Source organism: Plasmodium sp. gorilla clade G2, assembly GCF_900097015.1.
Source record: "Plasmodium sp. gorilla clade G2 genome assembly, contig: PADLG01_00_22, whole genome shotgun sequence".
NCBI classification, from domain to species: domain Eukaryota; phylum Apicomplexa; class Aconoidasida; order Haemosporida; family Plasmodiidae; genus Plasmodium; species Plasmodium adleri (nom. inval.).
The window spans coordinates 22,501-93,449 of NW_021628870.1; the positions used below are offsets into that span (position 1 = coordinate 22,501).

General features: G+C 16.4%; 19 protein-coding genes and 2 pseudogenes across 21 annotated transcripts in view; 15 read left to right on the forward strand and 6 right to left on the reverse strand.

The window, feature by feature from the left end:
* The window catches only part of PADL01_0017100, a 1,207-nt pseudogene extending 997 nt beyond the window's left edge, over window positions 1-210 (reverse strand). The window contains exons 1-2 of the mRNA in view: window positions 134-210; window positions 1-42 (exon numbers count right to left, since the gene is read on the reverse strand). The exon at window positions 1-42 is cut by the window's left edge and continues 997 nt beyond it. Coding sequence covers window positions 1-42; window positions 134-210 — 119 coding nt within the window. The remainder of the gene's footprint in view (window positions 43-133) is intronic.
* Window positions 211-2,629: 2,419 nt separating this feature from the next.
* Window positions 2,630-3,511, forward strand: PADL01_0017200 (ring-exported protein 4; the record flags this gene model as incomplete). The annotated part of the gene is made up of 2 exons (XM_028680412.1): window positions 2,630-2,703; window positions 2,956-3,511. 2 exons carry the CDS (start codon window positions 2,630-2,632, stop codon window positions 3,509-3,511), a joined length of 630 nt encoding a protein of 209 aa, XP_028541190.1.
* Window positions 3,512-5,397: 1,886 nt separating this feature from the next.
* PADL01_0017300 lies at window positions 5,398-6,246 on the reverse strand (annotated as a pseudogene). The gene is made up of 2 exons: window positions 6,219-6,246; window positions 5,398-6,026 (listed from the first exon to the last, which is right to left on the reverse strand). Coding segments are annotated over exons 1-2 (657 nt in total).
* Window positions 6,247-8,156: 1,910 nt separating this feature from the next.
* PADL01_0017400 (Plasmodium exported protein (PHISTc), unknown function) lies at window positions 8,157-9,160 on the forward strand (the record flags this gene model as incomplete). Its single annotated transcript, XM_028680413.1, has 2 exons — window positions 8,157-8,345; window positions 8,453-9,160. 2 exons carry the CDS (start codon window positions 8,157-8,159, stop codon window positions 9,158-9,160), a joined length of 897 nt encoding a protein of 298 aa, XP_028541191.1.
* A 6,219-nt stretch (window positions 9,161-15,379) lies between these two features.
* On the forward strand, window positions 15,380-16,549 carry PADL01_0017500 (lysophospholipase, putative; the record flags this gene model as incomplete). Its single annotated transcript, XM_028680414.1, has 1 exon — window positions 15,380-16,549. One exon carries the CDS (start codon window positions 15,380-15,382, stop codon window positions 16,547-16,549), a length of 1,170 nt encoding a protein of 389 aa, XP_028541192.1.
* A 2,593-nt stretch (window positions 16,550-19,142) lies between these two features.
* Window positions 19,143-20,609, forward strand: PADL01_0017600 (Plasmodium exported protein (PHISTc), unknown function; the record flags this gene model as incomplete). Its single annotated transcript, XM_028680415.1, is given in 3 exon segments — window positions 19,143-19,247; window positions 19,574-19,582; window positions 19,599-20,609. The coding sequence occupies 3 exon segments, from the start codon at window positions 19,143-19,145 to the stop codon at window positions 20,607-20,609; spliced, it is 1,125 nt and encodes a 374-aa protein (XP_028541193.1).
* A 2,577-nt stretch (window positions 20,610-23,186) lies between these two features.
* On the forward strand, window positions 23,187-24,504 carry PADL01_0017700 (Plasmodium exported protein (PHISTb), unknown function; the record flags this gene model as incomplete). Its single annotated transcript, XM_028680416.1, has 2 exons — window positions 23,187-23,375; window positions 23,599-24,504. 2 exons carry the CDS (start codon window positions 23,187-23,189, stop codon window positions 24,502-24,504), a joined length of 1,095 nt encoding a protein of 364 aa, XP_028541194.1.
* Window positions 24,505-26,380: 1,876 nt separating this feature from the next.
* PADL01_0017800 (Plasmodium exported protein (PHISTb), unknown function) lies at window positions 26,381-27,535 on the forward strand (the record flags this gene model as incomplete). Its single annotated transcript, XM_028680417.1, has 2 exons — window positions 26,381-26,449; window positions 26,531-27,535. The coding sequence occupies 2 exons, from the start codon at window positions 26,381-26,383 to the stop codon at window positions 27,533-27,535; spliced, it is 1,074 nt and encodes a 357-aa protein (XP_028541195.1).
* A 720-nt stretch (window positions 27,536-28,255) lies between these two features.
* On the reverse strand, window positions 28,256-29,159 carry PADL01_0017900 (Plasmodium exported protein, unknown function; the record flags this gene model as incomplete). The annotated part of the gene is made up of 2 exons (XM_028680418.1): window positions 28,256-28,981; window positions 29,091-29,159. 2 exons carry the CDS (start codon window positions 29,157-29,159, stop codon window positions 28,256-28,258), a joined length of 795 nt encoding a protein of 264 aa, XP_028541196.1.
* A 2,530-nt stretch (window positions 29,160-31,689) lies between these two features.
* PADL01_0018000 (lysophospholipase, putative) lies at window positions 31,690-32,760 on the forward strand (the record flags this gene model as incomplete). The annotated part of the gene is made up of 1 exon (XM_028680419.1): window positions 31,690-32,760. The coding sequence occupies one exon, from the start codon at window positions 31,690-31,692 to the stop codon at window positions 32,758-32,760; it is 1,071 nt and encodes a 356-aa protein (XP_028541197.1).
* Window positions 32,761-33,723: 963 nt separating this feature from the next.
* Window positions 33,724-34,738, reverse strand: PADL01_0018100 (Plasmodium exported protein, unknown function; the record flags this gene model as incomplete). The annotated part of the gene is made up of 2 exons (XM_028680420.1): window positions 33,724-34,551; window positions 34,670-34,738. The coding sequence occupies 2 exons, from the start codon at window positions 34,736-34,738 to the stop codon at window positions 33,724-33,726; spliced, it is 897 nt and encodes a 298-aa protein (XP_028541198.1).
* A 2,206-nt stretch (window positions 34,739-36,944) lies between these two features.
* On the reverse strand, window positions 36,945-37,815 carry PADL01_0018200 (Hypotetical protein; the record flags this gene model as incomplete). The annotated part of the gene is made up of 2 exons (XM_028680421.1): window positions 36,945-37,646; window positions 37,744-37,815. 2 exons carry the CDS (start codon window positions 37,813-37,815, stop codon window positions 36,945-36,947), a joined length of 774 nt encoding a protein of 257 aa, XP_028541199.1.
* Window positions 37,816-44,310: 6,495 nt separating this feature from the next.
* On the forward strand, window positions 44,311-46,539 carry PADL01_0018300 (acyl-CoA synthetase, putative; the record flags this gene model as incomplete). Its single annotated transcript, XM_028680422.1, has 1 exon — window positions 44,311-46,539. One exon carries the CDS (start codon window positions 44,311-44,313, stop codon window positions 46,537-46,539), a length of 2,229 nt encoding a protein of 742 aa, XP_028541200.1.
* A 1,914-nt stretch (window positions 46,540-48,453) lies between these two features.
* On the forward strand, window positions 48,454-49,563 carry PADL01_0018400 (lysophospholipase,putative; the record flags this gene model as incomplete). The annotated part of the gene is made up of 1 exon (XM_028680423.1): window positions 48,454-49,563. The coding sequence occupies one exon, from the start codon at window positions 48,454-48,456 to the stop codon at window positions 49,561-49,563; it is 1,110 nt and encodes a 369-aa protein (XP_028541201.1).
* Window positions 49,564-51,505: 1,942 nt separating this feature from the next.
* Window positions 51,506-53,971, forward strand: PADL01_0018500 (acyl-CoA synthetase, putative; the record flags this gene model as incomplete). The annotated part of the gene is made up of 1 exon (XM_028680424.1): window positions 51,506-53,971. One exon carries the CDS (start codon window positions 51,506-51,508, stop codon window positions 53,969-53,971), a length of 2,466 nt encoding a protein of 821 aa, XP_028541202.1.
* A 3,454-nt stretch (window positions 53,972-57,425) lies between these two features.
* On the forward strand, window positions 57,426-57,698 carry PADL01_0018600 (acyl-CoA binding protein, putative; the record flags this gene model as incomplete). The annotated part of the gene is made up of 1 exon (XM_028680425.1): window positions 57,426-57,698. The coding sequence occupies one exon, from the start codon at window positions 57,426-57,428 to the stop codon at window positions 57,696-57,698; it is 273 nt and encodes a 90-aa protein (XP_028541203.1).
* A 2,926-nt stretch (window positions 57,699-60,624) lies between these two features.
* On the forward strand, window positions 60,625-63,048 carry PADL01_0018700 (acyl-CoA synthetase, putative; the record flags this gene model as incomplete). The annotated part of the gene is made up of 1 exon (XM_028680426.1): window positions 60,625-63,048. One exon carries the CDS (start codon window positions 60,625-60,627, stop codon window positions 63,046-63,048), a length of 2,424 nt encoding a protein of 807 aa, XP_028541204.1.
* Window positions 63,049-65,161: 2,113 nt separating this feature from the next.
* Window positions 65,162-65,641, reverse strand: PADL01_0018800 (Plasmodium exported protein (hyp12), unknown function; the record flags this gene model as incomplete). The annotated part of the gene is made up of 1 exon (XM_028680427.1): window positions 65,162-65,641. One exon carries the CDS (start codon window positions 65,639-65,641, stop codon window positions 65,162-65,164), a length of 480 nt encoding a protein of 159 aa, XP_028541205.1.
* Window positions 65,642-67,722: 2,081 nt separating this feature from the next.
* PADL01_0018900 (Plasmodium exported protein, unknown function) lies at window positions 67,723-68,831 on the forward strand (the record flags this gene model as incomplete). The annotated part of the gene is made up of 2 exons (XM_028680428.1): window positions 67,723-67,742; window positions 67,952-68,831. The coding sequence occupies 2 exons, from the start codon at window positions 67,723-67,725 to the stop codon at window positions 68,829-68,831; spliced, it is 900 nt and encodes a 299-aa protein (XP_028541206.1).
* A 1,140-nt stretch (window positions 68,832-69,971) lies between these two features.
* On the forward strand, window positions 69,972-70,443 carry PADL01_0019000 (stevor PIR protein, putative; the record flags this gene model as incomplete). Its single annotated transcript, XM_028680429.1, has 2 exons — window positions 69,972-70,040; window positions 70,216-70,443. 2 exons carry the CDS (start codon window positions 69,972-69,974, stop codon window positions 70,441-70,443), a joined length of 297 nt encoding a protein of 98 aa, XP_028541207.1.
* Window positions 70,444-70,468: 25 nt separating this feature from the next.
* On the forward strand, window positions 70,469-70,696 carry PADL01_0019100 (Hypotetical protein; the record flags this gene model as incomplete). The annotated part of the gene is made up of 1 exon (XM_028680430.1): window positions 70,469-70,696. One exon carries the CDS (start codon window positions 70,469-70,471, stop codon window positions 70,694-70,696), a length of 228 nt encoding a protein of 75 aa, XP_028541208.1.
* Window positions 70,697-70,949: the final 253 nt, after the last annotated feature.

Consider the following 70,949-nt stretch of genomic DNA (forward strand, 5'->3'; position numbering starts at 1 on the left):
TATGAGTTGGCATATTTATAGTTGAACGTATTCAGATATGAACTATAAAAAGAGAAAATAAATAAATATATATATATATATATATATATATATATATATATATATATTTATTATTATTATTTTATTTTATTACCAAATGACAAAAAGAATGTATATAAATTCTTTTGTTCCAACTTTTGAAAACATATGATTATTTTTACGGGTTTCCATTTTTTTCTATGGATTTTTTTTTTAATATTTATTTGAAATTTTAGTTAAGAAAAATATACATAAAATACAAAAATAAAAAAGAAAGCTAAAACAGAAGGGGGGGCTCACTCAATTTGTATTTAATAATAATATTTTTTTTTATAATATTTCTCTTTGAAGAAAAATAACATAACAACAAAATATATAAAACATATTATTATTATATATAAATTATTTTAGAATAAATCTAAAATATATATATATATATATATATATATATATATAAATGGTTGTAAAAAAGAAAAGAGATATATTTAAAATTAAATGTATAAAATAAAAAATTAAGAAAAAAAAAAAAAAAAAAACAATTTTATTCGTTTTTATATAATTTTTTTGAGATATTATTATTAATAATTAGAAATAGAATTATAGTTTCTACCTTTTTTTTTTTTATAAGTATAAAAAATACAAATAATAACAAAAAATACAAAAATACAAATAATAACAAAAATGCAAAAATACAAAAATTTGTTGTTGTTTATTATAAAATTATTAAAAATACTAATAAAGTATATTAAATTATAATTAATTATATATAAATATATATATAAACAAAATTGTATTACTAATTATAATATATTTATTTATATGTAAATATAATATATATGATATATATATAATTAAATGTATTTATATATATATTATGAGAGTATTTTTTCTTCATGCTGATTTAATTTATATATAGATTCTTTTAATAAAAAATAGGTAGAAAAGATTTTTTCATTTTATATATAGACCCTTGGAGATTTATATTTTTATAAAAGAATTTATTAATATACATAATAAAACAAAAAAGAAAAAAATAATAAATAAATAATATAAAATAAAAGGGTTTCGATTTATTTATTATGTTACAAAACTATTTTTACTTTTATACAAAAAGATTACGAAGATTGGTATGCCCTAAGAAATAGTATTTTATATAAAACGAAAAAAAAAAAAAATAAATAAATAAATAAAATAATATGGTTCCTAAATTTTTATTTTATTTTATATAACCAATATGTAAATATTTTCATCTTGAATTGTACTCATGAAGAAAAATATGTCCTTCAAAATATTAATATATAAATAAAAACAATTTTTAATATATATATATATATTTTTAATTTTTATGATTTCAAAATTGTACAGGGAAATAGCGTTTTTATTATATAAATGTTAAAAAAAAAAAATTCAAAATTTTCTCATCATTAATATGATATTTAATATATATATATATTTTACATTTTATGTCCCAAATATTGAATGTAATGGGATACTCTAAAAAATGTATGAAAAAATAATATATTATTTTATAAATATATAAATATTATATATTAATTTTCCATTTTCACAAAAATTTAAAAAAAAAAAAAAAAAAATACAACAATATGTATATTATGTAAATGAATGAATATATAAATATCTACATTTAGAGATATATTTATATGTTTCTTTATTTTTATATAATTATATTTATTATTTATTCAATAAGCGTGTACTTCTTTAACAAATGGTAAAAAATTTATATGTACAGAGGCTAGAAGAAAAAAAAATAAATTTAAAAAAAAATGAATATATTTAAAAAAAATGTCATTTTTTCCTGTTTTTTTTTTTTTTTTTTCAGTTTTTAAAAATGGTAAATTAATAAAAAGGAATAAAAAGAAAGAAAAATATATTATTAGTGTAAATTTTATAAAATATGTGAACATAAATATAAATATATAAATATATATATATATATTTTATGTCCTTTTCAAAAAAAAAAAAGAAAAAAAGAATAACATATAATATATATTATATATATTTATTTAAATATATATGGTACTTGTGGAAAATACTTTTTTTTTTATTTGTCCTTTTTTTTTTTTTTTTGTTGTTAATATATACGTTAATTTATTTGTTATTTAATTTTTTATTATTTTTTTTTTTTTTTTTTTTTTATGTTATTTTTATGGTCTTTAATAAAAACAGTATGAGATTATATATATAGTAGGATAAAATAATTAAAAAAAATAAATTTATAATTTTCCTACTTTTTACGAACTATATAATATATATATATATATATATATATATATATAATGGAAAATAATTATTTATAAAATAAAAAAAAAAATAATATATGTAAACTAAAATTTAAATAACAATTTGTATTGAAAATACAAAATATATTTATATGTAGGAAAGTTAATTATTCTGGTTCTTATTATTAAAATTTTTTTTTTTTTTTCTTTTGGAGAATAAAATAAAATTTAAATTATATATATATTTTCTTTAGTTATAAAAATTTCCATGAGGTTCCTTAATATTATATAAAATATAATTTCCTTAACTAAAAAATAAAAAAATAAAAAAAGAAAAAAAGAAAATTTTTTTTTGGTTCTTACAAACAATAATGGAAAATTTTTTTAGAATATCTTATAATAAACAGTGTATAGGACAAATAATTCATATGTTATATTTCATATGGTAAATTAAAAAAAAAAAAAAAGAGAAAAGAAGAGTAGAAGAAAAAAAAAAGTTGACTTTATATAATATAGTTTTTAAAATATTTTAAGAGGAAATAAAAAATATATCAATATATACATATATTTATATATATTTCTTTTATTACTTTTTGGAATTATTTTATATATCATTATTTGTCATATATGTGACAATATTCTTTTAATATATTATCTAAATTTTTATATTTTATTTATTTTATTTTATTTTTTATAGTTTAATTTTTATCTTATATAATACAAAGACGTGTTTGCGAAAAATCTCAAAATGTGATAGAAACTTGTCGGACTTAAATTTAGGAGAGCAAACAGATTATGATGAAAGTGAGATTAGTAATATTAAAAACATTTCATTTTACCCTGATAAATTTAGTAAGTTAGAATATAATTTAAGAGAAGTATGGAATAAATTAGAGACAGACGAACATGATGATTATATGGATGTTACTGTTGAATATTTTGAAAAATTATTAGATAATGACAAAAATTTAGAAAATTACGAAAAGTATTATGAAAAAAGAGCCTCAGTTGCTTATATGTTACATGAATTTCGTAGAGGATATCTGAATGAACAAAATAGAAAATTTAGGAATTTTCTACATAATTTAAAAGAAAAAAGAATTAAAGAACCTATAGATACTTTGAATGCTGATGAACAAGAAGAATGGAATAAAATAAAGAATGAAAAAATTAAAAGTGATGAAGAATGGAAAAATTATCAATTACAAACATGGGAATATTTAATAAAAATGGAATATTCTAAAATGACATAATGTCAAAATGTGTAATATGATTATTATTATATAAATTATAAAGTCTAATAAATAATAACAGCATCTTCTTATTATTTTTTAATATATATATATATATATATATATATTTATATTTATATTTATTTATATTTTTTTTCTCATATAATCAATAAGAAAAGATAATATTTTCCTTTAAAGTGGAACTTTCATATGTAATAGTTTTGTTTTATTTTATTTTAATTTATTTATTATTTATTTATTTATTTTTTTTTTTTTTAATTTATTATATTATATGTATTTTTAAAATTTGTAAATATTTTTTATTTTTTGTCATTTATATATGTTTGTAATTACTATTATTAATCCCATTATGCCATTCTTATATTCTTTTTTGTATTGTATATATGTATATATTTTATTTTCACAAAATTTCCAAATATATGGGAAATAAAAATATATTTAAAAATTAATAAAATGTAGTTTTAAAATAATGTATTTATTTGTAAAATAAGCATTATATATATATATATATTTTTTTAATAAAAAAAGAATTATAATAAAAGAGTTGTTAAGAAATTATTTTGTAGAGTATAATATGTAAATAAAAAATAACAAGACAAATGTTTGAAAATTATTTTATAATAATATGATGAGTTATGAACAAAGTAAATACGATTTGTTTTCAATTTAAATGGTTATTATATATTTTGAGATTACAAAACATATGATAATATAGAATAATGTTAAAACTCTCATATATATTAATAAAGAAAAAAAAAAAAAAAAAGGTCTTCCTAATAAATTTAACAAGGTTGTAAATAATATACCCACATGGTAAAATATATCTCATTTTATTCCTTTTACCTGTTGTTTTTTTTTTTTTTTTTTTTAGGTACTATTATTGACTTCATTAAACCTTTTCGTAATTGTAATTTTAAGTTAATACATGATAGGTTTAATATTGGAATTTTTTTTATTATGTAATAAAATATGTCTGTATTTTAATTTATGAATTTAAGGTTGTAAAAATAGGTATCTATCTATATATATATATAAATATATAATATAATATATATTATTATTTTTATAAATAGCTATAGAAGAATATTAATTGAAATATTTATAAAAATAAGTTAGTTCCTAATATAATATATAAAAACTATCATAATAATAAATCGAAAAACTTTTACCTGAGCATACGAAAATTCAAGTATATAATTTTTTTCAATGGGATATATTCTTTTTACATTTTTTCCAGCTATAATTATATTTACTTTATTGTTATTACTTTATATAGTAGTATTATGAAAAATGAATATTCTGATTCAAAGAATATATAAAATTGTAGCAACAAAATATGGAAGATAAGGACAAATAAATTTATAATTTGAAATATGTTTATAGGAATTAGAAAGAAATAGACAAATATAATTAGGATATAATAATTAATAAACACAATAAAAAAATAAAATAATATAATATGAATGTGTAAAATATAATGTGAAGGATCATAAATCGTTCAAATATGACTTAACATATAAGGGAATAAAAGCAGAATATATGGACAATAAATATAACATATATAGAGAGGAAGAAGATGGATATGTATATATGTATATGTATGTCAAACGATTAATTAAATGAGAGAGAAAAAAAAAAAAAAAAAAGATATTACAAGAAACATAGTAGGAATAAAAAATGAAACATAAAAAATAATAAAAAATGATTATTTACATGTTATAAATAAAAATATAGTTATATATACACATATATATATTTTTATTTTACAAAAAAAAAATATATAAAAATAAATAAATAAAATAATGTGTATAAAAAAAATAATGGAAATTTTTATGTTTGGATTCCCATTAGAATTTATATTTTAAAAATATTCTATATATGTAAAATTATCCTTTGAAATAATTTATTATCTTTATAAATTTTTTGGGTATATACAATACCATATTTAATATATTTCTAGGTATATCTTTTATAAATTGAATGAACTCTTTTAGCATATTTGAAAAGGTAAAAAAATTATTATGTGCTTTATCATATTTCCTAATTTTTATTAAAATATATATAATAATTACAGAACATATAAGGGATATTATTAAAGAGAGAATGTATGCTCCTGATGCCAAATAACAAACCGAAATAAAAACAAAAACTATAGGTTCAAAAATAAATAAATATTCTTTCATTCTTTGATTTATTTCATTATTATATAATTCATAATCAGGAGTTTCCTCAATATAACTTATAGATTCTAAGAAACTATATATTAAATTTTCAAAATATATATCAAATTTTTTTATTGTTATAAAAAATTTATTTTTTTTATTTGTATGTGTAAAATATACGGGGGTAAATTCTGAATTTTTATATGAGGTATATATTTGTTCTTTATTGTTAGTGTTATCTTTATCTTCATTTTGTTTTTTGTCTATATTTTTTTTTGATGTTCTAAGATCCGTGTTATTTGATTTTTGTGATATTTTTAGTTGTTCTATGTTGATGACTTTTTCCACATTTTCTTCGGTTAGAAGTCTATAACGTTTTTTAATTTGAAATATGTCGTATTTCTTTATGAGTATAAATAAAAAAATAAAGAAAATTAAGAACAATAGTAAAAATGTAAAGAATGTAAATTAAATAATGTAGTATAAATATAAGTCGAAGATATATATTGATTAAATGTATATATAAAAAATAAAAAAATATTTACATGTATTATTATTATTATTATTATTCATATTTTTGTTTTGTGTTTATTACTTGATAGGGAAAATAAAGAAACCAAATTAATTTGAGAATTACACTAATTTTAAAAAAGATAACTTTGCTTAATTTTTTTTCATTAAGAATTTTTTTTCTTTTTTTTTTTATCAACCCTTTTTTATATAGGTTGTTATGTTGTTTATATTATCCATGTATAAATGTAGAAATAGTATATTATATATATTTTTTTTTTATTATTTCATATATTTATTAATTATATAATATTAAAACTATATATATATATATATTACACTTTTTGATTTACAAAATGAAAAAGTGAAGAAAAGGTATGCTCCTTACATTATATCAATATTATAAATATTTATATATTTATATATTTTTGTGCTTAATATATTTTCAAAAAAAAAATCATAATACTTATATATATATATATATATATATATCTTCTTAATTTAAAATTTTGTGTATATACATAAAAGTTCAATTTTAAAACAAAATAAATATATTATATATATATATATATATATAATGTGCAATACTGGTATCATTTTAATTGTTTACAGAATTGCACTTGTACTATAAATTTAATTAATATGTATTTCTTTTATTTATAAGTAAAATTCAAATTTTAAAAAATGGATGATATTATTTAAAAAATATATATCACTTTATATTTTATATTTTTTTTTTTTTTTTTTTTTGTAAATTCTCAAAGAAAAAAAAAAAAAAAATGGTACAATTTCATAGGTAATACTGTACTTATTTTTATGTTTTATAAATGCATACGCGAATTTATGACATATATTACGAAGCTAGTATATAAATAAATATATATATATGTATATTTTTGTATGCATATATTTTTTTTGCGGAATACAATAACTTAATATAGGAAATTATAAAATTTTATTAAAATATAAAATATTCTTTAAAATTATTTATATTTATTATATGTTTTACATTTTAATTATTTTTTTTTTAATTCATTTAATGAAATACTTTATTATATTTAAAAAAAATTTTCAAAATCCTTATTTTTATTTTTTATTTTTTTTTGGAAAATTTATAAGAAATATAGAAATTAATAATTTCGATTAAAAATATTAAAATAAGATCATAATCTTGTATACATATAATATTAAAATATTTATTATATTTTATTATTATTTTTTTTTTTGCTTTATAATAAAAATTATAAGTGTAAATAACTATATAAATATATATTACTGTATTGTAATGTATTAATATATATTTTTTTTTACAATATTTTAAGAATCCATATTTTTTTTTTTCTTTTGGCTATTAATTATAAGTTTAAAGGTAAAATAATTATATATATATATATATATATATATATATATATATATATTTTATATGTGGAAATAAATTATATATTTACATGAAACATTTGAATATTTAATTGATATATAAAGAGTTATTATATTTTCATAAAATAAGAAAGATTAATTATAACATTGCTTAGTATTAATACGTTTATGTTAAAATAATAAAATTCATCAATCTATATAGAAGAAAAAAAAGAAAAAAGAAAAATTTTTAATAGTCAATATCTTTAATAAGAATTAATGAGAAAAAATAAATAATATTAATAAAAAAAGACAAAAATAAATAAAGTCGAATCTTTATTATTTAAGTATATATTGTACATATATATATATTTAATTTTTTTAATGTAATATTTATCGAGTTATACTAAAAATATTACAAAGCGTAAATTAGATTATTTCGCATAATATTTGAAACTATATAATTATTTATTTGTTTTATTTTTCTTCTTTTTATTTTATCTTCATACACAAAAAAAAAAAAAAAAAAAAAAATATAATAATATTACATTAATAAAAATATCAAATATATATTTATATTTATTTTTATATTTTTTTTTGTAGTTGTATTTTTAAGCATGATAGGTCAGATTTCATCAAGTTTGAAATTCCAGAGAACCAAAATTATTGCTGAGGGTAAGGATTCATTTAATTGTAGAAAATCTTGTTCTTCTAACAGAGAGATGAGGAAGGAAAAGAGTCCCATTATGTTTTTTTCTTCTTATTCGAGATTATCAATTTTTTGGCTGTTATGTATATTCTTGTTGGTAATATTAAAAGTTAATAAAATTACATACATATATATATATATATATATATATATATGTATGTATATATAATATGCTTTTTCTTATTTATTCTTTTATTTTTTTAGAATTTTTATATATATAATGGTAATTGTAATATAATAGAAGAAGGCAAGAATTGTCATAAAAGAAAGTTGTCTGAATTAATAGACTTAAAAAATGGTTTCTTAAGACGTGATGGAAATAAAACTGATATAAAGGATGAGTCAACTCAAACAGATGCTGTGTCTAAGAGTAATAATGTAGCAGATGATTATAATTCATATAATGAATTTAATATTAAAGATGAATTAGAAGATATATTTAAAAGTATAGGGTTATCTGGTTTCCATGAGAAATATTATGATTTAACAAAACAGTGGAGTGATGAAAAAATTGAAGAGGTTATGAATTCTTTAGAGGATATTCCAAATAAATTGGATTTGCTTACTATATGGATGCAAGTTCGAGGTAGTGAGAAATTGAAGATGCATAATATGTCATATGGTTTAAGAATATTATATAAAGAATTAATTAATAAATATAATATACCAATGGAATCATGCACACATGTATGGCTTAATTCTTATTATGATATAACCAATAGTCATTTATATAGAGAACATGAAAATAATATTAATTTCCTTGACTTAACTACTAAAGAAATATTGACTCGTGAAGATTTTATAGACTTTATTAAAGACACGAAAAATAAATTCAACAAATTAAGAAATGAATTGAGAGAAACTATAAGTAAAGATTTAATAAACGCATTAACACCTAAACACGTGGAATAATTTTTAATATATATATAATTATATTTGTTCTACATAATTGCTATGTTATTGATTGCACATATTTAAATTAATAACATATTATTCATTTTACTACAGTCCCATGAAAAAAATATAATATTATCCACGTAATATATATATATATATTAATAAATTTTTTTTTTTTTTTTTCTGAATTATAATTTATTCCATTTTTATTTTTTAATATACCCAATTTTGTTGTTCATATGTATATAGTACTAAACATACACATATATATATATATATTATAGTTACCATTTTATTTATTTTAATTGGTCATAAAATTCATGTTTACATTTATTTATAAGATATATATATATATATATAATATATTTGAATGAACATATGCTCTTCATTTTCTGTAACTATTGATATTAGATATAATTCTTTTATATGAAAGATCAAGATTTATTGGATGTTATACATTACTACGAACAAATGTATTAATACATATATATATATATATTATGATACCTAATAAAATCTCAAGTCCAATAAAATTGTTAACTATCTTATATTTCTAAATATTATGAATTTGTAAATTATATAATATTATTCTGTATTGTTTGTTTGTCCAAATATTTTCTCTGCTATAAGTTAATATTATATACAGAAAAAAAAATTAAATTAAAAATAAAAGAAATAAAAATATTTTATGTTAGTATATTATACATAATAAGGGAAAATATCAATATTTATATGCATTGAATAACTCCATATTATTTATAGGTACATTATTTGGGTATTATATTGTTATGATATGTATCATTCTCATAATTTATATGTGCCTATTGTTTTCTTCTCTTGTATTTATAAAAATATATATTTAAAAAAAAAAAAATAAAGTCTCATGCATTAAAATTATTATATCAAATAGATTCATTGGGGAAAATAAAAATAATAATAATAATTTGAATACACATAATCATATTAAATATTATGAGCTTTAAATTATGTATTGTAAAATATACGAAATAAAGTGATATATGTTATCTATATTCTGTGTATTTTTTTTGTTTCTTTCTTTTCTTTTCTTTTTCTTTTTTTTTTTTTTTTTTATCAGTTATATTATGGTGCCATGTTATAAAGTAATATTATAAATGTTTTGTTATTATATGTATTAAATATATATTCTATTTGTTATTTCATTATATATTTAATAAATATAATTATTCATATTGCAATTCTTTTTATGTTATATCGAAATGAATATTGTAAAAAATTATAAATACCTTGAATAAATAAATAAATACATATATATATATATATATATATATATAATTTTATTAATTTATATATTTTAATTAATACGTATGTTCTAAATTTTATGGTATAATATTATTTCTCACTATATTTCATAAACGTGTAGAAGTGAATACATATTTATATAATTTTATTAATAGTATTTGTTTATTAACATTTTCTATTTTAAGATATAATATTATGAGAATAAATCAAATAAAGTGTATGTTTAAAATATTCTAAGGTTTGTACATGCAGTTTATATTTAGAATATGGAACCTAAAAAATATTTATATTATAAATAAAATTGTAATATCTTAAAATATAAGCATAATTAGGTAGGTCTATTTTTTATTCTAATATACAAGAAAAATATAAAGATCAAATATATAAATATTATATTAAGAATATTATATATATATAAGAATACATAATAATAATTAGAATAAGAGTAAGAATCTCATTTTAAAATATATTTAATTAAAAAATACTAATACCTTACTGCTTGTATCATAATATAAAAACTAATAAAGAATAAAAATAAATGTTATATATATATATATATATATATGTTTCGATTATAAAATTCTGTCCTATATGATGTAATTATTTTTAAAAAATAAGAATGAATTGCATATTTTCAAATTATAGAAATTCTTAGTATATTATTTTTTCCTTTAATGAATGTAGTATGAAATGTTTAAGAAAGGACATATATATATGTATATAATTATATATTCAAAATAAATAAATAATATTATAATAATATCATAAGGTAAATATTCATATAAGTAAAAAAAAAAAAAAAAAAAAAATAGAGAAAAAGAAAATAAAACCAAGAACATACGTTTTTATAAAATACCTATTCTCTAGTCATGAACGTATATATTTTAAAGAGTATACATATATACATGCGTATCTTATATTTATGAATTTTATTTTATTTTGTATTATTTTGTTTTATTTTGTTTTTTATTTCTAATAAATTCCTTTCCTGTATATTTATAGTTGTCAGAGGTAATATATTTTATATACATTATAGATTAAACTTATAATAAAGTTATATGTAATTATATATAATAATTATCTAAAATAAAAATAAAAAAACTAATATTCTATATATATATATATATATATATGATATAAATATTTTAATGTTAGTTAAATTTATACTATAATATTTTAATTATTATATCTATAAAATATATTATATATACATATATAAATCATTCAATGTAATAATTATAATTTTAAATTTTCTGGAATTTTTAAAATTTATTGTTAGTATATTTTTTCTATTTAACTTAAAAGGTTGTATATTTATAGAAATTTTTTTTTAACAATGTATATATAATATATATATATAATATATATTAATATATTCATAATCAACCTTGAATTTTTTTTTTTTTTTTTTTTTTTAATTGTTATTTTTCTAAGTTATTTAATATAACATAAAAATATATATTCATATTTTATATGTGAAACAGAATATAAAAATTAAATATATTTAAAAATAAATGAAATGTTTTTATTTTATTTCTTTAGAAGTCTATAATAATAATTAATATTATAAATGTTTTGTGCATGTTTTTTAGAATTTCGTATATTTACTACTAAATAAATTACAACCAACATAAATTATATATAATTATTTTTTTTTTTTTGTTGTAATATTATATAAAATATAATTAAATACAATATATTAATTTTATATTAATATAATTATAATATAAGATATATTATAGTTAGAGGACATTTCATTATTATTATAAGAAAAAGAAAAAGTTATTTGTCCTTTATTTTATAAGAATAATATAATAATTGTTCTTTTATATAATAATATCAGATTTTTAAACTTATTATTAAAAAAAAATAAAAGATATATTATATGTACAAATTATATGATAAATAGAATGGTTATATATAATGAATATAAAATAAATATGAATATATAATAAGAAAGAATATAATATTAATATATTACAACCCTTTTGTTTTTTGTTTGTTTTTTTTTTTTTTCTTTTTTTTGAAGAATTATTATATAATAATATTATAAATGGTTATAATATATATAATGTATATAATTTAATAATTGAATAAGCCTCGGATTCATCATTTTATAATAATAAATAGTTAGTTTGAATTATGCATATTTTATAAGAAAAGTAGAAAACACTTGTGTTTAAATATAACTAATAGAAAACATAAATATGTAGTGAATATTATATTATTGATTATATTTTATAATAGACTAATAATGTGTTTTGTACTTAATATAGTGTATATAAAAATGCTCAAATGTTTTTAAGTGGACTTAACAAAATAATTATTATATTAATATAAATCTTTAATTTAATATACATTTATTCATATTTCATTTTTTTTTTTTTCTTTTTTTTTATTTCTTGTCCTTTTTTTAAGATTATCAACCTTAATTTGTTTTCTTTTATTTATTTATTAAATACATGTTTTTAGTGATTATATTATTCTTGAATATATATATATTTTATGTCAGTTACTTTGAGTATATATGTATTCTAAAAAGATATATATATATATATATATATATATATATATATTTTGATAAATACAAAAATTAAAATTATAACTATATAATTATGATTATTGTTTTGTTATTTTGTTTTTATGGTTTATTGTATTATAAAAGATAAATTGTTTATATATGAAAAATATATAAATTTACACATATATATATATATATATATATATATATATATATATATATATATATATTAATAGAAATGAAAAATAGTACAACCAGTTATATTTTGTTTTCCTATTATGTTATATAAATAAATATATATATGAATTGTTTTTTAATATAGAAATAAATATATTTTATATATAATTTAGAATAAATATTTTTAAAAAGAAAGAGGAAAAATAAATTCCTTATGAAAATGAATGATTTAAATTTATTGTTTATAACTGTATTGTTGTTTTTTTTTTTCTATGTTTTTTTACTTTTGCATATTTTATGAATATATTCTATATTGTTTATAATATATAGAACGACAGGATAATTGGATATTCTTAAAAGTTTATAGAATTTGTATAAATTTTTATATGGTAAGTAGAAGTATTTTTTTTTCTATAATATATGAAGAAAATTAATAAAAAAAAAAGATATATAAATGTTAAAAAATTCTGGGAGTATATATATATATATATTATAATATGTAATTTTTATTTTTATGTATATTTCGTGTTCAATAAATTTTGCTTCATTTTATATGTATAAAGGTTAAAGAATTATTTATATTTACATATATATATATATATATATATATATATATATATATATATATATGTTATTATAATTATTTATTTATATTTTTTTAAAAATATTTTACTTTAATAGATATCTACATTCCTATTTTCCTTTTATTTTATATATTTTTTTTTATTATTATTTTTGTTTTTTTATAATTGTTCTATTTATTATATAGAAATTTATATTATTCAGAATTGTTCTATTATATATTTGTGTTGTATTATTTATATTTATTAGTATTTTATATAAATATCGAAAGAAAATAATGAATATATTATATTTTTTATTTTAAGAATTATAATTATTTATATGAAAATTTTATTTACAATCTATAATAAATAAAATTTTAATTTATTATTTATTTATTTTTTTTTTTTTTTTTTTGTATATATATATATATATATATATATAATATAAGATAATATAATATAATATATTTAGAAATATGAATAGCTATAAAAAAAATAATAAATTTAAGATTCATTAGTAAAACAAAATAAATATCATAATAAATTATAGCAATATGATAAAAGCATTTGTATGCTATATATAAAACCATTGCATGTAAATATATTAATTTATTTATTTATATATATATATATTTTTTTTTACATCTCAATATATTTTTATGACTGTTTTACTTGTATTTTATATAAAAATTTTAAATTTCTTTATATATATATAAAAAGAAAAATAAAAAACAAAAGATAATATATTATTTTTTTTTAATATTTTTTTTATTGTTACATTAATTTGTGAATATTAATTATTTAAGTATATTATATATATTTTTTATATGAATAAAACATTGGTTATATTTTATTATTGTAGAAAATAAATATATATATTTTGCATTATTTATAGACTTTTTCTGATTTTTTTTTTTTTTTTTTTTTTTAATTTATAGAAGTCTATTTTTTATGTACAAAATTTTTATTTAATAAGATTGGGTAATATAAAGTAGTATGATATTATATATAATTTTTTTTTTATGAATTTTAGATACATAAAATAATAATAACAATATATATATATATATATAATACTTTTATTATAAATTATTTCAATGAATTCATTATATTCATATTATGGTTAATATAAAATAATATTAGAAGTCTAATTCTTATAAATTAATGTAAATTAAAAAAACAAAAATATATTATATACATAAATATATATGTGTTCATATATTTTCTTTTTCTTTTTAATAAAATAAATCCATGGATTGAACCATTAAAATATTATATATATATATATATATATATATATACATATACATTAAATTTTTTTTTTTTTTTTTTTTTTTATTTATGTAAATGTAACTCTTTCATATTTTCATTATATTTTATATAGTTGTTATTTAATTTATATGTTTCATAAAAATATAGATAGAATATTATGATTTAATAAGAAAAGATATATTAAATAATTTATTTAATGGTTTAATCATCTTTTATATCATTTTATGTAATATGCATGTTATTATATATAAACATTTATTAATTTTTTTTTTTTTTTTGAGATAAGAATAAATCTAAAATGTTTAATTGATTATAACTTTAAATAATATTATAAAAATATATATATATGTATATGTACATATATATATGTGTATTTTCATTTTTATTTTAAAATTTCTTTGTTCGTTATAAGTTATAATAATGGTTGCAAATGATTTATGGGAAGAACCGAATGAACCAGTAACTAGGTTTGATGGTACACCAAGATTAGATTCATTTTTTAATAAGGATGGATTATTATTAAGAACATATTCATGGACAGTTAAGAAAGCTGTGGGTATTATTGTGTTATTACATGGTTTGAATGCTCATGTGAGATTACAATTTTTAAAACAAAATGTAGAAGTGGTAAGTAATGATGAAGTAATATTAAAAGATATAGATAATTATTATGTATATAAAGATAGTTGGATAGAGAAATTAAATGATAATGGTTTCTCAGTTTATGGTATAGATTTACAAGGTCATGGGAAATCAGATGGATGGAATAATTTAAGAACAAATATAAATTTTTTTGATGATTTAATATATGATGTTATGCAATATATTGAGAAAATTAATGAAGATATATCATTAGAATATAAAAATGAATCAAATATGAATGAATTAAATATGAATGAATCAAATATGAATGTATCAAATATAGACTCATCAAATACAGATTCGTCATATAATAATATTAATAATGATGATAATGAGAAACCACCAATATATTTAATGGGGTTATCATTAGGGGGTAATATAGCTTTAAGAACCTTAGAAATATTAGGAAAAACAAGTGATTATGAAAAATATAATATAAAAGGATGTATATCCTTAGCAGGGATGATTTCTATTGAGGAATTACAATCTAATTGTTCATATAAATATAGATATTTTATTGTACCCTTTTCGAAATTAATATCCTCTTGTTTTCCTTCATTTAGATTACCACAAAATTTTAAATTTCAGAAATTTCCTTATGTAAATGATCTTATTAATTATGATACTTATAGACATGATAAATGGATAACAATTAAATTTGGACGACAAATTTTACGTTCTATAAAAAATTTAAATAATGACATGAAATATATACCAAAAGATATTCCTATACTCTTTATACATTCTGTAGATGATAGTGCTTGTTATTATAATGGTGTGATTAATTTCTATGATGCTTTAGAATCAGAAAATAAAGAAGTTCATACTTTATATGATATGGACCATATTTTGACTATGGAACCTGGGAATGAAGAAGTATTGAAAAAAGTAATTAATTGGATAAATAATTTAGGTAATTTAAAGAAAAATAAGAAAATTGTACTTTGAAATTAAAAGAATGCTTTTTTCATTTAAAAGTATTAAAAAAAAAGAAAAAAAAAAAAAAAAAAAACAAGTAAATAATAAAAAATTAATATTATATATCATCATTTGTCTTTATCTATTTAATGTATTTTATATTTTTTATATAAAAAATTGTATATTTAAAAATGTTTATATGTATATATTATTTTAAATATATATATATATATATATATTTATTTATTTATTTTTTCGTATGTTTTGGTTTTTTTTTTTTCATATATTTTTCTTTTTTTGTCTTTTTTTTTTTTTTTTTAAATATTAATAGAAATTATGATTATTCATATATATATACACTAATATTTTATTTCATATAAGTAAAAAAAAATACTTTTTAACAAACTATTTTTTATTTTTTTAATATATCATTTGAAAATTTATGACATGAAAAAAAAGAAAAAAAGGAATTTGATTTTGAGTTCATATCGAATATAATTATATGATTTAAATAAAATAAATTATAAAGGTAAAAAATTTATTATGTGGTTTTAAAGCAAGTAGCATATAAGAATACTTATTTAATTGTTCTATATATATATATATTACTTATATCAAAATGAAAAATTAATATTGTATTCCTTTTTCTTTATTATTATTTTCTTTATTCCTTTTTTTTTTTTTTTTTTTCTTTTTTTTTAATTTTATTTAGAATTTCAAGTTTTTACTATCTTTTTATTTATTATATATTATTAACCATAAGAAAGTAAAATTTTGAACATTTTTTTTTTGTATATTTTTATATATTATACATATAATTATATTTATGTTATTATATTTTACGTAAAAAACAATACAATAAAAAAATTAAGAAGATGTAATTTTTTGGGGATAATATGGAACTTTTGGAAAATAAACATTATACATACATATATACACACATATATATATATATATATATATATATTTATTTATTTATTTATTTACACAAGAGATATAAAATGTTATTATTTGTTATAAAAAAAGTTATAAGAAGAAAAAAAAAAAAAAAAATGGAAAGAGTTTATATAAATTTAATAAGTAATAAAATAACCAATATATATACTATATTATTCAAGAAACCTTTTTATATATAAGATGATATAATAATATTATTAAATTGTGTATGGATTCATTTATAAAGCTACGAAAAATATATATGATGTAATAGAAAATAAATTATTTTTATTATTAATTTTTTTTTTTTTTTTTTTTTTCTTTTAATATGATTATCTATTTAGTTTAGTTTAATTTAATAAAAAATATATGTATTATTATTGTTTAAAAACATTATAACACCCTAAAATATATAAAATGTAATAAATTATTAATAATTAAAAATAAAATATTATTTTTTTAGGTATTTGTACCAAATAAGCATAATTTATTTTTTATAATAAAAATTAAATGATTAAATAAAATAATGAATCTAAAATATAATAAAATAATATAAATATCCCTATAATATAGTAATATTTAGAGTTTAGAGCTAATTTATATATAATAGTTTTATATATATAATTTTATATATATGATTTTATTAGGTAAGGTTTTTCAAAAAAAATAAAGGAGAATGAAAAAAAGAAAAAAAAAAAAAGAAAAGAAAATTAACTCAAATATGAATACATTAAATTGAAAAATTTTGAAATATTAATAAAATATTATAATATATATATTTTAATATATATTATTAACACTACAAAATAAATGTGGTAATAAATGATCTAAAATAGAAAATAAGTATAAAATTATATATATATATATAATATGTATATTATAATAAAAATGATGAATGTATAAATTATTAATGTAATTCTTTTTATTATATTACATAAAAAAAAAAAAAAAAATTTATTCTTAGGAATTACTATTATATATATATTAATACATAGGGATACAAATTGGGTAATTAATAATATTTACTATATATATGTAATATATATATATGTGTATATTTTTATACCTATTATACAAATACTATTTTCCAATATTATATTTAATTATACTTATATTTCATAATTTTATTATATTATATAATATTAAAAAAAACCTAAAATATTTATTTATTTAGCATAAATATATATATAAAAAGGATATATAAATATATTAATAATATATATATCTATATATAAGGTTATAAGGAAATTTTAAAAATCAAAAATATAATAATAAATAAAATATATTTATTTTTAAATCTTATATTATTATATATATATATATTTTTTTTACTAAGTATATAATTATAATATCTAATATGATTATCCATTAATTTTACCCAAAAAAAAAAAAATATATATATACATATATATATATATATATATATTAATATCAAGATTAAAATATTTTTTTTTGTTTTACGTAACAAAAAAAAAAATAGTGTTTATATTTGATATACATATATATATATTTAATTTTTTTTTTTTAAATAAAAACCGTTACAGAATATTTGTACATTATACATATATATACGTTTTAGTTTTAAAAAATATATTGAATATAAATAGAAAAAATTACTTTTTCTGTGTAAACAATTGTAAGAATTTCGGTCTTTTAAAAAATTCTTAAAAATAGAAAAAAATAAGAAATGGCTGTTAGTACATATAATAATACAAAAAGGAGTGCTCTAAGATGTGTCCTTAAAAGACATGGCCTTCTATCCGTTGTTGCTATCATTTGTATGTTATCATTGGTAATAAAAAAATAAATTAAATTAATAATTTTTTAATATTTTAAAAAGTGTAAATATGAAGATATTTTATAAGTAAATAAACCTTTTATGTGTAATATATATATATATATATATATATTATTTATTTTATTTTATTTTATTTTTTAGAATTTATCAATATTTGAATATAATAATAATAATTATGGATTCCATTGCGCCAAAAGAAATTTTAAAAGTTTAGCTGAAACAAATTTAAAGGGACGTACCAATTTAAGATATTATTTCACTGTTGATGAAATTAAGAATGAAGAGGATTCATCAAGTGAGCAATTAAATAAGTTTGATTTCAAAAAATACACTGCTGAAGAAATAAATGAAATGATTGACAAATCTGATGAATTTATAAATAGAATTGATATGCATATAATATTTAGTTTTGTACACGATGCTGAGATGGAAAAATTTAAAAAAGTAGAAGAAAATGTATTTAAATTTATTGAAAGTATAGCAGAAACATATAAAATACCTGATGAATATAAAGAGAAAAAATTCAGACGTGCACATCTTGATATGCAAGGAAATTTAATACAAAAAGAAAAGTTCTTTTTACAATATTCTGATCTTTCTTTAAATGGTAAAATATGTGAACGTAAAATTTTTAAAGAAGTTTTAGAATATGTAAAAGGTGAATGGGCTGAATTTAGAAAATTAATGTTTGAATTATGGAAGGAAAAATTAGCTTCTGAATTCAGAGAATATGGTGAAATGTTAAATCAAAAAAGAAAAATTAAACAACATGAACTTGATAGAAGAGCACAAAGAGAAAAAATGTTAGAAGAACATAGTAGAGGAATATTTGCAAAAGGATATTTAGGAGATGTAGAATCAGAAACTGTAAAGAAGGGAACGGAACATCATGAAAATGAATATGAAGAAAATGTCGAAAAACCAAAAGAGCAAAAAACTGAAGTTGAAGAAATTACTGAAGAAGAAGTTAAAGTTGATGAACCAAAAGACGAAATTACAGTAGAAGAAGTTAATGTTGAAAAACCAAAAGACGAAATCACAGTAGAAGAAGTTAATGTTGAAAAACCAAAAGACGAAATCACAGTAGAAGAAGTTAATGTTGAAAAACCAAAAGACGAAATCACAGTAGAAGAAGTTAATGTTGAAAAACCAAAAGACGAAATCACAGTAGAAGAAGTTCATTTTGAAGAACCAAAATTACAACAACAAAAAGTCGAACAACCAAAAGTACAACAACAAAAAGTTGAACCACCAAAAGTACAACAACAAAAGCTTCAAAATGGAAAAGGACAGAAACAAGCATCACCAAAAGCAAAGGGAAATAATCAACAGAAATCAAAAAAAAGAAATTTTTAAAAAAAAAATAATTAATATAATGGAACCTAGTTAATAGTGTAAATAAATATATATATATATATATATATATATGTATGTATAAGGTTTTTTACATTTTGGGGAATGTGTATTGTTTTTAGGTTTTTCAAACATGTTGAAAATGATAACACCATAATGAAATAAAATAAAAAGAAAGAATAAAATAACATCAAATATATTATGAGAACATTTACATATTAACTAAGAGGCATAATATAACTATTATAGAAAATGTTTTTATAATTTTTTCTTAATGTTTTGTACTATTTTGAATTCATACTTATAAATGATTAAACTATCTTCAACCATTTATATTTTATATAATTGGGTATATTATAATTATATTTTATCTATAATAATAATAAAAATAATAATTATTATTTTTTATATGTTTTTATTTATGTAATTTTGAAGTGTATATTTTGTTTATTATATATATATATATTTTTTAAGATTCAAATTTGTTCTTTCATTTATATTATATATATATGAATAAAATCACACACATATATATATATATATATACATAAATACATACATAAAATATTAATGCACTTTTGTAAGAAATAATATAAAAATTTTATATAGCGTTCATATTTATATTTAACAATATAATCATAGAAATAAAAAAATATATTATTTTTCTTTAATATAAATGTATTAAAAAGTATATTTCATAAAATTATTATAATTATTAATTTAAATAATGTTAAAATAAAATATTGAAAGTAATTGTCTTTTGTGGTTTTTTTATATGTTATTTATATTTTTCACTACTGGTACTTTTAAAAAAATAGTAAAAAAAAAAGAAATAAAATAAATAAAAAAAATCCTTATTTTTTAATTATTTTAAATTTTTAGAGTATACATTTTAAAATTACATTTAAATATTTAATATGAATATATATTTTTGATATGAAAAATAATTTAAATTATTATTAATATGAACAAGAACATTTAAATTATGTTCCTAATTACACATATATACAACATATATATATATATATATATATATATATATATATATATATATTATATTTTTGTTATTTTAATTTTATCACAAATTAATAAATTTGTTTTTTTTTTTCATCATTGATCCTATTGAGAAAATAATATTATTTTAGATGCTTCATATAATAAGTCTTTTTAATTTTTTTTTTTTTTTATATTTAAAAACATTATATTATTAATAATTTAATGTGTATATAACACGTAAAAATTAGAAAAGTGATATATGAACGTATATGAGAACAAAATTAATATTAAACATATATTTAAGTATTCCATAAAATTTTGTTCGATATTTCTTTTTTTATAATGTGTAATATATATGTTATATAAAATTATCTTGGGGGTTTTAATACTTTTATAGATTTAATAGAGTTGACTTAAAATATATTATGACTATAATATTATATGGTAAAATATTATTATTAAATATATATATATATATATGTTTTTTATTATAATTTAAAATAATATTGTACTTAGATATAAATATGAAATGAAAATATTTTTAGAAGAACACATTAACATATTGTAGAAAAAATTATGTTAAAAAAAAATGTTTAAAATAATATATATATATATATATATATATATATATATATTTATATAATCATATTTATATATTAAATATTTTTATTAATAAATATAAAAATAGGTTAATTTAATTATTATTTATGTTATATATTTTTTTTTCTTAATGAGGTATATTTCTCCTATATGGTGAAAATGTTTGAGTTAAAAACAGACCTTAATTTTTTGAGACTATTATTAAATATTGTGAAAAATAAATTATATGTAATAGTTATTAAAATATAAAATATTGTAATATTTGAATAAATGTTATAAAAATAGTTTTAATTAAATAATATAAATTAATTAATTAATTATTTTTTTTTTTTTTTATTAACTCCTAATATATATTTCAATTAATTTATAAAATTTTAAAGAAAGGATAGAAATGTATATATGATACAAACAAATAAGCTCAATAATTATAAATAACACTTTAATTATATAAATGATTATATAAACAATATAGTATCATTATATAATGTATTTAATATTATAGATATTTTATAATGAGATACAATGTTTTATAGTTTTGTAATTATATAATTTTTTTTGTGTGCTTGTGTAAATTTTATTAAAATTTAATATGCTATAGATATAGGGTGAAATGTGAAAGTGAAAAAACAAATAAGATGAGAAATTTCAAATAATAATTTAATATTTTATCTATGTTTCAAATTATAGCAAATACATATTATATATATATATATATATAATTAGGTATTCTTATATATAAGTTATTATAATTATATTATTTATTTAAAATTTTTTTTTATTATTGTTTTTTTTTTTTTTTACACATTCCTAAAATAATATAATATATACTATTTTGCCTTTTAAAATATTATATATTATAGTCTGAAGAAAATACGAAAAAAAATAATTTTTTTTTTATAATAATAATAATAATAATATTCATATAATATATATATATAAAGACTGTATCTTTTTAGAATAATTGTTTATATATAAAAAACAAAAATGAGGTTTTATAATAAATTTAATGTTAATCCAACTAAAGGATTATTAGATTCTAATAATGTACAATCAAAATATTGTACAATATATTCTTTTGATGATGAAGAAAATAATATGAAAAGAAAAAATCAGTTCTCATCCTTTGGTAACTTATGTTTAAAGTTATCTATCCTTGCAATAATTATAATAGTGGTATGTTAAAAAAAAAAAAAATTAAAAATAAAAAATAAGAAAAAATGTATGTGTACATTTTATTCTAAATTCGAATCATATATATTTATTCTACATATAAAATAACTAATATATTATTATATTTATTTTTCATATATATATATATATATATTTGTGTGTATGTATGTATATATATATGTTTTTTTTTTTTTTTTTTTTTTTTTTTTTTTTTTTTCGTGTATAGAACGTCTGTTGTAGTTTTGAATCAAATGGAATATCGAACGTTAATTTAATAAAGAAAGAATATTCCAGAATATTAAGTGAAACCGAGGAATCAGAAAATTTGACAGTGGAGAGTAAAAATGAAAATGATGGTGAAACAGAAGTAAGCACATTTGATGGTTCTGACGGTATGGGTCATACTTATGAAAATAATATATGGTCTGCATTTAATGAAGCATTTGGTAAAAGAGACCCCCCCCCAAAAAAACCCAAAAAACCTCATCCTTTAAAAAATAAATGGGAATCATCCGATTATCAATCAAAATATGATGGTTCAAGTGTACGTAATCTCATTACATCTATAAAGTCAACATTTGGAGGTGTAGATGAACATTTATTTCAAACTTGTCCAGATATTTTCGATAATTTATTAAAACGTTCTACATGGGAACTTTTGGAATTAGATTTATATGAAACTGAACTCTCTAGTTATTTAACTATGCCATATGACCTTACATTAAATGAGAAAATTTTAAAATTGGACAGTTCATACAATAACTTGGAATATTTATCCAATTTGTGGTCAGATATCATGAAACATGAAGAACAAAAATTTAGTTTTCTAAGATATGGTTTATATAACTACTATTATGGCCTTAAAAATAGAAGTAGAGTAAGTCGTGAATATTCAGAAAAAATGTGGAACGAATGTGAAAAAACACTTAAGAGTTTACATGAAAGTCATGAAAGATCAATCTTTGATTTATTCCATAAATGGATTAATGGTGGTACACATGAACTTTCAGAATTTAAAATTCTTGTAACTGCAGGTAGATATTCATGGAGAAGTTTACTTAAAACTGGTGAACGTGAATGTAAAAAATTTATGAATAAACATTATAAGGGTAAAACAGTTTTAAGAATTTAAATATCAACAAAAAAAAAAAATAAAATAATAACATAATATACTTAATAAGAAATAAAATTATAACATATAAAAATGATAATAAATACATATAAATCAAATAATATAAATGAATTATACTTTATATTAATCATTTTATCAAATTTTTGTATATGAATTTTTTCTTCTTTTATATATATATATATATATATATATATATGATAATGTGAATAACCAAAAATATAATTTTTACGATTTTTAATTAAAATTTATCATGTACGTTTTTATTTTATTTTATATACAATTTATACTTATTTTATTCTTCCTTTTTATTTATTATTGTTATTTTAAAAATTATATTTAACTTATTCAAGTGAAAAAAAAAAAAAACGTTGATAAAAAAATTAAAGAATCATAACGTTTACGCAAATGAAATTATGGTGTTGTAAAGATATAAAAATATATAATTTCAATTTTGTATTTTTTTATTTATTTTGATAATTTTTTTTTTTTTTTTTTAATATGAATTTAATATTATAAGTATATAAAAATATATATGTATTATTATAATAATATACATGAAAAGTACAGTGGACAAGAACACTTTGCAAATACTATATATATGAAATAAGAATATATACAAATCATATAAAGATACCATATTATTTTTAATATATAGAGAAAATACATACAATGAATCGAGTACATTATACAATGAAACGGTTATAATACATAGAATACTTATGAATGTCTTGTGTATAAAATTCATTATTTTTATTTTTTTTTTTTTTTCTTTATCATATTATATATATATATATATATATATATATATGAAATCAAATAACGATAAATAAAAATGTTGAATACACCCGATATAATCATTTTAATAATTTAAACAAGGAAAATTGTATTTGATATGTACGCATTATAAATCACAAAAATATATACATATATATATATATAATAAGATAATAATATTATTTTATTTGAATTACGTACATATAAAATAAATATATATAATATAATGATGTTATATATTATATTTTTTTATTTATTTATTTTTTTTTATATTAATTCTTTTATTTTTTTTCTTTTTATGATCATATCCACATTATTTTGTAGATATAATTTTTCTTTTGACTATTATAATTTTAATACAATTTTGAGGAAATTAAATCTTTAAATTTAATATTTTTTTTTCTCCAAAAAAAAAAAGAAAAAGTAGTAAAAACTTTTTTTTTACAAATTATATAATAAAATAATAATAAAAAAAAAAAAAAAAAAAAAATTTTCAAGTAAATAAATATCTATATTTTTGTCTTTAACTTTATTTTTATATACCAACAGAATACAATTTTATTTATATTCGTATTTTTTTAAGATATTACACAAAGGTAATGAATACATGATATACTTATTTTCTATGTTACATTTTTATTGTGAATTATAAAGTATTCTGTAAAAATATGTAAATTCATGTTTGAATAGAAATATATAAATATATAAATACACATACACAATATATATATATATATTTATTTGTATTAATTAGTATATCAAAAAGGGAAAATATTATATAATTGTTTGGAATACATGTAAATATATATTGTAATAAATAGTTTAATAAATATTTTATATTTTTATAGAAATAAATTTATATTTTAATGGAAAATTAGAAACAATAGATTATCCATATGTTTGTAGGAAAAAAAAATCAAAAATAAAATATTAAGATTATTCATTTATTATTATTATTATTATTATATATATATATATATATATGTTGCTCCCATTTTAACCTCATATTTCAGCTTTGTGTAAGAGAAATTTAAATATAAATAAATTAAATGGAAAAGATCGTATTAATATTTTCCTTACTGAATAAGAAAACTAAAAGAAAATGAAAGGAATGAATTTTTTTAGACGTATTTCGCTATTGTTTATTGGTATATTATATGTATTTGTATTGGTAATATTTTTAAAATATTAAAAATATATATATATATATATATATATATACATAAATATACATATATATTTTTTTTATCAGATAAATGTGTATAAAGATGATACCTTTTCAGTTATATATAAATTAGATAAATATTCAAGAAATATATCTGAGAAAGAACAATTAGTAGAAATTCCTGGCGAATATTTTAATGGGAAATCGAATGTTTTAGAAATGAGTATGAATAATAAAGTGTATGGAAAATATAATTTTGATGATTTGATATATTCATTAAATACATATGATATATTAAAAATTATATTTCCTGCTCATATTTTTGATAAAATTTATTATGAAATGAAAGACTGTGAAGATAATTTGAACATTTATGACCTTTGTGATAATATTAGAGATGGTAATATATTTTATTTAAGCCCTAAAAAATGTTGTAAAGGTGAGAAACATAAAGCTAAATGTATTAATAAAGACATTCCTATTTTAGTAATGGATCCTAAAGATTTGGAAATAAATAAGAAAATAAGAAGTTGTGCTTTCTTCTTAAATAGAAAAAAATATATGAAGGATATGTGGTCTGAATTAATGTTCAAGGAAAAGTTAAATCTTTTTTTCTTAATAAAGCATATAGAGATTTTTTATAAGAATTTAAAAGTAGATTATAATATTGAAAATAATTATGTTTTTAGAAAATTTTGTGATTGTAAAAAAATGATTGTTATGGATATCTTAAAAAGTGACTATTATCTCAATGTAGTTTTCTCTAAATGGATTAAAAATTCAAAATTAAAAACCAAAGAATTTAAAATGCTTTTAAAGTCTTGTAGATATTGTTGGAGATATTTAAAAAGAAAATTACATGATTCTTGTGAAGAAATTCTTATTAATTCGTTTAATAAAATAGATTATAGTCATAAAACTATAAATAAGAATACCAATGTTTTTATAGATGAATCTAAAGCACAATTAAAAAATACACAAAACAAGAATTATAAACCAATAAGTAATAAAAAAGAAGATATCTCTGATAATATAGGAAAAAACAACTATGAAATATGTCTAATAAATGCACCATATATAGATGAGGATTAACAAAATGTTGTAGTATCTTAAAATATAAGAGATATTATAATATATATATATATATATATATATATATGTATATTTAATGAATACATTATGTTGGTTATAAAAATAAATGTTCATTTAATGTTTTGAGGGAATACATAAGTATATAACATATTAATTTTTAAATTTATATACGTTAAATATTTGTCATATTAATATGGAAAAAAAAAAAAAAAAGTATTTTTCTTTTTTTGTTTTATACAAAATGGTATATATATATTTATAGAATTTGTTCCTATAAGCATTAAAAGTAAAAATAAGCATATTAATATATATATATATATATATATATATATATATATTTATATTAATTTTTTTTTTTTTTTTGTAATTTTATTTATGTAAGAAGAAAATAGAAAAGAAATGAAAAGAATATGATAAATAAAATATACATATATAATTTTAAAAATTTTAGTGAACAAAATGATGTAGAAAAAGTTTAAATAAATTATCCTAATTACGTAAACCATAAAAATATGATTAATAGGAATAAGACAATAAAATATATATATATTTATTTATATATTTAAATGAATTTTATCTTGTAGTATTTTAAATGTTAAATTACATTTAATTATATAAAATTTGTTCAATGTATGTAAAAGTAAAAATTAAAAAAAAAACATATATATATATATATATATATATATATTTGTGTATATCTTTTTTAATTTCTATATTGATTTAATATTCATAGTTATCTTCTGATTCATATTCATCAAATGAAACTATTTTGAATAGGAATAATAATGCAAGGTTTAAAAAAACTACTCCAATTATTCCAATTACAATGGGCCACATAATTGAGATAATTGAAGAAACCGTTATCACAGCAGATATACCACATACTTTAAAGCATATGACTAAGCATGTAATAGATAATATAGTAAAAATTATTGTATATATACCATTATGAAATATATCAAAATCGGACATGTCTTTATTTTTCTGTTTTTTTATTTCTTCATATGTTTTTTTCTTTTCCTTTTTAATTAGAATGTAGAATAACTTTTTTATATAATCCTTATAGTACTTTTTTTTATTGCTTTGTAGTAAATATTTTGAATCATATTCATTGAAAATTTTTCTTATTTTCCTTTTCATATTTTCTGTATCTTTTTGTGAACCAAAATATTTTTTATAATACATATATTTTTCATTTGCATTTCTATCATGATATAAATATTCATCCAAGTCATATTTTTGAAGGTGCTTATTTATTAAGTTGTACAAGAGAATAGATCTATCTTCGTCTTTATATTCTTTAATGTTTTTTTTTAAATCATCATATTCTTTTAATTTCTTATATTTGAGTTCTTTTAAATTAAAATTTGACAATATTCTATTTGATTTTATTTTTGTTGTGATATTGCTTTTATATGTTAGGTCTTCCTTTTTTGTGAATGTATTCTGAAAGGGAAAATATATATATATATATATATATATATATATATATATATATGGTATATGTGCTGAATTAACTAATGAATGAATAAATATTTTATGTATATTATAATACCTTATATGATAAGAATAATATAAGAAATATAACTGTGAGAAAGTTTATTTTATTTTGTAGTAATATCATTTTAATATTAAGACGTCTTTTACGTTTATTTTGTAAATGATGGAATGGTTTTAAAATAATATTAAAAGGATATAAATTTGAAAAATATTATTAACAAGACTATACATTTATAATAACATATAATACACAACTATTGTGAATAAAATTGTATCCATTTACATTTCATTAATATTTTACGATAAGGATATTAACATATAGTAAAATTCAGTACAAACGGTTGACATAGATTTATGGATATTAAAAGATAAAACAAATTTTTTTTCTTTTTTTTTTTTTTTTTATATAACATGAACATAAATATTAATTAAAAATACATAAGGCAATATAATAATATTTTATTTATTTTTTCTTTAACATAAATATATATGTATTTTTTATTTATTATGGATTAGTAAAATTTAATAAATGCAAATTATATAAAATATAGATAAGGAAAAAAAATATGATTAAAAAGAAACTATCCTTATAACGATACAAATAATATATATATATATATATATAATATCAATACCTATTTTTATTTTCCATAATACATAATATTCATTTATTCATATTTATGTATAATGTTATTAACTCACTAAAAATATGTATTTACTTATGTACACCTTTTTTTTTTTTTTTTTTTTTTTGGTGTACTTTTTTTATAACGTAATGAAGAGAAAAAAAAATTAAAAGAAAAATGGGTTATTATTTGGATAATTTAAAAAATTATAAAGAAACATATATTTTTATTTATAGAATTATCATTTTTAATAAATTAAGTTTTGCAAAAGGTATTTTCTATGTTATTTATTTAATGAAATTTTTTATTTTTTTTGATTTGTTCTACAAATATATATATATATATATATGTATCAGATATTATTTTTTTACTTTTTACTTTTTTTTTTTTTATCTCAGAAAAATAAATATGATTAAGTGGCATAAGAAACGTATGCCAAATTTATTTTATTTTGTTAAAAAGAGAAATAAAATAACAAACATAATTTACTATACATATTGATATATATAATTATAGGAAAAATATAATATCTATTTAGTTATATAATATTTATATAGACTTCACAATGGTCGAACAAAAAAAAAATATTTCACTTGTAGTTTTTCCGTATTTTACTATTTTTTATTCATTTATTCCAAGTTAAATATTAAAAAACAGAATGTTCTAAAATTTTAACACATTGAATAATTTTATATATAAAAATAGATGTGAATTTATATTACTCTTATTTTAATGATAGCAAAAAAAAAAAAGGAAAAAAAGAAAATGTAAAATTTTTTTTTATTTTCCGATTCCAATTCTTCTATATTTATATCTTAATTATGATTGCATAATTATAATGCTATATATATTTGGTGTAATCGTAGTATTAATACTACAATATATATATATATATATATTAAGAGTTATATGAATTATAATGTGATACATCTTTTATATATTTGTAAGGTAGTAACAAGTGTGTTTTTATTTTTTTTTTTTTATATTAAGGCAATTGTATATTTTGAAATATAATTATAAGTTCTTTTAAAAGAAAAAAAAATACATATTTTTTTTACAATATTATAAATATATATATATATATATATATATATATATTTATAAATTCCATATATTATTTTAAGCATAAAAATAAGTGTACTTTAAGATAATATAAAATAAAAATTAAAAGGACAAAAAAAATACATGCTATTATATTATATTTATTATTTTAATATTCAAATAAAATTTATAATATTAAATATACTTCATAGTATATACATACATATATATATATATATATATATTTATAATTTCCCATTATTATCTTAAGCATAAATAAATGTACTTTAAAAATAAAATAAAAATTAAAAGGACAAAAAAATACTTGCTATTATATTATATATATTATTTTAATATTCAATTAAAATTTATAATATTAAATATACTTCATATATATATAATATATATATTAAAAGAATATTGTATCTTTATTATTTATTTATTTTTTTTTTTTTTTTCATATTCTTTATATATTTATTATTTTAAAATGACATGTAGGACAAAAAAAAAAAAAAAAAAAGTTCTATATATTTCTACTATAATATATTAAATTAATATTTAATAATTATATTTTCTACTTATACATAATAAAAAAAATAATGAATTTTGTTTATAAAAAAAAATTTTAATTTTTAAAATTATTTTTCATTTTTGTTGGCGAAACCAATATATTTATAAACCGAAATGAATAATATATAAATAAATAAATAAATAAATAAATATATATATATATATATATATATATATAATGGTTATTTTTTTTAATATATATTTAAATAAACATTAATAAAATAAAAAGAAAAAAATTAGTCGCAATTTTTGTGTTTTATTATTTTTTTTTTTTTTTTTTACAATATTAATATATTATAAAAATATATGAACAGATTATTTATATATTAATAGACTGTATAATTTAAATTTGAATGAATATATAATATATATAAATATATATATATATAGTATATTTTTAAGAATAAAACATATAAAATGTCAACAAAAGATATATGCGTTGATGAAAGTAGTATACCTACTTGTCGTGTTGATTCATTTTATAATAAGGATGGTTTATCAATAAGAAATTATTCGTGGACAGTTAAGAAAGCTATTGGCTTAATAATATTAATTCATGGTTTAACAACACATATGAGGCTTGCGTTTTTAAGGCATAATGTAAATATAGTAAGTAATAATCACGCTGAATTAGTAGATGCAGATAATTATTATCTATATGAAGGAAGTTGGATAGAACAATTTAATAAAAATGGTTATTCTGTATATGGAATTGATTTACAGGGTCATGGTGAATCTGATGGATATGATAATTTAAGACTTCATGTTAATAATTTTGATGATTATGCAGGTGATGTAATTGAATATATTAGAAAAGTTAATGCTTCAATTACTTCTGAACAAAGTATATTAGATGAGGATACATTGGATCATGATAAAAGTAAGAATAGAAAAAAACTTCCAATATATATATTAGGTTCATCAATGGGTGGAAATGTTGTTTTAAGAGCATTAGAAATATTAGGAGAATCAAATGAAGATTTATCTAAATTAAATATTAAAGGATGTATATCATTATCTGGAATGGTTTCAATTACAAAAATTGGGTCTATTAAATCATTAAAATATCGATTGTATTATTTACCTGGTATAAACTTATTATCATCTATATGTTCCACTTGTAGAACAAGTCAAGGAAAGGTTAAATTTGAAAAATATCCTTTTATTGAAGATATCCTTTCATATGATAAATATCGATACAAAGGTGATATGACAAACAAACTTGCTTATGGAATTGTAAAATGTATAGATACTTTACACAAAAACATAAAGTCATATCCTTCAAATATTCCTGTTTTATTTATTCATTCAAAAAACGATACAATTTGTGATTATGGAGATGTTGAATCTTTTTATAAAGGACTGAATAATGTTAATAAAGAACTCTACGCATTAGAAGATATGGATCATGATCTTATAGCAGAACCAGGAAATGAAAATGTTTTAAAAAAAATTATTCAATGGATGAATAATAAAAATAAAAATTGAATATATATATATATATATATATAAAATACATGTAATGAAAAATACACGTGGTGTTTATCTTTTTTATGTTAATTATTTAAACAAATTATATATAATATTATATTTCATGAAGTAATATTATCATTTCTTAATGAAATATTTTTAAATATAATAATTATTATATAGACACAATGTTATTATCTCATTTTTTATATATCCTTTGTGTTTTATTATTATTAGTTTTATATTTTTATAAAAACATAAAATATTTTTCTTTATAAAAATTCAAAAAAAAAAAAAAAAAAAAAAAAAAAAAATTAAAATAAATAAGTATTAATAAGATAATATATTTTATAAATGTATCATGCCATTTTAATAAGAAAAAATTGAAGGAATTCATAATATTTTATTTCGAGTTTTTTGTTACTTTGTGTATTATATATTAAAAAAGCTTTTCTCGAAAAAAAGAAAAAAAAAAAAACAATTGGTGTATTTATTTGCGTTTTTTATTTTTTTGTTGAATCATATGAAAAAGATAAAAATAATAAATTTAAAATATGTAATAGGTTGAATAATTCAAATATCGAAATATATATATATATATATATATTTAGTTCTTTTTTTTCTAAGTTAATTATTATCTCACGAGTTATAACACATACTTATTATAAGACACAGAATATTCATTAAAAAAAAAAACAAGAAAAAAACATGAAAATGCATTTTTGAAAATAAAATGTTATTATTTACTATATATATATATATATATATACATTTATATGAATGAACTAATATTGAAATCATAAGAAAAATATATAGACATTCAAAATTAAGTATATTCCAAAGTAAAATACAACCTGAATTTTTTTGCGTTTATAGAATACGCATTTATTAAATTTTATATGTTTTATTATAATTATTAATATATTATTTTATATAAATACACGAGTAAAATACATATAAGTATTTCTTATTTATTTATTTTTATTCATTTGAATATTCTTCCTCTGAATAATTTTCTTCGCTTTCATCATTTATACAGCGATACTGTCTGAATAGTCTAATAGCAAGTATTATTATAATTATTAAGCAAATTATTCCAATTATTGCAAGTGTAATAATGAGAGCCAAGGGACATGTTGCAGTAGTAGCACCTACGCTTGTACAAACAACAGGAGTTACAGCAGACGCTGTAGCTGCTTTACACATTCCAAATATAGTACAAGTAAGTCCAGATAATTTACATGCAGTAAAAAAACAACCGATAGAAACTGAAGACAAAATGGAAGAAAGAAAAATTGTTTTACATGTGGATGCTTCTTTTTCTATTTTTGTTTTTTTTTTGTTTTCATTCTTTATTTGTTCGTATGAAATATCTTTTGTTATGGATTTTTTTGGAATAGAGAATAATTTTTTCACCATTTTTTGAAAATGTTTTTTAGTTTTTCTTTTTAGGAAATATTTCATAATTTTTTTGTAGATCATATGTTTAATATTAAATTTAAAAGTTAGTTGTTCATGTTTTAAATCAAATTCTTTTTTATAATCAATATAATCTTCATTTGCGTTTCTTCCATTATATAAGTATTTATCTGAATCATATTTTTGAAGTTCTTCATGTATTAATTTGTGTATAAACATAAAATCATTTTTGTTTTCCTTTCCTTGGGCTTGTTGTCCTGAATCATCTTGTTCATGTAATTTAGTATATTTTGGCTTATTTGAATTGATTTGGGCTAATAGTCTTATAGGTAATAAATTTTTTATGGTAAGAGATTTATCTTTTATTACAATCCAATTTTCAAAAACATTCTAAAAAAAAAAAAATATATATATATATATATATATAATAATATTTTTCATGAATTTTTAAGGAAACAAAAAAAGATATATTTATAAAAAAATTATTATATATATATATTTATCTTACTTTATTATGAATGATTAATATAGAGCACTGATATATAAATATTATTATTTTTGTCTGAAACAAGGTCATTATAATATTTTATATATTTTACATTTATAGTTTTTTATTTTGGCATAAAAAACATTTGAAACTAAGAAAAAATAAAAAAATAAAATTGATTATTATTTGAATAAAATATATATATATATAAATATAAATATATATATATATATATATATGGATGATATATTTTTGGAGTGTATTTCAAAATAGATATTGCATTAATTTCATTTACTATTCATTTATTTTATATTTCGAAGTATTCCATATAAAAATTTAGAAATTTCAGCCAATTTCTTATAAAGGTTGTTAATATTAAATATTATATGGTTGTAGGGGAGGGGAAAAAGAAAAAAATAAAATTCAGAAAATTATATTATTTTTATTTAAAATAAAATTTGAATATAAATATATATAATTTTGAAGACGTGGTATTTGTTTTTTTATTTGTGTTAAATAAATTATTTATAATTTATAAATAATGTTATAGGAAATATGGAGAGAATTAAAAATACCGATATTTTTTTTTCAGAAAGAGAAAGTGCGAACATATAAAAATATTTCAAAAGTATACTTTTATTTAAAAAAAAAAAAAAAAAGAAATATATATTTTTTTTTTTTATGTGAACTTGTTACAATTATTTATTATTATTATTATTATTATTTATTTTCGCATATTTATTTTTTTTTATTTTGGTGTACTTTTTTTTTCTACATGATACATGAAGTGAAATTAATTTAGTAAAAATGGGACTTATTTTTTTCACGTTTTAAAAATATTAAAATGCAAAAAATTAAAAAAGAAATAATAAATGATAATAATAAAAGCATATATTATTCGTTCGTTTTATATAAAATTTAAATTTATGAAGAGAATATTTTTTTGGTTGTATTTTTTTTTTTTTTTTTTTTTTGTCGAAATGTATTTATTTTCCATTTTTATGAAAAAAAAATAAGAAAGATTATATAAATGGAATATTTTTATTATATAATATAATATATAAGGTTAAAATTATATATTATAGAAATATTTAAGAGATACACAAAAATATTATATTTATCGTTATTGAATTATTCTGCTATATATTTATCATTTAATTGGAAAATATCATTTGTTTATATTTTTAATATATAAAACGTGAATTGTATGTTTGTATCAATTACTCTCTTAAAATTTGAAAAAAATATGTCTATATATTTTATAAATGTAAAATGATGTTTTATTATTTATTTTGACAAAATAATATTAATAATATTCTTATGTAATTTTAAAAATTTTAATAATATTGAATTACAAAAAAAAGACTATTTAAGAAAAAGAATACGAAGAAAAACCAAATCAAAAAAAAAAAAAAAAATACAGATAGTATATATTATGGTACAATTTAATATATATATTAAATATGAAAATGCATTATAGAATTTGTATTTATTTTAAAAATATTATATTATAATAAAATTCATAAATTTATTAAAATTATTTTATAATAATAATATCAAAAAACATAAATTTTAATAAGTTTATAAATATAAATGAGGATAATATTATAAATATATATATATATATATATATATATTATATACTTAAATATATTTTAATAATTTAGGATGTTAAGTCATAATATATGTGTTTATTTTCAAATGTGTAAAGATATTTCTAATATTTATATTTTATTACCCAAAAATTTTTCTTTCCTTTTATTATTACTACGTTTTTGTTATATAGGATATTATGCATATTACTATATAGGTTCAAATATATTACGTAAAAAGAAAAAGTAATAATAGAAAAAAATGTATATGCAAATTAAAATAATGATTAATTACATTATATATATATATATATATATATATATATTTATGTATGTATGTATATAAGTATATTTAATAAAGTTTAATATTATGTTTACATTAAATATAACTTATGAACAACATTTTAATTAAAAAACATAAATATATTTTTATGAATAGCATATTATGTATAATAAAAAAAAAAAAAAAAAAATAATAATAAAACAATATATAAATAATTTTTAGTTTAATATTATTAAATGAAATATAGAAATTTATATTAAAATATAATGGTTTTCTTTTATAACATACTATATAATTACACATCATGGTATAGTAATATATAAAATTTATTTATCATCATATAAAAGTTATAATATATATATGTATTATTTCTCTTTTTATATGATACATTTTATTTTTTTTCTAAAAATATACTATAATCTTATGGATTTGCAAAATCACAAATAGTGAAAAGACCATGATTCCTTGGAATAGTTGAAATCTTGTCTTTTAATTTTTTAAACAACTTATTTCTTTTACGTGATTTATCTCCGTCTATATATAATTTTAAATATTCTTTAAGCATATCTTTATATTTTTGATCAAGGTGTAATGTGTCTACAATTTTGTTTGCGTGTTGATACTTAGAATTCAATAGTTGTTCACCTATATTATATTTTGATAAAGATTCGTTAACTAATTGTTCTTGACTTTTAGGAGGTTGTTTTTTTTTTGCTGGTCCCCTATTACCCGGTCTTCTGGTTGGACGACTGTTATCTATAGGTATTAAACCGGACTTTTCAGTTAATTCAATAATTACACCTTTAGATGGTTTTTCTTCATTATTTTGTGTTATATCATCTTTATTTTGTGTTATTTCTTCATTGTTTTGTGATAGTTCTTCATTATTTTGTGATAGTTCTTCATTATTTTGTGATAGTTCTTCATTATTTTGTGATAGTTCTTCATTATTTTGTGATAGTTCTTCATTATTTTGTGATAGTTCTTCATTATCATTTTGGTTACAATTTTCTTTACACCTGTTATTCAGTCCCTTTAAAGATGGATTTTTTGATCGTTCTGTCAAAAACCTACTAAAGGATGTATCAACTTCATTTATTTGTATCAATCTGTAAAGTGTTTCCTATATAATAAAATTGTTATATGATATATATATATATATATATATATACATATATGTATATGTATGTATGTATTATGCATTTTGTTTATTTTCTTACATTATGGGATGATAATAATACAGTAATTATCAAAAAAGAAAATAAAAATATTTTAGTATGAAACTTAATCATTTTTTTTTTTTTTTTTGCCTTTTAAATGTGTACTATAAAATGTGAAAAAAAAAAAAATAATAAAATAAAATAAATTGAATATATATTTTTATATATTTACGTAGAATATTAATAAATCCTAAATTAAACAAAAAAATAAGAAAACATATATTTATATATATTGTATATTGTAGAAGAATATTATTAGTATGCTATATATATATATATATAATTTTTTTAATTATTGAATTATTGATTATACATTTTTACTATATACTACTTTAATATTTTTTTACTCAATATAATATGAAAAATTAGATTTTTTTAAAATAAGGAATATTTTATATATTTTTATTTTAAATTAGAATATAATTAAATTATAATATATATCATTAATTAATAATTTTGGAAAAAAAAAAAAAAAAAAAAAAAATAATAATAAAATGAAAAAGGAATACTTTTATTATATATTAGTTCAAAATGAATTGATAATATATAATTTTTATTTTTTAATGTTAAATGTAATTTTATACAAATATAAAGTTTTTCTTATTTTATATTACATTTCACAATTTTTTTTTTTTTTTATTGGAAAATAATATTAATGACATAGAGGATTTCTCTTACACATATTATTCTAATGCGTAATTTTTTTTATATTTTATTTGTATAGAAATTAATATATTATTTCATATATATATATATATATAATAAATATGTTAAAAAATAAGAAAAGAAATTTTTTTTTTTTGAAAAGAATAAAAGAAATATATATATTAAAAAGGAAAAAATTTTATTATATAAGAACAAAATCTCTTATATTTTATTTCTAATAATATCTCATCTAACATATAAAAATTTATTAAATTTAGGAAGCAATATTATCTATCTGAGTTAAACAATAAAGTAATTATTCCTCTATTATTATATATATATTATTAGGTAAGAAAATATGGCTACTTTATTAAATTCATTATGTTTTATTATTATATATAAAATAGATATTGAAAAATTCTGTTATCTGTTATATTTTTCTAACAATTAATCAATAAAAAATTATTATTCTATTAAATATAATTATATTCCGAATTTATATCTTAAATAAATAAATATATATATATATATATTTAACAAATTATAAAATTATCATGGTAGGAATCATTTGAACCGTGTTAATTAAAATAATTATAATTTTTTCCTTTAAATTTTTAATATAATCGTTTTTTTTTTTTTTTTTTTTTGTTTTTTTTATATTCTTTATAATATATATGTAGGAATTAAAAATTTTTTTTAATAATAAATTTATATTATTAATCTGTAGTTATAAAAAAATTTAATAAGATATGTAAAAAAATAATATGTATAAATATTATAAATTTAATGTGTAATTGTTATAATATATAAATTAAAAAAATTTACAATTGTATATAATATATTTTTCTCAAATATTCTATTATTCAATATTAAGATATTTATCACTTTGAAAAAGGAATGTGAAAAAAAAAAAAAAAAAAAAATAAAATAACCATTAGTAATATTACTTTAAAGATTATAAAATGATATTATTGGAACCAATATATTTTATATAAGAATGTATACAATAAACTTATAGTATATGAATATAAATAGTTATATCTTCTTACAATAGTGATTTTATGAATAGTATTATATTATTATTATATATATATTTTTATATTGTGTATATATTAAATAAAATTTAAAAAATACATTTTAATTATTATATTTCTGTTTACAGTTTGTGTATAATTTAATTTTTGTTCTATTTATTTTGTTACTCTAATATATGAATAGCAATAATGGAGTAAATAAATAAATAAATAAATAAATATATATATATATATATATATTTATATATAGATATTTTAGTTATCACTAAATGTTTTCTGCTTCATGATCGTTCATATTCATCAATTATTTTGTAAGTGTAGTAGCTCAGTGAGTTGCATGTTGTTTATTTTCTTAACATTATTTGAATATATTTTTTATGGATTTATTGAAATATAAGAATATTTCTCTTGTTGATGTATTTTTGTTTTTGTTTTGTTCCATATCTTGTTCCACATTTTGGTCTTTATCCTGTAGTTTTTTTTTTTTTTTTTTTGTTCTGTAGTTGGTTCTAAACTTATATATATATATATATATATGTATATATTTTTTGTTATTTTGTTTCCTTTTTAAATATATGTTTTTTTTTTTTTTTCTTTATTACACTGTCCTAAAATAACAAGCTTTTTTTAAAACCCATTAATTTTATTTATCTAACATGGCAGTAGTCCATTGTTTAATTCTTTGGTATAATATAAAATAGTAATGAGAAAAAAAAAAAAAAGAAAATAAATCAGTTATATATATAGTAGTATAATATATATATATATATATGATATTAGTATGAATACATCATAAAATAAAATGTCAAATTATTTTATGTTTTTTTTTTTTTTTTTTTTTTTATTATATCTTATGATAAGAATGTAATAGGAAAAGAAGAATTCTAAAATATATTGGTTTAAAAGAATTTAAAAAGATATCATATATACATTAAAAATATTATTATGATTGTTCTATTATATTTGTTTATTAATTGAATAAGAGAAGTAATATTTTCAGTGGTTACATACCTATTTAATTAGATGTATTTTTATTTTATATAATTAAAAATATTTTTATTTAATTATTAAAATGAAAATATATTTATCAAATTATATTATGATTTTAAAATTAATATATATTTTTATCCTTTTTAGTATTAATAATATTAATAATTGTATTAAGATATACATATATTGTGTGGAAAAGAATGTGTAATATATTAATATCTGATATTTCTATTAATATAAAGTTATGAATTAAATATCGTAAAAAAAAAAAAAAAAATAATAATAAAATATTAAAAAAATATTAAAAACCACAATCATACATAAATAATTAATTAGTAAATCACCTTATACATATATATATGTATATATGTATTTTTTTTTTTTTTTTTTTTTTTTGTCTTTAAATTAGAAACTTTCATTTTTTTTAGGTATGTGTTTTAAATATAAAATTATGAATAAACATTTTTTTTATATATAACATATAATATCTTTGTATTATTTTTTTTATTTTTAACAATTCTATATTTATATTAACATCTTTAACAATACATAAATATGTGTATACAAGACATACGTACTACTACTTTATCATTATTAATATATCATTTTCTTTATTTTATATACTAAAATGATAATAAATGTAATAAAATATTTATTAGAAATATGTATGTACTTATAAACTGTGACCTTGTGTTTAAAAAGTTGTTTTAATGGTGTTAATCTAGTATATATTACATTGTTGAAACATCTTACAGAATTGTATATAAAAATAAAATAATTGAAGGAAAATTTAATTTGTGTACCTAATATTTTTTATGAAAAAAGTATAACAATTATATTAACAATGTTTAATGTTTTTATTTATTAATTTTTTTTTTTTTTACTTTTTTGTTTATATTAATGAATTTGTGTTTTGTATTTCTCTTTGGAAATATGTATATTAACTTAGATCATAGTAAATTATGATATATAAATTGTGAAAAAATATTTGTCTAAATGGTTGTTTAGTTTTAAAAATTAATAAAATATTGTTCTAATTTTTTATTTTTATTAATTTTTGTACTATATAAACATTTACTTATCATTAACAATATATATATTTTTTTAAATTCCTATATTTTAATTTAGTAAGTAATAATTAGAAATTTTTGATTATGTCATGATAAAAATATTTTGATAAAAGCACTATTATTCTAACACATATTATTGTACTAATTAATATTTTTATGGTGTTATTTAAGATTTATTGTATAATAAAAATATGGAAGGATAATATATATTTTCAAAAGAACAATCTATATAAAATTTTTATTAATTATATATATATATATATATATATATATATGTATGAATGAGATATATATTTTGTTGTTTAGAATATATGAAGTGTACTAAAATATGGAATAATTAATTTGCATTTTACCTAATATTATAGATATGGTTGGTTCATATATTATAAGGATAAAATATATAAATAACAGTATTGTATATATATATATATATATATATATATATAATAACATACTGTAATATTATTTATAAATAATAAAAATGGTAAATATGAAATAATATATCTTTATCTTTTATATTAAAATAGAATTATTTTTATAATTAAACTTTTCCTAATACATAAAATTTATCTAAATTAATTATTATTAAATTTTAGAAATAGAATTGAAATTATTTTCATAAGGGTAAATAATTTGTGTACATATAATATTATGTTTATATATTTATATAATTAATAAAAAATATTAATAACAAAAAAAAAAAAAATAAAATAAAATAAATGTAGGAATTATTTATTATTTGTAAATAATATATATGAACTGGAAAAAAAAATTTTTTTTTTTTTTCTATTCAGTTATTTACTATGAATTCATTTATTATATGAATGTTTTATTAACACTATTTGTATGTAAATAATATATAAGTAAATATATAAATAGATTTTGTGATAAATATAAATATCACATATAATTCAGTTTAAAAAAATGCTACTTTAGATTTACACTATGTATTAAGAATTGTAAACATAATAATTGATGCAACATTAGTAAGATAGAAGAAATATTATATATTATTTATTATTGTTTACTTATGAAATTAAAAACTATTTTCTTTATTTAAAAAAAAAAAAAAATTTTAAATTAAAAAAGGACTTATATATTAAGCATAATGAAAAAAAAAAATATTTCATGAGAAAAATTATTAATCCAACTAAAACAAGTTAACCTAAATAATATTAATGGGGAGATAAACAGAACAATAAAAGAACAATTAGAATAAATATAAAAAAATTAAATATCACTTAAAAATATATATATCTATATGTATATTGATGAGAATACTATTATGGATAGAATATATATATATATGTATATAATGTGAATACTTTTTTTCAAAATCAGTTAAAAATAGTATATATTTTTTTTTTTTTTTGTTCTTAAATTTATTAAGTTTTTATATAAGATCATATTTGTATTTTTTAAAATTATAAATAATTCTATATGAGATTTTATTTTTAATAATTTTTCTTATATATATATATATATATATATATATATATTTATATAAGAATACCAAAAAAAAAAAAAAAAAATAATAAAACATAAAAATTATCGTTTACTGTCAATATTCTTTATTGCAAATGTTTTGAAAGATAACTTTTGTTTTCTTTAAAAAAAATTGTATTTTGCTGTATAATTTTTTTTTTTAAATATGAAATTTTGACATTTCATAATTTTATATAATATATGAAATATTTCATAAAAGAAAGTGTATTTTATTCTTTATTATTTTTATAAAAAAGGGTTGAAAATATTCAATTTGCGAAGAAGAAAAATTGAATTAATTTTAAACGAACATATTATATATATATATAATATAAGGAAATATTTATTTAAGTGCTAAATATTTGAAGAAAAATAAGTGTTTTAAAAATAACCATTTTTGTTATTTATGCGTAACACGTACAAAAGATGAGAGAACGTTAAAAAATAAAAATTATATTTTTTTTTTTTTTTTTTTTTTAAGTTTCAGGTTATAACGTTTAATGAGATAAAATTATGAAAGAAGGTGTTTTATGTATTAAATATATATTATTTAAACAAACATAATATATATGTTATAAGAAAAATATATATTAAAATAAAATAACAAAATAAAATAATTAAATATATATAAAAGAATAACATTATATAATAATAATATATTAAAGTGAAAATATTTTTCTGTGCATAAGATGTTAAGATAATTGTTTTATAATATATTATATATAACAATTAAGAAATAAGGAAAGTATATAGTGTATAATCTTATTATAAAATTATAAATTATTTTATATATTATAAACAATAATATTTATATTATTATTATATTATGAATTATTCACAAGAATGTAATACAATTTATTTGAAGTTTATAACAAAAAAATCAAGATAAAATATAAAATAAATAATTTTAATTAAATAAAAAATTAGTTTTTTATTAAATTTTTATATGATACTTAATTGCTGAAATGCAACCAAAAATATATGTATGAAAAAAATAATTTTTTTTTTCATAAGAATACATATATTACTAATCATAATACAAACTGCTAAATATATATATATATATATATATATATATATCATAAGATTAAGAATGTGCTATATAAAAATATTGTAGACATAATTAAAAGAATAGTATATATGTGTCAAAATATATATATTTTTTTAACACATTAGACTTTAATTACTTTATTAATAATATATATATATATATATATTTGTTTGTTTATTTGGGTTTACTTATATATTTAGATATTATAAATTATATTTGAATATAAATGCACATATGTTTTGAATTTAACTTTTTATATACTATATTTAGCTTATTTTTTAGTTTATTTAATATGGTAGCGTGTTTTTCGTATTTTAGTATTGGAAATAAAGGATACTCGGAAATTTTTGAAGAGTCAGAAAATAAAGATGAGTCGAGAGTATATTGTGTGAAGGATCATAAGAAGAAAAATTTAAAATATACTTATACGCATATTATGAAAATATTTTATGAAAAATTTACCTTAAGTAATTACAAAATAGCTTTAGTAGAGCATGCTAGTGGGGTACCACATTATTATATGACATATGGCATGTTTTTAAGAAAAGTTTTATCGTTTAGTAATTCTTTGAATAAATATGAAGGAAGTAATATTCCAGAAAAAACATATAACGAAGAAATGAATAATGGTAAATTTAAATTATTAGGTTTATATGGTAGTAATTCTATAAATTGGCTAATTACTGATTTGGGTGCTATGCTTAGTGGAGTTACTACTTTAGTAATGCATTCTAAATTTAGTATAGATGTAATTGTTGATATATTGAATGAATCCAAATTAGAATGGTTATGTTTAGATTTAGATTTGGCTGAAGGTTTAATGAAGCGTAGAAATCAATTACCACACTTGAAAACTTTTATAATTTTAGATACATTAGTTAAACCTAAAGAAATAAATACACAAGGGGGAAAGGAAAATAATATAAAAACAAATAAGAGTTCAGTTAAGAGATCTAAAAAAAAAAATAATAATAATATAGAGGATAACTCGGAAGATATTACTATAGATGAATTTGAATGTGATAATGAAAAATTAGAAATACTTCAAGGTTTAAAAGAAAAAGGGAGTTTGATTGGAATAAATATTATATCTTTTGATGATATGACAAAGCATGAAACAGCAGATTTTAATATTAAAAACGATAGTCCTGATTTTATTACTTCTATTGTATATACATCTGGAACATCTGGAAAGCCCAAAGGTGTTATGTTAAGCAATAAAAATTTTTATTATGGAGTAGTAACTACGGCTGATCATGATGTATTAGTAAAGTTTAGTTTACAAAAACATTTATCTTATTTACCAATATCTCATGTATATGCGAGAATGTTTGTTTATCTTATCTTCATGTCTACTGGAAGAGTAAATATATGGAGTAAGGATCTTAATTTTTTTTCGAAGGATATATTTAATTCAAAAGATGCGGTGCTAGGAGGAGTACCGAAAGTTTTTTGTCGAATATATACAAATATTATGACACAATTAGATAATTTACCCCTATGTAAGAAATGTATTGTAAAAGGTGTTTTATGTTTTCGTAGAACATTTAAGAATGGATGTTTTAGTAAAGGTCTAGAAAAGGTAATGAAAGTTTCCAGTAAAATTAGACAGAAAGTGAACCCCAATTTAGAAGTTATATTAAATGGTGGTGGAAAATTATCAGCAAAAATTGCTGATGAATTATGTATTTTGTTAGATATTAAATATTACCAAGGTTATGGTTTAACTGAATTTACAGGTCCTATTTTTGCACAACGTGTAATAGATAATAATTCTGAAGGAATGGGAGGACCTACTTGTCCATCCATAAGATATAAAGTAAGGACATGGGAAACATATAAAGCTTCCGATTCCTTACCAAAAGGAGAATTGTTAATTAAGAGTAATGCTATGTTTAATGGATACTTTTTAGAAAAAGAATTTACAAAAAAATGTTTTACCCATGATGGTTATTTTATAACAGGAGATGTGGTTCAAATTAATAAAGATGGTTCTTTAACATTTTTAGATAGATCAAAGGGTTTGGTTAAATTATCTCAAGGAGAATATATAGAAACGGATTTATTGAATAATCTATATTCACAAATTTCTTTTATAAATAATTGCGTTGTTTATGGTGACGATTCCATGGATGGACCATTAGGAATTATATCTGTGGACAAATCTTTACTTTTTACAAGTTTAAAGAATGATAATATGTTAGAACAATGTGGTGTTACTGAGAAGAATTATATGGATAAATTAACTGATGATAACATAAATCAAAACATTTTTATTGATTATGTAAAAGCAAAAATGATGGAAACTTATAAAAAAACTAATTTAAATAGATACAATGTTATTAATCATATATATTTAACCTCCCAAATGTGGGATACAACTAATTATCTTACACCTACATTGAAGGTTAAACGATTTGACGTCTTTAAGAATTACGCTTTTTTCATAAATGAAATTAAGCAAATATATGAAAATAAATTAAAAGGAAATATTGGAAACGATAAAAAAAAAAAAAAATAATAATAAAAAAAAAAAAAAATAATAATAATAAAAAAAAAAATGGTAAAACAAATTTGATAAAAATATGAACAAAACATAATGCACAAAATTAAAGTAAAAACATACTCAGACGATTTTAAGAACATCTATGGGAATTATTGTTAACAAAAAAAAAAGGTTGCAAAGATAACTACAAAATATAATACGAGAATTAGACAGAAACAAATATATAAGTATGAAATGGTAAATAAAATATAACAAAAAAAAAAAAAAAAAAAAAAAAAACATATCAAGATAAAGTCAAATTTTATATTTTTTTTTTTTTTTATGTTTTCAATAAAATACAATAGTTTAATATCATATTTTTATTATTATTTTCATTTTTATTTTTAAATAATGTTTTCATTATACATGAAAAATAAAAATAGTATATATAAAAAATAATTAAGAAATTGTTTCGTCAATATGTTTAATTTGTTTATTAAATTTTTTAAGAATACTTTTACAAATTATATGAAATGACAGTAATATTTAAAATAACATTATAATTATATATATATATATATATATATATATTAATAATTTAAAAAATGAATTTATTAAATTCGAATTAAAAATATAATATTATAAAAAAATAAAAATAAAATAAATAAAAACCAAAAAAAGTAGAAAGAGGAAATTTATATTCTTGCCATTTATTATTATAATATGAAATATAATTTTATATGAAATTATAATAAGGTGGGGAACATTTATTGGAAGAATAAAAATAAAAAATAAAATGAAATTAAAATAATGTTATTTATCATATATCTTGCTTATATTTTAAGTATAAAATTTACCAATGTTGTAAATATTTTTGTATGTATAATTTTCCTATATAGAAAATTATTAAAAAAAAAAAAAAAAAAAAAGAATATTTATTTTAGCATTATGATTTATTATAAATTTTACATGCAGTTATGAAAAATATTTATATATGTACATGAAAAAAATAAATAATTCTAAATGTTGTTGAATTAAAGTTTAAATATTTATATTTATAATAATTTTTTTTTAATAATTAAAAGTATAAAACTATTCAAAATATAAATATTATTTTGTTTTTTGACAATAAAATATTTATATATATATATAATATATTATTATATTTTTTTAACATTATTTTAAAAAAAGTTGTATTTTTCTTAATATATTTTTTATCTTTCTCATATTTTAATGAATATTTAATGAAAGATATAAATATCAAGTATGTATATATATATATATATTATATATATATATGAAATATTTTTATTTTTTTTATATATCGAAAATTTATTTAATATGAATATTAAATTATATTATGATAAAAAAATATAGTATATATAAATAATGATGAATTCTAATAATATATAGAAACGTACTATTTATTTATATTTTATTTTTTGTTTTCAAAGGCTTTTGGGTTTTACTAATAAAGAAATATTATTTTTATATATATTACTAAAATATTGAATATTATATATATATAAAGAATTAATTTTTTATATTTCATTATTTTGAAGAAAAAACCAAAAAAAAAAATTTTAATAGTATGAAATATTACAAATTATTTTTTTGTATATAATTTTTATAATACTGTAAAATTAAGTATGTTGTATACACGATTGTTTGTCTTAATTGAGTAATTTATATTGTAATAATGTTATTAGATGTATATGGAATTTATCTATAAATATCATACATTTTTATAATTAAAAAATATTTACCTTTATTTTATATTAAAAATTGAAATAAATAAGTAAATAAATAAATAAATAAATATATATATATATATATATATATATATATTAGACACCTTTATTAGTAGTTGAGTTTTAAATAATGAAAAAATAAAAATAAACTAATGAATAAGTAAATATATATATTTTTAAAATTATATATATTTTTATAATGGGTGAGAATGAAAGTTCTTATGAAGAAAGTAAGTTATGTAATTATATAGATGGTGGACCAAAGCGTGATTGGTTTTATAATAAAGACGGTTTGTTATTAAGAAGTTATTCTTGGATAGTTAAGAATGCTATAGGTATTATAATATTAGTTCATGGTTTATATTCTCATGCAAGACTAGGATTTTTAAAGCATAATATAAATATTATAAGCAACCATGAAGCTGTGTTAAATGATAGTGATAATTATTATATATATAAAGATAGTTGGATAGAAGAATTTAATAAAAATGGGTATTCTGTATATGGCATAGATATGCAAGGTCATGGAGAATCTGATGGTTATAATGATTTGAAACATCATGTAAATAATTTTGATGATTATGTATATGATTTATTACAATATATTATGTTAATTAATAGTTCCTTATCTATTGAGGATGAAGAAGTTAATACATATATAGAAGATGATGAACAAAGTATAAATGTTACGATACCTCCTATATATTTAATAGGATTTTCTATGGGTGGGAATATAGTTTTACGTGCTTTAGAAATATTAGGTAAATCAAAAGAACTGCAAGAAAGATTGAATATAAAAGGGTGTGTATCATTGTCACCAATGATTTCAGTCAATGTATTTGGACACATAGATTCATTTCAATTTAATTATATTTTTAAACCATTAATAAAAATTGCTTCATTTTTATTTACATTAAAGAGATTACCATTCATGAATAAAATAAGATTTCCAAATCATTCTTATGTTAATGATATACATATTCTTGATAAAATTCGCTTTGATAAAGGTATGACATTTAAACTTTGCTATGAATTAATAAGAGGAATGCAAAATTTAAATGACAATATAAATGATATACCTGAAGATATATCCTTATATATTATTCATTCATTAAGTGATTGCGTTTGTTATTATGATGGCTCAGTCTCTTTTTTTGATAGACTCTATAATAATAATAAAGAACTACTTAGTATAGATGATGTGGATCATGTGATTCCTATGGAACCTGGAAATGAGGAAGTTTTAAAAAAAATAATTTCTTGGCTTTCAGAAGTTCAAGAAAGAGAAAATTTAATACATATTAATTAATTATTTATTTGTTTTATTTGTTTTATTATTTATTTATTTATTATTATTATTTTTTTTTTAATTATTATATGTATTATATAAATGACTATATATTAAATATATTTTCTTTTAATAACAGTTCATTATTAATATATATATGATAAATAATTACAATATATATATATATTTATTTATTTATATTATTAAAAATATGAAACCCATTAATTTGAATTATTAAAATATTTTCTATATGGTTTTTACATATATGAACACATTTTATATTATTAAAATTTTAATAATACAAATAAATTAATTTTATTAATTTTAATAATAAAGAAATAATAAATATATATATAAAAAAAATGTATGAATTTATTAGGTATTTATATATACATATATTATAATGTAGAAGGGTAACGTGATAATTAATACTGCGAAAAAATATACGTATTTTAAATGCTTAATAAAATAATTTGAACCTGATATAAATAAATATATTATTTTAATATTTAATTTTTTCTTTTTTACAAATATTAATATTCAAAATTGAAAAAGAAAATAAAAAAGAATATAATCTTTTATCATATTATTTATATATTTAGTTTATTCTTAATTTTTACCAAAATTTTTATAAAATATTATTAATATTATTGTGGTATAAAGATGATATAATATATATATTTGGGTTATTTTATATCATTTTTGTTTTTTTAAATGAAGAATAAATTTTTATATATTTATTGAGATATTATAAATCTGTAAATTTTTTTCTTTTCTGTTTTTATTAATTAGTAATATTTTATATTCCTTATATGAATGAGAATAAATATATTTATTTTTTAAAATATATATTCAGAAAATTTATTATGTATGTTTAAATTTGCAGAACCAATAGAATAATTCTTTTTTTTTTAATTGCGCATGTTTTTTTTTTTTTTTTTTTTTTATACATCAAAATGCTCTATTAAATAGGTTTTACGTATATTATAAAATATACAACCAAAAAGAAGTTTTTGTTTTTTTTTAAAATAATAATATTTAATATATATAATATTATAAAAATATGTATAACATAGAAAATGAAGAAAAAGTATAAAAAATACAAATTAATTTTATAATAATGAAATTATATTTTTTCATACAATAATTAAGAAATAAATAATTACATATATATATATATATATAGACATTTTTTAGAAATAATTATATAAAAAATTTAAATAAATTAATATGTTTTTTATGTATGATATATATAATATTTATATTAAGAAAAGAAGAGAAGAATTTTGAAATTATTCTTATATAACAATATATTTTATGTTTTAAAAAAGAAAATATATTATTTATATAATTATAATAATTTGATGTATAGAATTGTTTATAATATATTATATAATATATATAATATACATATTATAAAAAATATTATTTACTATTTATTATAAAATTGTGATTTGGTTGCATATACAATATAATATAAAAATAAAATTTTTTTTTGAACCAAGAAAATATAAATGGAATATATATATAATAATTATAATAATTTTTTAGTTAAAGCTTTATTTTTTTTTTTATGAAAATCGTATTATAAGTATAGAATTATATTAACCAAATAATCAAAACATAAAAAAAAAATTACATATATATAAGTATATATACCATGGAATATATTAAGTTTGTAAAGTAAATAAAAAAAATATATAAATTTAACGTGAACATTTAAGATATGTTTTTTTTTTTTTTTTTTTTTTAACTTTTGAGTAAATATTCCTTATGATAAATTATTTTACCTTCATATTGTTAGTGTATACAAAATATATATAAGAACAATATATAAATAATATATATAATTATATTAATAGTATATTAATTATATAAGAATATTTGGTTTATAATATATATATATATATATATATATATATATTTTCTCGATCTTTAATATTAATTCAATTATTATTTTTAAATGGGTATCGTTATTAATATTTATGTGTTTGTTATTTATCTAATTTATATAAGACCAAATTTTAGCCAAGTTACAAGTGAATATGAAGGATACGCTGAAATATGTGAAAAGCCAGCTAATGCAAATGAATCGTGTGTATATTGCATGAAGGATTATAAAAGAAAAAATTCAAAATATGTATATAAACATATAGTGAGAATGTTTTTTGAAAAACATGACTTAAATAATAATAAAATAGCATTAGTAGAACATGAATGTGGTGAACCTCAGAATTATATGACTTATGGAAATTTTTTTAAAAAAATATTATCTTTTAGTAATTGTTTGAATAAAAATGAAGAATTTAATATTCCAGAAAAAGCATATAACGAAGAAATGAATAATGGTAAATTTAAGCTATTAGGTTTATATGGTAGTAATTCTATAAATTGGATAGTTACTGATTTGGGTGCTATGCTTAGTGGAGTTACTACTTTAGTAATGCATTCTAAATTTAGTATAGATGTAATTGTTGATATATTAAATGAAACCAAATTAGAATGGTTATGTTTAGATTTAGATTTGGTTGAAGGTTTAATGAAGCGTGTAAATGAATTACCACACTTGAAAAATCTTATAATTTTAGATGGTGTAACTAAACAAGGTACAATAAATTCAAATAATGAAAAGGGAGGGAAAAAATCTAATTTAAAAACCCAAGGGAATATAAATAATATAAATAATAAAAAAGGAAGTGAATTATCGAAAACGGTGGGAGATGTAAATTTAAGTCCTATACAATATGATAAAGAAAAATTAGGAAAGATTAATGCTTTAAAAGAAAAATTTCATAATTGTGGCAAGAAACTAATATTACTTGATGATATGACAAAGACACAAACTACAAATTTTAATATTATAAATGAAGATCCTAATTTTGTTACTTCCATTGTGTATACATCTGGAACATCTGGAAAACCAAAGGGTGTTATGTTGAGCAATAAAAATTTATTTAATCAATTATATTCCTTATTCAATCATAGTATAAGAGAAGCATATAGTTTTCAATATCATTTATCTTATTTACCAATATCACATGTATTTGAAAGAACTTTTTCATATAGCATCATATTGTTTGGTGGAACATTAAATATATGGAGTAAAGATATAAGTTATTTTTCCAAAGATGTATTTAATTCAAAAGATTTTATAATGGGAGGAGTACCTAAGGTTTTTAGTAGAATGTATACTAATATTATGACAGAAATTGATAATTTATCTCCTATTAAAAGAAGAATTATAAAAAAGATTATATCTCTACGCAAATATAATAAAAATGGATGCTTAGGTAATTTTCTTGATAATGTTTTTAATGTGTCGAGAAAAATAAAAGAGAAAGTTAATCCCAACTTACAAATTATATTAAATGGTGGTGGGAAATTATCACCAGATGTTGCCCATGAATTATGTACTTTATTAAATATCAATTATTGTCAAGGTTATGGTTTAACAGAAACTACAGGTGGTCTATTTGGTACCAATGCAGGAGATCTTAATTTTGAATCCGTAGGAGGACCTATTGCTGCTAATACAAAATATAAAGTAAGGACATGGGAAACATATAAAGCAACAGATACATTACCAAAAGGAGAATTATTAGTTAAGAGTGATTCTATATTTAAAGGATATTTTTTAGAAAAGGAAGATACAAAAAGGGCTTTTACTCACGATGGTTATTTTATAACAGGAGATGTGGTTCAAATTAACAAAAATGGTTCTTTAACATTTTTAGATAGATCAAAGGGTTTAGTTAAATTATCACAAGGAGAATATATAGAAACGGAATTATTGAATAATCTATATTCACAAATTTCTTTTATAAATAATTGCGTTGTTTATGGTGATGATTCAATGGATGGTCCACTAGCCATTATTTCAGTAGATAAAAGTTTATTTTTCAAAAGTTTAAAAGAAGATAATGTATTAGAACAATGTGGTGTTACTGAGAAGAATTATGTGGATAAATTAATTGATGAAAATATAAACAATAATATTTTTGTTGATTATGTTAAAGAAAAAATGTTGGAAGTTTATAAGGAAACAAATTTAAATAGATATAATATTATTAATAACATATATTTAACTTCAAAAACATGGGACACCAATAATTATCTTACTCCAACATTTAAGGTAAAAAGGTTCCATGTATTTAAAACGTATGCATTCTTCATTGATGAGGTTAAAGAAATATATAAAAACAAATTAAAAGGAAATACTAGATCAAGTACGATTAGTGATAAAGTTGTTGCAGTAAAAGATACAAAAAATTGTAAAGAAACATTGACCAAGAGTGAAAATAATGATTTACACAAGTCGAAACCAAAGTATCCTGAAAAAAATTTAGAAAAAAAGGAAGAAATCATGGAAAATAAAAAAGTTAAATTAAGAGCTACAAATGTAACACAAGAAAAGGAACAGAATAATTGAGTTCAAACATGTAAATAAGAATGGAAAAATAAAAGAAACTAAATTGAATTGATATAAAAATATATTGTTTTTTCTCATATTTCATAACAATATTATAATGAACTAATGTGATATATTTATAATATTCATATTTTTAAAAATGAACCTTAATAAATATAAAAAAAAAAAATAAAAAAATAAAATAATGAATAATTTATTTTACATATTTATAAAACGTTTTTGTTTTTATTATATTTTTAAAGATTAAAATATTTAAAAATTATAAAAAGCGAGTGATCGTTGTATAAAATGTGTTAAAATAGTTACATATATATATATATATATATATTTGTCTTTTGTTATATTATAATTATTATTATTTTATTTTTTAATTTTTTGTATATTTTATGAATTTTTTTGTTTTTACCTATAATTTATATTTGTTTTTGTAATATGTATATAGCTAAAATTTGTTAATATAAGTATATTTGTTTGTTTGTTTTTTTTTTTTTTTTTTCTTAATATGAATTATTATATATATGGAAATACAAATAATATATAACCTATATTATTTGAAGAAATATATATATATATATATATATATATATAGAATAAAATTATTATTATATATATAAGATTTTTATGTAAACAACAAAAAATAAAAATATAAAAAAAGAATTTAGAGAAAATAATAATATAATAAATTAAGATATTATACACTTTTAATTTGTACTAAAATTTAATTTTATATCATATAACAAATCACAATTGACATTCCTTACTATATATATGGATAGTTCATAATAATATAGTAATAAACAGCCTATTTGGTATTTTAGACAAAATAAAAATGTGTAGAGCAATAGTTGTTAAAGATGTATGACACACATATTATATCACATTACATCTTATATATATATATATAATACATATTCTAACATACAATTTATTATCGTTGAAATAATAAAATAGTTAACCAAGGAATTTTGAATATCATAATATGTAATATACGACATAGAATAAATAGTATAAAAAATTTAAATAGCAAAATAATTAAAAAAAGTATTTTATTAATTTAATTCGTTTCAATTTGTTGTGCTAAAATATATTATATGTTAAACATTTAGCTCTAATATATCTAAGTTTTACTCAAATGAATTTATATATATATATATTTAGAAGTATTTAAAATATTTATTTTTTACAAAATTATCATATTATATAATTACTACGGAAAAGATATTAATATATATCATAAGGAATAAATTAAAATAAAAGAAATTATACATATAATAACATGTTATAAGTTATAGTATTTTTCAATATTGTAAATTATACATTTATATTATATTCACATTTAGCATATTGTATACACTATTTTTTATATATTAAATATATACATTTGAATAGTATTTTTGCTGTTTTAAGATTTATCATGAACTAAGTGTGTGATTAGATTTTGTAAGGATATAATAAAAATTATTATTTATAATAATTATATTATATTATTATAATATATATATATATATATATATATATATATATATATATATATATATATTATATATATTAATAAACAATAGGATATTGAATCTATTAATAAATACAAACATTTATACCTATTGATAAAGAAATAAATAATTAAAAAAAATATATATTAAAATAGTTACAGAGATGTTTGCTATGTGGACAAATACAGAATAATTTGTAAATTCATATGATTACATATAATTTATTAATAATTTATTTTTTAAATAAATATATTTATTTTAACATTAATTTATATTTAATATTTTTTTACAAGAAAAAAAAAAATAATAAGTAAATAATTAGATATTATATATATATATATATATTATACACAAATTATTAATATTTTTATAATAAATGTAATTTAATTAAATATATTATTTCATTTTAATATCATGTGAAAATTTCGTAAAAAATTTTATAAAATAAAGAAAAAAAATGTTTATATAAAATAAAATTATAATAATATATTTAAATAATCATACAAAAGAAATACTATTATGTTATTTAACGTAAAAAAATAACTTTATCTATTATCATTTAAAAAAAAAAATATATATAAATATACAAATATAAAATACATATACCAATATTATTTATATATTTTGTAGAAAAATAATTTTTATATAACTATAATTATATATATAATAATATATATTATTTATATATTTGACCCATAATAATTAACTTTACTATAATTAAGAGCTACACCTCCATAATTTTATTTTATTTTATTTTTATGTATTTTTTGTTAAAAATATATAATAGTAGTTAAAATATCATAGACATCATATGTATAACATTTACAATATATAAATAGAATTATAGAAAAATATATTTAACATAAAAATTATATTATAGAGAATATAAAATTAAAAAAAAAGGGTAAAATTGTCTGATAAAATATATATTAGTATCATTTTATTGTGATACTATTAAACATATCAATTATACATAAGTTTGTTATAAATATTATATTATATATGTATGTAATCAAATATATATATAATCAAAATATTATATATATATAATTAAAATATATATTAGTCAAACTAAATATAATAAAATTATGCATGCAGTATTTTTATAATTTTATTTTTATTATTTATTATTACTTTTTATTTTTTATTAATATAATATATGAAAAAATTAATATTAATTCATTTTTCACTATTATTTCTATTTTTATTATTCTTTTTTAATAATGCTATATCTGTCCATATGTTGTAGATATTAATGGTTTAAAAAAAATCTGTGCTATAATAAAAACAAAAAAAAAAAAAAAAAGAAAAAAAAAAAAGAAGATATACAATATAACAAAAAATTACAAATATATTGTTGTTTTTGATTTATATTCCTTTCTTTAAGTTGTTTAATTATATATATATATATTTATATATATATTATATAAGTGTTTTAAAAAAATTATTTTGGTTCTAATGATAACCAAATAAATAATAAAATAATAACGTTTTTTAAATTAAAATATTTATATTTAAAAACTTTTTTACATAAAATATAAATAAAAAAAAAATCTTTTAAGATTTCTTTTTTTCTTTTATGTTTAAATAGATTATTCATTTATTTAATTATTTCATTTTTGTTTTTAATATTAAAAAAAAAACATATATATTTAAAAAGTAGATAAAGGTAAACTATTTTAAATTATTCTTTATAGAAAATATACTATTGTTTTATAAAGTCTTTACTTATATATATATATATATATATATATTTTAATCGGTGTTATTTATATATATAATAATAAATAAAGTAAATTATATACATGTTTTTTTAAATATGTTTGATTAAATATCATTAAAATAATATTATATATATATATATATATATATATATATATATATATATATATATATATATTTATATGTCATTTTTATTTTTAGTTCGTAAACATCAACATAAGAACAAACGATAAAACATCAATATGGCAGAACTTTTTGAGGAAAGTGTTTCCTTTATTAATAGTGTACCTAAAAATGTAAATTTACCTAACAATATTAAGTTAAATTTGTATAAATATTATAAACAGGGTACAATAGGTAATTGTAATATAAAGGAACCAAGCAAATTTAAAGTTTATGATAGAAGAAAGTATGAAGCTTGGAAATCTGTAGAAAATTTAAATAAAGAAGATGCAAAAAAGAGATACGTTGAACTTGTTACTGAGTTGTTTCCCTACTGGCAAAACGAGGAATAATTTATCAATTTGTATAAGTATATATGATATAGTATTTTATTTCATTTACTTTTTTCTTTTTTGTTTAATTTATATAATAATACTTTTTACCTTGTTTTCGTATATATATAAATGATTACATGTTAAATATAAGTAAAACAGAAGTATAATATATAGGAAGACCTAAAAAACATTTGTTCTATGACACTTATAATTCTTGATTTGAAATAAAACTATTATTATTATTATTATTATTATTATTATTATTATTTTTGTAATAGGCCATATATATGTATATACATATATATTAAGCAATATAGGTTTTATAATTATAATGTATAAATAAAAGGATATGGACACAAAAATAATAGTTGTATAGTTTAGTGTTATAATAATTTATATGTATTATATAATAAGTTCTTATAAGAATGATCAAAATATAAAAAATAGTTCCTCATTTTTTAAAATATTTCTGTCCTTAAATATATATATATATATATATATATATATATATATATATATAATAGAAATTACGGGTTCTATTTTATAATACTGTTTTATCTAGTGAATATATCAATACTTATTTTATATAATTATTACATTTAATTTTTTTTATAATCATTTATTGTTTTGTCTATATATCATTTTTAAAATAAAATATATATGTCTTACATAAGCAATTATATGTATGTGATATTAATGAATATATTTTTCTACATTATCATATATTAGTATAATAAATATAAAAGTTGCATTTCTTATTTTAATTTATTTTATTTTTTCTTTTATATATTTTAGAAGGAATATACTTTAGTATGGTTTTTTTATTTAGTATATAATAATATAGTTATTAATAGTATATATTTATTTGTAGATTATTATATTTTTTTCTTATCTTAGTGTAGGAGATGAAAAAAATGAATATTTTATTGACGTTTTATTAATTCACTATTTATATAATATACAACATATGTATATAATTATATGTTAAGAGTTAATAGTAGTATAACATAAAAAGGATTAAGATTATTGTGAACAGTTAATTATGTGGTATAATATTTTCTTGAAACAAAAAAGTAAAATCAGATTAACAATTATTCCAGGTTTTGTCTTATTTTATATAGCAATGATTTATTATATTAAAAAAATATATAATATTTGAAGATATTTTATATGTTTAAAATATATTCCTAAAATAATTATAAAAAGATGTTTTTTTTTTTTTTTTTGCGTTCAGAAAAAGACAAAAAAAAAATGCAAAATACAGTTGTAATAAAGAAGTATATATTTTTATAACGTAAATATAATTTTTGTATATTATAAAACCGGAATACTATTTTAGGTTAAAAGTATTAAATGTATTAAAAATACAAAATATATTACTATATATTAATTATTTTTTTTTTATAATTGTAATCATAAAATATTATAACTCTAAAAAAAAAAATGTTCTATTACTTAAAGATATTATTAAATAAACATGTATTATAAATATTATTATTTATATCATCATATATATATATATACACCAAATAAAGATATAAACCCAAAACCACAAATATATTTTTATATATATTATGTATATCATTATATATATTAATATATATTTTTATTTTTAAATTAATAACCATATAAAACAAAGGGTAAAAATAACATATTATTTATAAGTATTTTATTTTTTAGTAGAGAAACACAATTTTAAATATTATATTATGTTGAAAAAATTTTGAAAAAAAATAAAATAAAATAAAATAAATAAATACTAAATATATATAAGAATAAAATAATTTCTTATTAATATATTTATATAAAATATAATAAAATAATTATAATTTAAATATGTTTTTAAAAATATAATTTTTTTAAATAAATATATAAAAAATAAAAATAAACTAAATGTTTTTAAAAAAAAAAAAAAATGAATAAAAAATAAATATTAAAAAATAAGAATATTCAGAATAAAAAAAAATAAAAATAATAAATAAATATAAAACATACAAAAAAATATGTGGTTCATCATAGATTGAATCTGTATAATATACATGCAATAAATTAATAAATAGAAAAACACTTTTATAGCAGTAAAAATAAAAAAATATATTATATAAATAGTTCATTGTATATTACAAAAGAAAATTAAACAATATAATTATATTATATATATAATTTAATATATTTGAAAAGACTTTTAAAAAGTATCTCTTTATATATTGATTTAATTTTATTTTATTTATACATAATTTAATTTTTATTTTTTATAATGTATTTTTTATTTTTTAATATTAAAAACAACCATCATTAAAACATATACATATTATAATCTTACATTATATATATAGAGTTATATGCAATAAATTATAAATATAATGAAAAAAAGAAATGTTATAAGAACACCAAGAAAACAACTCACAGAACGGTGTCCTATTTATAAAAACTAAAAGATATATTTAATATATATATATATATAAAAATATTTTAATTGAATTTATTTGAATATAAATGAATACATTTAATTTTTTTTAGAATATTTTTCCTTTATATTTATATGTGAAATATTTATAAATTTTTATTTATTTTTAATATATAATTTTCTAATTAATTTTATTTTTATTAATATATAAATAAAATAAAATCTACACAAATTTACTTACTATGAAAAATGAGATGATATAAAATATATATGTATATATATATAAAAAAAAAAAAAAAAATACAAATTTGGGAATCTATGTAAAAATTACATAGAATATATATGTTCTATATGGAATAATATATTATTTCATATAAAATATAATGAATAATAAGGATATATTATATATTAATTTTTTTTTTTTTTCTTTTTTTTTTTTTTTTAATTTTATGATAAAAAATTAAATATAATATTAAGTTGTAGTATACTTGTATTATATATATTTGTGTTACATTTTAAATGTTTTTATAGAATAAAATGAATGTTATGGTAAGTTTGTTTATGCTTTTTTTATATTTTTTTTGTCTTTTATTATTTTACTTCCAGCATAATAATGGAAAAAATAACTTCACAGAAATATGTAAAAGTGTAGAAAATAAAAATGAATCGAGCGTATACTGTATGAAAAATTATAAAACAAAAAGTTCAATATATAAATATAAACATCTTATGAACTTTTTTTTAGATAAATATAAATTAAATAATAGTAAGTTAGCAGCAATAGTCGAGAATTCTTGCGGACAAGCAGAAAATTCTATAACATATGGAAATTTTTTCAAAAAGGTATTATCGTTTAGTCATTCTTTGAATACATATAATGGTACTGGTGTTCCAGAAAAAATATATAATGAAGAAAAGAATAATGGGAAATTTCGATTATTAGGTTTATATGGTAATAATTCAACTAACTGGTTAATTACCGATTTTGCTTGTATGATGAGTGGCGTTACAACATTAGTAATTCAGTCGAAATTTAGTATAGATATAATTATAGATATATTAAATAGTTCAAAATTAGAATGGTTATGTTTAGATTTAGATTTGATTGAAGGATTATTGTGTCGTAAAAATGAATTGCCATATTTGAAAAAGCTCATAATCCTAGATAACCTATCTAAACGTAGTGAAAAAATAAACTCAGAAAATGAAGAAAAAAGTAATGGTTCAAGAAAAAGTAGTAATAAAGCCAATTATAATGAATCTGGTAAGGGAGAAGATACCATTTTGGCTTCCTTAGAATATGATAAGGAAAAAATAGAAAAGATTAGTGCATTAAAAAAACAAGCTAATAAGGTTGGTGTAAGTATTATCTTATTTGATAATATGATAGAGAAAGAAGTGACCAATGTTACAATTCAAAACGAAGATCCTAATTTTATTTCCTCCATTGTGTATACATCTGGAACTTCAGGAAAACCAAAAGGTGTTATGTTAAGCAATAAGAATTTCTATAATAGTGTAATACCATTATGTGATCATAATATAATAAAAGAATATCATATCAAAACACACTTATCTTATTTACCGATGTCTCATGTATATGAAAGAATTCTTGTTTTAACGGGATTATTATTGGGTGTAAAAATTAATATATGGAGTAGAGATATTAAATATCTGAATAGTGATATATGTAATTCTAATAGTGAAATAATATTTGGGGTACCTAAGGTTTTTAGTAGAATGTATACTAATATTATGACAGAAGTAAATAACTTAACAGGTTACAAGAAATTTATAGCAAAACAAGCTATAAATTTACGTAAAGGAAATAATGATGGAGCTTTTAGTAAAGTTGTTGAAGGTATTACATCTGTATCAAGTAAAATTAAAGATGTGATTAATCCGAATATGCGTGCTATTGTAAATGGTGGAGGAAAATTATGTCCAAATATTGCTAATGAGTTAGGTGTTTTACTAAATGTTAAATATTATCAGGGGTATGGTTTAACCGAGCTTACTGGTCCTGCTTTTATTCAAGATGTAGAAGATGATAACACTGAAAGTATGGGAGTACCTATTTCTCCTAGTACAAAATATAAAGTAAGAACATGGGAAATATATAAAGCAACTGATACATTACCAAAAGGAGAATTATTAATTAAAAGTGATTCTATGTTTAGTGGATACTTTTTAGAAAAGGAATGTACACAAAATTCCTTCACAAATGATGGTTATTTTAAAACTGGAGATATAGTACAAATTAATGATAATGGTTCTGTAACATTTTTAGATAGATCAAAGGGTTTGGTTAAATTATCACAAGGAGAATACATAGAAACTGATATGTTAAATAATCTGTATTCACAAATTCCATTTGTTAATTTTTGTGTCGTATATGGTGATGATTCTATGGATGGACCATTGGGAATAATATCTGTGGATAAATCTTTACTTTTTACAAGTTTAAAGAATGATAATATGTTAGAAAAAACTGGAATTACTGAAAAGAATTATTCACAAAAATTAATTGATGAAACATTAAATGAGAATATTTATATTGATTATGTAAAGAAGAAAATGATGGAGATTTATAAAAAAACTAATTTAAATAGATATAATGTTATTAATGACATATATTTAACATCAAAACAATGGGACACGAATAATTACCTTACTCCAACATTAAAAATAAAAAGATTCAATGTATTTAAAGATTTTTCTTTTTATATAGATGTAGTTAAACAGAAATATGTAGATAAATTAAAAGGAAATAATAGTGGTAGTGTGAATAATGGAAAAAAAGACGAAAAAAAAGAAGATAAAGATTCAAAAAAATTATCAAATGAGTCAATTTCAAAAGGAAATCAGAATGATATGAGAAAACATGAAAACGATGTTGAAAATAAAAAGGTCAAATTAAGAGTTACAAATAATACGCAAGAACAAGAAAGGAATAAATAAAAAAAAAAAAAAAAAAAAAAATACACAAAATTAGATACAAATATATATTGTAAAATAATAATACAATAAAAGAAGACATATAATATATATATATATATATATATATATATATTAATATGTATGTTAAAATTATATTTGTATTTAATTATAATATTCTTTTGTATAAATATATGTTTGTAGCTTTTTTTTTTTTTTTTTTTTTTGCAAATAATGTTAAATATATTTATGAGAAATTCTCTATTATCTTGTTATCAAGGTTATATATGAATTATATGTTGTTTTATTTTACATTATATATTGTTTTTTTTTGGTGTGTTGAAAAAAAAATTTGAATTTTGTTTTTAATATAAATATTATTGTACATTATGTATCATATATAGGGAATAAAAAAATATTTTTTCAATGTATTCCTTATTATGTATATTTAATTACAATATACAATTTTATAATTTGGATAAACATTTTTACATATTCATGATTTATTATTTTTTGTATTATTTCATTTAACAGGGAAACAAATATATATATAGATATATATATATATATATATATATTTTTGATATATTTTAAATTTCTATATTTTTAATGTTATTTTTAAAACAATTATTTATTTTAAGAATATATAAAATTAATATTTACTAATATAATATTATATATGTTTTATTTATTTATTTAAAAATATATAAATGGTCAAATTTTAAGTTCAAAAGAAACATATGTTCGTGTAAAAACAAATATACAAAAAAAAAAAAAAAAAAATTAAAAAGAACAGAATTGATATATATAATAATAATGATTTAAAATAATTTTATTAAAAATATAATCAAAAAAAAAAAAAAAAAAAAAAATAATAAATGAAAATTAATACTTTAATATATTTCCCAGTTTTAAAAATTTTATTTTAATATTTGATTAAAATATAATGTGTATTTTAATAATATTAAATGTAAATATATTTATAAGGTATATTGAAAAATATGCATGCAAATGTCATTTTGTAGTTTTGTCATATATATATATATATATATATATATATATATATATATATATATATATATAGACCATATTAGTTTAATTTAAATAAAATGAAATTAGTTCTTTAAAGAAATAGATAAAAGAAGCATATTATCAAATACGAATTTATATTTTAAAAACCTAAAAGAAAAATTATAAAACGTTAAGCTATTTTATCACTTTAAGTGATAATTTATATATTTTTGTTATGACAATAATAAACAAAATTATCCATTTAGGATATATATACATTTTATTAGTAAAAAATGTATTATTATACATATGATTATTTTCAAAATTATTTTGTTAATAATAATTGAAGAAAAACAATATTTATTGGTGTATAAGTGTGAAATACATTATTATTTATTATTATTTTTTTTTCTTTAAAATAAATGAAAAAATATATATAATAAAATATTTTCGCTTGATTGATTACAATTTTATATATATTTTGTTATAAAACATAATATTTTTGATGATTTGTTTTTCTATATTATGATGTGAAATATATTTTATTAATAATAAAAAAAAAAGGATAAAATATTGAAAATATAATGCTTAATATTTAAGTTTGTGTTATCGGTTTAATCATTGAAATTAATTTGTTTTGATATAATTTATGTTCCTAATTTTAATAAATGGATATTAATATATATATATATATTATATTTATTCTTTTAAAATATTATAAAAACATATAAAAGTTTAAAAATAAGAAATATGTTATAATATAAAGGTATATATAAATAATCATGTATTTGAAATATTTATAAAGGATATATATATATATGTATATATATATATGTTAATTTATTTCATATATTTTTTTATTTATTTTTCAATATATAATATTTGTATTATTAAAAATGAATATATGGAAATTCTTAGTTAATTTTTACTCTGAGGTATATGTATTTCCTTTTAAATTAAAATAACTGTGTATTCCTTATGAAACTATACATTTTGTGAAGAGAAAAATTCTGGATAATTAATTAAAAAATAGAAGTTATATTATTAAATAATTAATTTACATACATTAGTATTTATATAATATATATTTATATTTAAAACTGTAACATTTCTACTATGTATTATTTTATAAAATTGTTTCTTTATATTTTTGTCTACTAGGGTAATATTTATAATAAAGATCTTCTTCAATATTTTGAAAATCTATAAGAGAACTAAGTTGAGGGTGATTTATGAATTTTTTAATATGTCTTTTAATAGATCTGTATAATTCATATTGTCTTCTTGCATTTCTGTTTGTAAGATATAAATATATAAATTCTTTAAAATCATTTTTTACCTTATTTTTAAGATCCAACGTGTCTATTAACTGATATGCATGTTCTATCCTGGATCTATTTAACATATAAAAGATATCTGTTTTATTATCTATATTATTTGATGGACCTGTGTTATGTGTTTGTTCATTACTCATAATTGGTTTTCTTGGATTAGTCCTTGATGACTTTTTTTTTCTATTTTTTGGTGTTGTTGATTGGGAATCCCCATTTTGTGTGATTTCAGTATTTTCAGTATTGGTACTAGAAGAATGTTTGAGTGTTTTCATTTATTTTTTTCTTTTATGACCTTGTAGTTGATGTGATAAGGAAGATTGAGCCAGGGATCGAAAAGGTATTATGTTTGGTTTAATTTATTATGTTTTCTTTTTTTTTGAATAACAATTTGTTGAATATCCTGTAAATAAATAAATATATACAAATATTACTATAATATAAATATTATATTTTTCATTTGTTATGTGTTTTTAATAAATATAAAACAAGAATATCACGTCTACTAATTATATTACATTTTGAGGAGTTAATATATAAAACAGCAGAGGGGGAAATAACCAACACTTTTTTTAGAACAAACATTTTAAGGAATAATAATAATAAAATAATTTATTGTATATTATTATATATTTATATATTTAAATAATAGTTTAATTTTTTAAAAATATATTAGTAATATTTAAAAAATCAGAAAAATAAAATTTTATATTACTTATAATAAAAAAAATATACGTAATAATTCTTCTTTTTTTTTTTCTTTTTTATTTTCTAATAATATTAAATATATAAATTATTTTACAAAACATTCTATCTTAAAAATATTATATATATATATATAATTAAAATATTTTAATATTTATTAAAATTGGTATTATAATTATTATATTAATATATTATAATAAAAAGAAATTATTTCAATTAAATGGTGCATTAAAATGAAAGTATATATTTTTATAGAAGGAATATTTTTATTTATCGTATGTTGTTTTATATATTATATATTTTTTTTTGAATAAAGAATTCATTAATTATGCTTCAAAATAAATACGTTTCAATTAATTCATAAATTTTAATTAACATATAAATATGTATTTCTAATATATTATATTTTTTATAATATTTTGAAATATATATACAATATAATATTTATATAAATATATTGCATTGTTATTTTATTTTATAAATATACATCAAATTAAATTTAAAGTATTATTTTGAATATAAATTTATATGTTATTATGAAAGTATATTATGTATATATAAATATGTAGCTAAATATATTTATCTCTAATATTATTTTTAGTATTAATGATTTCTTAAGCACTATATATAAAATTAGAATTAATTAAAATGTTTTAATATATATGTCTGTTTTATTAAAATGATTTTTATAGATAATATTATAATTTTATAATTTTGCAAGTTCATTATAATAAAGATTAAAAAAAAATAATAATAATAAAAAAACACCAAATGAATAATATTATAATAATAATTGAGCTACATTAATTATTTTTTTTATTTTATTATTATTATAAATTTTTTTTTTTTAACATAAGAAATGAAATAATAAAATATATATTAAATACGTAAAAAATTTAATATAATAATTGGTCTATATTTTATTTATATATTATTTATAATATCTAATAATATATTATATATTTTTTCTGTTTCATATAGAAATTAAAATAAAATATACAACCACAAAATTGTTTTCTGTTTGTTCTGTTCGATCTGTATTGTATATATTTTATTTATAAAATATATTTTATATTTAATCAAAAAAAAAAAAATATATATATATTTTAAGAATAATGAAATAAATAATTAATACATTAAAGTTTTATGTTATGATATATTATTGTATTATTCTTTTATTTTATATTATATTGTATTCATTTTTGCATGCTTAATAATATTTCGCTTAAAATAACATTTTCAATTTAAGCTAATAAATTGATGCTGGAATATAATTTATATATATATATAATACATTTATGTATATATTTTAAAGAATGTTTTCAAATATAGAGAAATACATATGTACATATTTTTAATTAAATTATATTTTTAAAATATTATTATCTTCATTGTTGATAATTTGTTTTTAAATTTATATATTTTATTACATGAATATGTTTTTAAATAAAACATTTTAAAACATATAATTATAATAAGTAATTTTATATATGATAGTATCGAAGAAATCGATTTCTGTTGATATAAAAAAATATAATTTTTAGACTAACTTTAGGATAAGGTAAATCATGTATATAAATAAATCATATGTGAAAATAAAAAAAAAAGAAGCCTATATCTGTAAAATTCCTTATTATATATGCACGATATTATGTGTAATATTAATTGTTTGTACTAAGGTAGGATAAAAAAAAAATATATAATAATAATAATAAGGATATTCATTGAATGAAATAATTTTGATAAACTTAATTAGCTTTATATGTATATGTATATGTATATGTATATATAATATATATATAATTTTTTTTTTTTTTTTACATAGTGTGGAATAAAATATAATAAGCAAATGCATGCAATACTACTTTTACAAGAAATAGGAATCAAAGAATTTTGGTACAAACAGAAGAATTATCACCAACACAAGTAGATGTACTTAGGCAAACATTAATAAATGATTTATCAGGTGGTAGTTCCATAAGAAGACAAAAAGAGTTGTTAAGTAATAAACTATATGATGACCCTATAACAAAGAAATTGATGAAAAGGGGAATATTAAAATCTAAAATTACAGAAAAGAAGGAAATGCAAATTGAAAAAAAACAAAAGGAAGAAAAACAGGACGTTGTAAAATATGAAGAAATTGATGTTCAAGTGGATGAAGATGAAGAAATTGAACATGAAATAGTAGAAAATGAGTTGGATGATAATGTAGAAGTAGAATATGAAGTAGTTGAAGTTGAGGTAGTTGACGATGAAGATGTAGAATATTCAGAAGTTGAACTACATGAGGATAAAGAAGGAAAAATAGAAGAAATAAAAGAAAATAAACAACTAAAAATTGAATTCATAGAAAAGAAACCATTAGAAATTAAAGAAACTCAAAAATATTCATTCGTAACAGATGCACAAAAAGAAAAAGAACCATTAAAAATAAATGAAATAAAATCTTACGATCTTTTTAAAAAGGATACTATTAAACCAAAAGATAATTTAAGAAGAGACGAAAGTAAACCATATGATACTTTAGAAAGATATGTAACAGAGGCACAAAATAATTTTAAAAGGGGAGAAACAATAATACATGATGCTTTTAAAAAAGATGGAATAAAATCTCAAAATACCTTAAAAAGGAAAGAAATGATAATACAAATTACACTTAAAGAAGATGTCATAAAAGAACATGATAATTTAAGAACAGATAAAATAATAATGCAAGAAGATCTTAAAAATGATGAAATAAAAATATTAAAAAAATAAATAAATAATAATAAAATAATAATAAAAAAAAAAATAATAATAAATAAAATAAAATAAAATAAAAAATATAAATAAATAATAAAAAAAAAAAAAATTCATTAATATAAAATAAAATAATAATGATAAATATAACATCAATTCTATTGTATATATGTATTATATGTATTAGAATAAAAATGAAAAAAAGAACTAATTATATTTATATATTTATATTTATTATCTAATTTTACAAAATTATGGATAATTGTTTAAATGAAAATAAATTAACACACAATTTTAATATTGTTGTAAAGGATATATAGATCATTACGTTCAAACTCCATAAAATACATAACGTACATAATAATAATTAAATGTATTAAAAATAGAACAATATCTAAATATATATTAGATAATATATACAAATATATATTACAAACATTATTTGGATATATAATCTAATTACAAAATAACTCAAGAACTATATATTAGCAATCATAACTGTATAATGTTTTCTTTTTATTTCAACTTTTTTTAATGTTTTAATACTCCATTTTATAGTAGATATATAATTAAATAATAAATTATATAACTCACATTTATATATGTAAAATGTGAAATAATTATATAAGGAAAAAATAATTTTTTTTTTATAAAAAATAAAAAAAAATATTAATTATTTATTTCTATGTTCAATTTTAATTTTAATTTATTAAGATTTTAAATTAATTTTTTTTTTTTTATTAGATGTATTTTATTTATAAATATAAACATTACCATTCAGCAATATAAAGAACTATATATATTTACAAATTACACATATTCTATAATTTACAATAGGAGTAACATTAAAAGGAATATTAATAAAATTTTAAAAAAATTGTTTTATATTCATATATAATTCACACGAAATTTATAAAATAACATAATTTTTTGGTATATTTAATAAAAAAAAAAAAAATATATTTATATTACATCTTAGAGGACATAAATTGTTTTTTTAAAAAGATTTTTTATATATAAAAAAAATTATTTCTTAATAAGCCTCAACCTTTTTAATAATACATATACAAATTTTTTAAATATTTTTTTCCTTTATAGTTTACACAAGTACATATATATTATATTACATCTATAAATATAATAGCATTTATATTAAAAATGATATCTTATAATTTAAAATTAATTATATTTTCAATCGTATTAGGAGCATTAACCTTATTTTATAATGTGAGAAATAAAAAAATGACAAAATATATATATATATATATATATATATATATATATGTATACGATTCAAAACTACCTTTTTTTATCATATATTTTAATATTTTTATTTATCATTTCCATATTTTTTTTTTTTTATTTTATTTTATTGGATTTTTTTCTTTTTATACATTTTTAGAATGACTGTCATGGATTATATACAAATATAAAATATAAAAATATCGTGTTAGGGCAAAAAACACTTAGGTCCTTAGCAGAATCTTCACATGAACTTACAGCAAATGATAAGCATGAAAATAATGAATTAGGCGAATATGCAAATACGAATGAAAGAAAATATAAGAAAGAAAAATATCCAAAGGATGACGCAAAAAAAAAAAAAAAAAATTCCACCAATAACAAATAAGAGATTTCCTGGAACACCAAATAGAATGACTGCTAGAAAAGAAATATATAATAACGCACAAGGAGGAAATTCAAGAATGCCTCCTGGTCACCTTGGATATTTGGAAATGCAAAGAAAGCTTTATAATGATTTTAATGGAAAACAAGAACTATATTTTCGAAAACTTGATGATGAATCAGATGGTGAAAATAATTCTGGGACAAAAAATCCTTTGAAAGATGATGAATCGTTTTTTCAATTTACTAACGAATAAGAGTTTCACATATAAATTAATATTATATTTTATATTTTTTATATATTATAATAAATTATATAAATATAATACAATAAATGTCTTAAATAAATTTTAATATTTATTAAATAAAGTATATATATTATTTATTTTAATATAATGTGTATTATATTTTACCAACACATACTAAAATTAATTCCTTAATAAAAATAAAACAAATCAACATACAAGTAAAATTCAAGATTTAATATAATAAATGTAATATAAAAAAAAA